The sequence below is a fragment of the Manacus vitellinus genome, unplaced genomic scaffold (assembly GCF_001715985.3).
Source record: "Manacus vitellinus isolate BGI_N305 unplaced genomic scaffold, ASM171598v3 scaffold_55_pilon, whole genome shotgun sequence".
Taxonomy (NCBI): domain Eukaryota; kingdom Metazoa; phylum Chordata; class Aves; order Passeriformes; family Pipridae; genus Manacus; species Manacus vitellinus.
The window spans coordinates 2366178-2428021 of NW_021940651.1; the positions used below are offsets into that span (position 1 = coordinate 2366178).

Consider the following 61844-nt stretch of genomic DNA (forward strand, 5'->3'; position numbering starts at 1 on the left):
AGCTGATAGTACAGCAAGGAGATGACTTTTTGATGCCTGGTCTTGACTAAAAATATGTGCATTGGAAAAAGAATTGATTGATTCTGTCAATGTATCAAAGCAAACTTGAATCATTTAGGTGCATACAATTTCTTTTCTTCAAATCCAATGTATTGCTTCAAAAGAACATCGATGAATAGGCCAATTAGATGATATTCTAAGACTGCCTTATCAAGATTAGGGTCTTCATGTTATCTTATCCTGATAGTTTGCCACAAACTGTGGTTTGGCTAGAGACATCCAGATGAAGACTGCTGAAATCTCAGGAAACTTGTAAAGGTCACAGACAGTAGCACATTCACAGCCAACAAAAACTGTTCAAGAAAAGTGGAAAAAATGTGAGATTGTTGTGAAATTTGGCTTAATACAGCTGAACAGATTTAATTGGATCCAGTTGCAGCAAAGGAGGAGCAGCATGGTGATGATTAGGAAGTGTGTATTACTTCAAAGCACAGCACCTAGGGGTGATTGTCAGGAGCCTAGTTCTTAATACCAGGAATGTGTTTGAAATTTCTAATATGAACGTCTTCCAGACAGGTCTTTTGTTCAGCTTCCTCACAGTTCTCTGGAGTTCTCATCCTATGTGGCTGCCTAGGGAATTCTCCTTGAAGGACCTATGTTTCACATCTAATTAGAAGACTCTGGATCTTTTTATAAGCTAATCCAATATCAAAGTCCTGTTTTCAAGCAGGTACCAAAACTGCCAGTCCCAAAATGTCTGGTGCAGTTACTTGAACAACTATCACTGAGATAACTAGTGTCAGGGAAGTTCATGTTGAGGATATCTGGGTAAAGGACTGTTCTTCCTGGTTCCAAATCAGAAGAAGGAGTATCAATATCCTAGATGAAAAAAATCCTAGCTGAGCATGAGACCTATTTAAAACAGTAGGGTTTACTTTTGAGAATAGATGGACTAATGATGTATGGCTTTCTTTATCAACAGTGTTTTGTCATTGGGTTTCAGTGTCTTTAATAAGGTAAAAACATCCCTCATGGCTTTCTCCACATCTGGGTCTGGCAGAACACCTTGCTCTTTGTTCTGGTTTCAGCTGGGATAGAGTTAATTTTCTTCCTAGTAGCTGGTACAGTGCTGTGTTTTGGATTCAGTGTGAGACTAATGTTGAAAACACACTGATGGTTTAGTTGTTGCTCAGCAGTGCTTATCAAGGGCTTTTCTGTCTCCTGTGCTCTGACAGTGAGGAGCTGCACAAGAAACTGTGAGGGAGCTTCTTGCCCAGTATATATAAACCCATATAAGCCCATAGAGCTTCTTGCCCAGTATATAAACCAGGGGGGAGTTGACTGGGAGAGACTGATCTCTGCTGAGGGATGGGCTAAGCACCAGGCAGCGTGGTGGTGTGCATCTCGTCTCAGTTTAACCCCAGCTGGCAACCAAGCACCACGCAAGCACCACAGTGGAGTGGGGAAGAGAATCAGAAGAGCAAAACAGAGAAAACTCGTGGGTTGAGATCAAGACAGTTCAGTAGGCAAAGCTAAAGCCTTGCACACAAGCAAAGTAAAACAAGAAATTCATTCCCCACCTCCCATGGGCAGGCAAGTGTTCAGCCATCCCCAGGACAGCAGGGCTCCATCCCATGGAACAGTAACTTGGAAAGACAAATATCATCACTCTAAATATTCCCATTCCTCCCACAGCTTTATATGCTGAGGATGACACCATGTGGCCTGGAATACCCCTGTGGTTGGTTGGGGTCAACTGCCCTGGTCCTGTCCCCTCCCCACCTCTTGTGCACCCCCAGCCTCCTCACTGGCAGGGCAGTAGGTAAAGCAGAAAATGCCTTGGCTCTGTGTAAACACTGCTCAGCAATAATGAAAACATCTGTATATTGTCAACATTATGTTCAGCAGAAATCCAAAACACAGCCCCATACCAGCTAGCTTGAAGAAAATTAACTCTACTCCAGCCAAAACCAGAATGCTTGGGCTTTATTTTTCTCTTTTTCTGTTTTCTCTCTTTTCATCATCATCTTCATCATCAACATCGTCACCATAGTTACTATATTTTTCTTCATTTCAGTTATTAAACTGTTTTTACCTCTAGCCACAGATTTTCCTTTTCTTCCAATTCTCCTTGCCACCATGCCAGGGTAGGGAGTTGGGGGGAAGTGAGCAGGAGGCTGTGTAGTATTTTGTTGCCACTTGGGGATAAACCACAACACTCTTCTTTGGATTTTCTAGTGCCAAGTAAGCTCCAAGTTCATGCTGCAGTGTTTGCTTTAATGAGAGTCCTACTGACATTCTCAACAGTCAGAAATAGTTAACAATTTGCCAAGAGAACTACAGAGAATGAGAAGAGAGTAATGAAACAGGGTCTTCCCTTATCAGTGAAACAAGACTCATAGTTTCAAAGGGGGGAACCTGAACAAAGGTCTTTCTCTTGAGTCATTGGCTCCTGCTGTGTCTCCCTACTCGCTGATGAGCTTCCTAAATGTTTACTGTTAAATAACAAAAGGGGATGTTGGTTACAGTTGAAAGGGATTGGAAACCAAAAAAATATGTCTTTGTGACAGGGCCCTGAAAGCTCCAAGACACTCTGAACCTCTTGCCCCACCTTCACCTGAGGGTTTTGTCTGTCTGCACCCAAGTCCAGCTCTTATGCATCCCAGGTGAGTACCTGGGGTTCAACTGCTGGGAGTGCTGGAACAAGCCTCTAAACGCGGTTCTTTATCTCCACTAGTCTGTAGGAATACCTCTGCCTTGCTGACTTGCTCCTCTGACTTGACCTCAGACATGCCTCATCCCTATGGACCTGTTTGGTGACTGCTGGAACACAACTGCCTGTGGTTACCATCATGAGCCCTGTTCTGGTCATCTTGCTCAAGTGCTGTGAGACCACATCTTGTTGGGGAGTCCTGCTTGCCTGCCTTGCTGTCTCCCTTGGTTTCTGGCTCCCCTTGCTCTGTGGAGCTACTGTGCTCTGGCTGTGCTCTGACTCTCAGCTCGGACAGCTTGATTGTGACAAGCTTATCCTTGTCAGGATCTGTAATGGGGGAAATATGTGTCATTTTCCACTGCTGCCCTCATTTGTAGCAGAGCTTCTGAACAAGGAGGGACATCTACCAGAGGTTAGGTGCCTTCTCTAACTTCAACTATCCCCAACAATTGAGGAAAACAGATACATTCTGCAGATACCTGTTGGGCCTATCATAAAATCCCCAGAAAGTGTGGTGTCAGGTGGTGCTCCTCTACCCCTTAACACGACAGTTAGCTTTCCTAACTCCTGGTCACCCAGGTGGTCAGTTTTAAACCTCTTTTTGTCACTTGGATCTCTGAAGCATCTACTCCCAGACTGACTCATCCAGCTCAGGCAGAGACCCACATGTCAGTCGCTCAAGTACGGTGCTCTGTATCATGGTCCAGGTTCCCAGTGAAAAGGCTTGTCATCTCCTGAAGGGACAGGGTTTTCAAGGTACCAATTTCAAATCACCTTTACCCTAAGACAGTTAAAACAAATAGAGGATTTATTTGCAAGATCTAAGAAAAGCAACACAATCATGTCTGAAAATAGCCGTAACTAAAGAAAGCCATGTTTTATCTGCCTCCACTCAGAAGAAATGTGAAAGGTCTCTCTTTTCTTACTTCTAGCCAGCTGATAACACCGCTCTCTTACTAATCTATATGGTCTGTGGTTGAATCCTCTTGTATTTCCCCTCCTCCATTGGCACAACAGGCTATTTTTAGACCCCCTGGGTTCAGGCACATTCTTTTCCTCCTCCCAGAGACTACTAAAATACAATAATGCTTGGGAGGTAATGGTAATGCTTGTAATACTTCTCCCTGACATAATTGACAGCTTTCACCTCTTTGGAAATGCTCGCTTCCCTTTGGCATGGTTAAGAGTGGTTAATAGTGATCTGGGCAGTATATGTAGTCAGTCATCAGTTTTCCTAGAGCTTAGTTAAGCTACAGGCAATCACTAACCCATTGAGAAAATAATGTCTTTTTGTTCTGCATGGGATCCAGTGAAGTTCACAGGAGGAAGCTTGTTTTTCCCCAGAAACACATACAAAATGTATAATTTGATAAACACACTTCACATAACCACAAGCAAGGGAGGACAGCCCTATAGCTCTTTTCCCTGAGTGAGACTGTGGCAAGACAATACAGGTAGAGAAGGGCATGGTCTGGACCAGTACCTCCAAGTCTTTCCTACTCACCTCAGTTTTCCTACTTACTACATCTTGTGTTGGACCACTGCTGCTACTCTGTTATACGCAAAAGCACTCCCACACTTTTAATGCTCTCTGACCCAAAAGTCTGCCCTGCATCACTTTCCCCCATACCTGACTCTAGCAGCATGGGCTCTGTCCTGTTCCTTACTTCAGGTGCTGATCTGCCTGTGTGTTGGATAAGAAGAGACCAGAGTTTCTGAACAAAGGTTAATTTCTCATTCTGCCTTTTGCATTCATTCACCAGATGGTATTTCAATCAGCAGTTTCCGTCCATGTCCTCCTGAATATGAGACACTTCCTTCTAGGGTGGATTTTCAAACACTGGGCTGACTAGGATCCCAAAAACCGGGAAAAGAAAAACATAGAAAGAACCAGACTCCTCAAAAGCAGATCCAGATGTGATCAGTGTTCATGAGCAGAGGACAGAAGGCTGTTTGCTTGGTAGACAGAATCAGTGCACTTAGTGTGGCTTTGCTTGCACACTCCAAATGTCACAGTATTTCTCAGCCACCTGCACTCTTATCACCACCTTTGTGTCTGATCTTCAACGCAAGCCCAGAAATGCGATGTGTGCATTAAACCTACATGTGATTGTAAAAGACATGGTTGCATACAATACAGGAGTCATATAAAACAGCTTTGACCAGGAGTTGAATAATACTCAAGAAATTCTGTCCTGTGGTGGGCTAACAAGCTGCTTGGGAGATAGCCAGGTGTTATCTAGTCAGTTATTAGCAAACTCAGGTTTGTGGTATGTTAGGTGCTTCTACAGTGGGACCAGACAATCCTTCAACATTTAGGACAAAGCTCAAAAATCCTTTTCATTCAATGGAAGGATTAAAGAATTCTTCAGAGGATTGCAGAAGAGAGGAATCTAAATAGCCATAACCATTCCTAGAGAAAAAAATTGAGTGGAAATCCCTAATTCCAGATCATTTCCCATGAAGGGTAATGTAAGAGCACAGAATTGCTGACTGGCTTGTCACTCAGGGAGCCGTGAGCAGCAAACAGCTCATCACCTTCAAAATGAGAGGAAGCTTAGGTGCCAAAGGAAGAAACAGGAATGGCAAAGCTCTGCTTTCATTTGTTTCAATTGTTTGCATAGATTCTGCATCTCCTATGTTTGTATGAACATTTTTTAAGGATTCTGCTCTTTTCACATATACCTTAACCTTAAATGCGAAAGGTGATTTCTGGGAATGGGTGGGAGATAGAGAGCTCAGTTCTCTTGTGATGCCAATCCTTGTAGCTGTGATACATGACCACTGATATGCTTCCCCCAGGCATTCAGCCAGTGAAAGGGTGTTCTTCCACTTAGTTTCATGGGGAACTGGAAGGGAAGTGTGCTCTGTGGCGGAACTATCATGGGTACCAGATGTTTCCTGGCTGCAGCGGATCTCTGGGGAAAATAAGCAAATTTTGAGGGCCACTTGTTATTTGTGACAGAGTTACATCGTTTGACTAAGTATCAGAAGTCTTTCAAAATGAAAAATGCCAAATCTATGAACAGAAATTCATGTTTTCAGGTGACTTGGGCTTTCCCCATAATTGGTTCAGTATGCAAAATGTCATTATTGATCTAAAATCCTTCTTATATTGTCAACTGGGTTGTGAAGCCAGCAGGCTGTCTAGAGCTGGAAACTGTGTTGGTGTTTCATATTTGTCCCTGCTAGCATGAACCAGTTCAGAGAACAGTGCAGTGCAAACGTGTGCAATCAGGCACACATTTGGATGGTCTAATCGGCTTTAAGCCTGTACAGAAATAATCACCTCTGCTAGCACCTTTCAGCAATAATAACCAGTTAGGCAACCAGACTGCTTCTTCACTGAGGTCTACTCTTGCCCATAAAAAAAATAAAAGCATACAAGTACTGTGCACCAAGATTGAGAAACTAATTTTTAAATACTTTAATTATTTAGAAGCTGTACTTAAAAATACCCAGATCTTTGACAGAGAAATAAAGAATGGCTTTATTTTCCATCTTTTTAAACACTCTTGTAACTTGCCTGTCTCCCTTTCCAATGTCTTTTTCTAAACAAAAATCCCAATGAACCCTGACAGATAACGTTTGCCCACAATTTTCCATGCTGGAATAACTATTCACTGTCTTGTGGAATTGTATTGTTATAGCAGTCAGATAGCTACATAGGAAAGGGTGCAGAAAAATAAATTGTTTTCTAGGTAACATAAATGTGTCTATTAGTAATGACTTATGAGTACTGATAATCATCTGCTAAGCCAAGAGAAGCTTTTATATTTGCCCTGCTAGTCAGATATTTTGTGACTTAGTGTAAATAAGTGGTTCAACATTTTTTATCCTGTCTTGAAGTAGATTTTTAGAGTAGTACTAGTAATCAGTTCTAAAGTGCATACACTCAACATGTACATATATACAACCTTAAAGATCATCTAGCGCCAACCCCCCTACCACGGGCAGGGACACCTTCCACTAGACCAGATTGCTCAAAGCCCAGTCCAGCCTGGCCTTGAACACTGCCAGGGATGGGGCATCCACAGCTTCTCTGGACAACCTGTGCCAGTGCCTCACCACCCTCGCAGTTAAGAATTTCTTCCTAATGTCTAATTTAAATTTACCAGCTAGGATTCTCTATATCCATTAGATCATCAATGCCCCATCACAAAGGTTACAAAATCTCAACCTTCTAAGCTTATTCCCTCTAGCCCTCAGTTTAATTCCCTGATTATTATGCAGTTTATTATCCATGGTTTTTTACTACTAATTTGTTTTTCTTGTATTTTGCATATTCTTCAAGCCTTAAGTAACACCTTTTTTCCATGCAAAACCACCATTTGCAGGAATGGGGCATCCACAACCTCCCTGGGAAACCTGTTCTAGTGCCTAAACACCCTCACAATAAAGAATTTCTTCCTAATATCTAATCTAAACTTGATCTCTTTCAGTTTGAAGCCATTCCCCCTTGTCCTGTCACTAAATGACCTTGTAAAAAGTCCCTCTCCAGCTCTCTTTGTAGGCCTCCTTCAGGTACTGGAAGGTGCTATAAGGTCTCCCCAGAGCCTTCTTTTCTACATGCTGAACAACCCAAATCCTCTCAGCTTTTCCTCACAGAAGAGGTGCTCCATCCCTCTGATCATCTTCGTGACTCACTCCAACAGGTCCATGACTTTCTTGTGCTGAGGACCCCATTGCTGGATGCAATACTCCAGGTGGAGTCTCATAAGGGCAGAGCAGAGGGGACACACTGTTTTTGTTGCAGCCCAGAATACAGTTGGCTTTCATGTATCCACTCCTTTTATTTTATTCCCTTTCAAACAGCAAGGAGTCAGGTTTCTTTTGTTGACGTTATTTTTGTGATTAGTTCCTACTTCAACCACTTTGTGTACAGTTAGGCTAAAAGGGGTAGCGTGCAAGCAGCAGTAGAATAGGAGAAAGAAAAGCAAGGGTGGATCAGTTTTCTAAACCTGTTGCTATGAAATTCCAGATATATCCACAGAGCACAACACTGCAGGATTTTCTCACAGTTAGCAACCACTCATAGATGTACTGAAAAGCTGCGAAGCACTTTTCTAAGGTTTTTGTGTTGTCAGCCACTAACCTATAGTCACAATGGCAGATCTCAGGGATATGCTAGGGGTAAGGGGAGCAAATTCATGTAGATAATGTGTTCATCTTCTGTGTAGTGCTGCCACTCTTTCCACCCCATACCTCGCATAGATGGAAAAACAGCATAAATGAGATAATCACAAAACAGTGCAAGGTCCTATGGTATTTAAAGTTATTTGTGTTTTTATCTGTGTATGAAAGATTTAAGGAGGGCTGTAGGGATGGCCATTTGAGAACAGAAATAATTCGTGCAAAGTTGTGTAGAGCCTTTCTAAACACATGACTGGCACAAACCTAGCTGTCACTAGTGTTCCTGGGAAGAAACAACTGCTGGAATATCTTTACTGGATTATCACCTATCTAAAAAAACCAAACAAAATAAAATAAAAGTAGTTAAGAGAGGACAATCCATGGGTTCTCCTGAATTTATGTTACTTGTATTCACAATCCTTCAAGTCATCCAAGAATGTTAGCTCAGCATACCTCAATTACGTATTTATTGCTCTGTTTTCCAACTACTAAACTGAGTTCAGTGGAGAGCACTAACAGTATTATATGTAGCTCATCTGACAGAACCGACGCTTCCAGTAAAAAAAGATATCAAGAGGCAGATGTAGCAATAAAAGTAATTAATTTTAAGAGTAGGACACTTAACATTGATTCTACAGATTACTGCAATTCTCACTTTCAGCTGGCCAGCCACCATATTCAGAGTATAACTATCAGGAGCAGGCTAATGATCACTGTGTTGAATTTTTTTCTAAATGGAAGCTTATCCCCATAGACAGCAGTGCCACAAACTGCATCACATTGATCTACCAGTGTTTCATCTCCTGGAGCTTTCTCAGTGACTGACACTTTCTCTAAGGAAACTTCTAAAATGGAAATTCAGTTAATTCCAGCTGTAGTTATTTCCTTTTCTAGGAGGAGATATTCAATTCCTTCATGTTGGAAGTCCACTCACACCGTTGCTCACCCAGCTGGCAGAGGGCTGGATCTGCTGGTTGTGACAGCATGGAACTGGACTCCAGTGGGCTACCGATGGGTGGAAGCCTCATTAACACATCTGTTGGACTTCACCTTTCAGGCTTTGTTGCCATCAAATATATGAATGAATGAAGTTCACGGTCAGGTCTTTTGAATTTAGATTGCAGAAAACCATTGTTCAAGAAAAGCAGGTTTCCTTGTCCACATCATATTCTGGATTTCATGGCACCCATGAAACAAAAAGAACTGTATCTCATGATCTATTTCTACAGCCCAAATATTCCATACCAGCTGAAGCTCTGACAGAAGAGTTAGATCCTATGATAAGAACTTGGTTTGAAGCACTGCACTGTAGAAATAGGTAGAACAACATCAGGTGAAGCGCCATGAGTTTTCTGCTCCAGCCTGGAAATATAGGAGTAGGCAAACGTCCCTAGATGCATGAACAGGTCACAGGGTGTGGAGTTATTACTAGAATTACTGGGGAAAAATTATTGAGACTATATATATCCACATCCTAGGAGAAGTTGTAATCCTAAGGAAACTTCCAAGGTGGAATGTGGTTAGCATGTAAGGAATCTGTTACCCGAGCAAGATGGCCTGCAACCTTAGTTGTTGGCAGCACTAGGGAAGCTTGATGCGCTGACCTTAGGAGAAATAGAACGGAGGGTGGAGCAGAGTGGAGACACCACAGCCAGGCTCTGTTGGAAATCATTGCAAGTATGCGAAGTTAATGGTACCCTGTAGCTGATAAACCGCATAGCATCTGCCACATAAGAGATATATTGGTTGCTGAACGAGCAATTGCTTAATTTTATGGTAAAATCGTGTCCTGTGGATGAACTTTCCTTATTATAATACCAAAAAACACCTCCACCCCAAAAGCTACCCATATCCAAGGTACGACCACCCCTCACTGAGCATGCGCTCTATATTTTTCTACTCACCTGTACTACTGCGGACATTTCTTATTCCTCAGGTTCAAGAAGGAGAAATCCTACCTGGGGTGAAGGCAAACAAAAACTAAGCAGCTCAGTAAGGGCATGGAGGGCCTACAGAATAAGAAGATGACTAGCAGGAACAAGACAAAGCCTGAGAGGGCTGACATCAGTTTCAAGAAAGGTAGCAAGGATGAAGTCCAAAGAAGAAAAAGAGCTACTGAAGTACAAGGAAAATGATGGTCAAGAACACAAAACGATTCAGTACTTCTTTCCAAAAGGAAGACCTCACCATCAACAGTGTAGTAGCAAATGTCCCTTGGTGCATTGGGAAGGAATGGTGAGGAAATCATGCATGCTCTCTACATCCCTGCAGAGTTCATGCAGAAAGAACCAAAACCCTGTCTTTCAGCTCTGTCATCACCACAATCAGATGAACATCTGTGGTAGAAATGCCCTTATTTACATAGTCTGAATGTACATACTAATTTTGTACCCAACGTAGAAAATTGCAAGAATAGTACATTCCTTCATCTTTCAAGACTCAAAATACTAAATTCTAAAGGAATAAGAGATTTACCAAGCTTTTGGTTAAACTTTGAACATTTCCACATGAATGGAGGTAGACAGCTCTCAGAAAGATTAAAGTCACCAATGATCTCTGAAAGTTTTACCATGTGACTGCAGCACATTTTGTATGCCATATCTGAGTCTTGTGTTTTAATGTGTTTCCAAGGGAAACAGCTCAGGCATTTCTACCGCTGAGTACAAGGAGAAAAAAAATCCACAGGAAAATGAACATGCATTGCTCACATCAAATGGTTTGTAACCATTTAGTTCTGGAGCACCTCTTGCTCCAGACTGAGGGCTTGATCTTAAAGCCCAGATCTTTGGTCCCCTAGTGTCAGAGACATGGGGTTTGACATCCTGTGGAGATCCAGCTAAACTGGATAAACACAGAAGACTTTCAAAATACAAAGTTTCTGTGTGCTATTTGCAAATGTGTTTAAGTGGACAAATCATCTCAAGATGATGCACAGCTCTCACCCCCATCAGAAGGTACATGCCTCCTTGCTACAAAGTGACAGAGCCAATGCCCAGGCTGGGACATGGCAGCCCATTCCATCCCTTCTCCAGTGCAGGGCTGGGAAGAAATGTCATCAAAGATTTCCTTAGCATGTACTGGTAGGGAAAGGAGGAGAGAGCAACAGGAGTCAAATCAAATCAAATTGAATCACAGAGCTGAGCTGGAAGGGATGAACACTGAGTCCAACTGCCTGACCATTTCAGGGCTGACCAAACTAAAAAGCATAGTTGCTAAAAGGCAAGGGCATTTTCCAAATGCCTCTTTAACGTCGATAGGCTTGGGGTATGGACCACCTCTCTTGGAAGCCTGTTGCAGCAGGGTTTGATCACCCTCTGGGTAAAGAAATGTTTCCTTATGTCAAGTCTGAACTTCCTCTGAGGGAAATAGCTCTGAGCCATTCCCACATGACCTGGCACTGAGTCCCAGGGAAAAGAGGGACCTTTTTCCCCTTCCCCTCCTCAGAAAGCTGTAGAGAGCAGTGAGGTTGCCCCTCATCCTCCTTCTCTCCTAACATCAAAAACTCAATGTCCTGAGCTGCTCCTCACAGGAGCCCTTTCACCAGCTTTAGTGTCTTCCTCTGGATGCATTCAAGGACCTTCACAACCTTTTGAAATCGTGGGGCCCAGAACCACACACAGTACTCAAGGTGAGGCCACACCAACACCAAATACAGCAGGATAATCACCTCTTTTGAGTGGCTGGTGATGCTGTATTTGATGTATCCCAGGACATAGTTTGCCATCTGGGCTGCTCAGGCACACACTGCTGACTGATATTGAGCCTGTTGCCAACCACCAACCCCAGACCCCTTTCTGCTGGACTGCTCTCCAGCCAATCCTCTCCCAGTTTAGACTTGTGCCTGGTATTACTCCTTCTTCGGTGCTCCAATCTATCCAGATCAATTTGGTATCATCAGCAAACTCACTAATGGTGCATTCAACTGTTGCATCCAAATCACTGATAAATGTACTGAACAGAATTTGACCTAGAACTGATCCCTGATCCCCCACAAGGGACTGGTCACCAGCCAGATATAGCCCCATTCACTGAAACCCTTGAGCTCTGCCCTTCAGCCAGTTCTTCACCCAGTACACCATGAACCTGCTCATCCCACAGCTGGACAACTTGTCCCACAATACCGAAAGCCTTGCAAAAACCCAGAAAAACTACATCCACCACTTTCCCTTCATGCCTCAGGTAGGTGACCTTATTATAAAAGATACTAAATTACTTAAACAGGACTTTTTCTATATGAAACCCACATTGACTGTGACTGATGATTGCAGTGTTCTTCAAAGGTAGTGATAGGACAAGGCGTAACAGTTTTAAATGGAAAGATTTAGATTAGATATGAGGAAGGAACTGTGCACTGTCAGGGTGGTGAGACACTGGAAGAGATTGCCCGGAGAAGCTGCGGATGCCCCATGCCTGGAAGTGTTCAAGGCCAGGTTGGATGGACTCTGGTCTAGTGAAAAGTGTCCTTGCCTATGGCATGAGGGGTTGGGACTAGAAGATCTTTAAGATCCCTTCCAACTCAAACCATTCTGTGATTCTACTAGAGTGTAACCTCCCCTGTGTTGTCTTTCTTTACTAAAGGAATTAAATTTTCTGTATTTCTCATAGAATTCCATTTTACTGCCTTGTTCATTATAATTTCTTTGAAGCTTCTGCCCTTCTGAATTTACACAGTCATGCTGTTACTTTTACGTGCTTGAGTCAGAAAGCTTTATTCTCACTTTTTATATAATCTCCTATTCATTTTCAGATCTCAAACAGTTACTGGGGTATTCTTGCCTGCTGTTTTTTCTCGAGTTTTTGAGTTGTTAATACATTATTTAAGTCACAGTCAATGCTTTGCCTGATTTTACCCAAGGGATGAGCGGTTCTCCATTCTCTTCTGGCTGCAGTTTCCCTTGCACAACAGTAATTTTCTAAATTTATTTTCTTTCGGATTTGTAACTTTACTGACCATAATTCCAGTGAGTTTCACCTTGTAGAAAGAGTTCCCTCCATTAGACTGGGTCCTCTAGAGAATACCCTGTCCTGGTCTTTGTGGGCTGAAGCCTGAACAGCACTGTCAGTATTTTGCTTCCTTCTTCCTTCCTGACCTCAGAATGACACCATCACTTTGTGATAATTTTTATCCAAGTCACTCAAAAGAAAAAGGCATTTTCTTGCAATATAGAAACTATAATTTTATTGGAAATAATCAGCACAACTGCAAGAAGTTTTACCTCAGTGCTGCAATTGGTGTATTTTATTATAAAACTACTCTCTTGTTCAAAGTTCCACAACTGTAGCAGCTTGAAAGGTGCTTAACAGAATGTCACAAATGGCATTTTTGTTTTTCTTACATATGGAAGTGGTAAACAGGTAAACAACCTTTCAGTATCTATGGCAGTCTTTTTTCTTTTGCTATTGGTATCCTCCATTTTGAAAGGAATGGCTTTTTCACTTCATTTTAGTTTATCAGCAGGATGACTTAAATGTTTGCCATCATCCATCTCCAATTCCTTTACCTCTTCCTCCAACTCATAGTCTGAGACCGATTCAGTGTTATCATCCCAGTAATCAGCGTCATATTTGTCCAGTAAGTATTTCTGTGGTGTAATGTCATCATCATCAGGATTCTTTGGTTTTCTCTTTTTCATTTTCTTCTGAATCTTAGAAAGCTGCTGCTCCTGCTCTTCTGTCCAGGGAATACTTTCTATATGTCTTGACACTTTCAGTCTTTTATAGTCCATTATCTGTTTATTGAGCAGTTCATGGTCAATACCAAACAGATTAGACCGCATGGGTGGCCCTGAAGATTGAGTTGCTGAAGAGAATGGTTTACTGTGAAAAAGAAAACAAATATTGGGGGGTTTCTCTCAGTGCATATTTCAAGGGGTAATTTTGACAACTTGAGTAATATGGAAATAAACTGGAGTTTTCAGTTTTACTTTATAAATTCCCTGTGTTCAGCACTGTGCTACCCATGTTAAGAAGGAAGGGATACCATTGTATCATATGTCCGAGGATAGTCTGTGTATAAGCCTGTCAACAGATTTAATGGGGGAAAGCCAATAAAACAATGACATTCCAGATGAAACTGCTTGTCTCTTGAAAGAGGGGTACACAGGTAACAGAGTGAACACTGGACCTGGGAGCCCCAAGGAATTTAAGACTTCTCCCGAGCTCTTCCAAGAAGTGAGAAGCAGCAGCCTGTGCCCAAAAGACATCAGACCCATGTATATATGACACCTTATGCTGGACTTCAGTATTTCCACAAGACACAGAGGAAGATGTTAGGTGCCATGTGGGAAATCTGTCAGCAATGACTTCCCACTGGAAGCTATTTCTGATTTGCCCCTGATGAACCATCCTGTGAGATGCCGGGGCCCAGAAGGCATTTCTACCAACAGACTGCAGCACCCAAGTACAAAGGCTGTTGGCTTTGAGAGCATCCAGTCCACAAAATCACTATTCCAATAGACTGTTTAGCCCTATCTCTCAATAGCCAAAAATCCCTCACAGAAGAATGCTAAATTAACTTAGGGAGATTAGTCAGTAAACTTGTAACTCACGTATAACACACCAAACTTATATCAGAAAAAAATGGCCAAGTAGAGGAGCACTGGTATTCTTATGAGAAAATTACCAGCAAGCAACAAATATTACTGCTGCAAAGCATTTTTTTAAAATTTGATTATCGTAAACAACATCAAGTCTTGGAATCTTAGAAATTCTACATTTATTTCCCTCACAAAAATCAAGATATTAATACCAGAACAAGTATTGGGTCTGCAAGTAACAAATCTGATGACTATGTCACTCAAGGTATAGACATGAAATACAGCTGATTTCTAAGACTGTGTTCTGATACCACGTTATGGGTGCCTCTGAAAGAATACACACTGTGCTGTTACAAGTGACAATTCAGTCATTCTCCACAGTTTTACAGAGGTTTGCTTATATGTAATAAAATAGACCTTCCTTTTCCATATTTTGCAAAGCTGTGGTCAGACCTGTGTACAAGAACCAATGACAAAATAGCCTATGAAAATGTGTCTACACTAAAATATGGAAGTAAATCAGAGCATACATAATACGAAATATTTTCCCTTAATTTTAATAAATGGGTGTAACTTCGGTAAAGAAACTTAAGTCACAAAATAAAATGTCGTCCTCTACATTTAAGTTCTGGGATGATTACATAATAGTTTTGTCCTTGGCTATTCTATAGTCTCTTACATAAAAAAAAAAAAATCAATTAAAAAAATCTTATCTCTTCAAAAGATGAGATACTTTTCTGGTAAAGTCTTCCAAACAGACTCTCTCTTCTGCTTTTTATTTCTTCATAACATCATTTGCTGAACTCTGAGATAATAAAAACGTACAAATCTAATTAAAATATACTTTCTGTCATGTCAAATGATACCCAATTTAAGTCAGCCAACAACGATGAAAATGGGCACTTGTACAATTCTGATTCAAAAAGACCCACCTTGAATCATTTTCAAATATTTCTTCTTCTTCTTCAGGAGGTCCAAAATCAGCAATTGCCAATAAGTCCTCGACCTGTAAACACATGAAGGCAACACATTTTAAAGATCCTATATTAAATCTACTTTATGCACACCTGAAAGAAACAGACAAGCACGTAGCAGCAAATATTTGATTTTCTACATGGTTGAAATATTTAGCACAACCATTTTAAAATAGCCTCTTCCATCATTCCAGTAAGCATGGAACAGCTTCCACTCTTTGCCTGGGAAGTTTGTGTCAAATAGTGTAATGTATCCAGGGATTCCTTGGAAGTTTTTTGCCTTGTACATTATAAACAATTGGCTAGGGATTGTGTGACATGTAATTTTTGGTTTATTTGTTCTCTTACTTCAGTCTTGTGAATCTTTTTTCATAACATCCTTACACTGAGATTTTTTTCATCTCTTCCCACTTTCTGCAAGTTTGCATTTCTATTACACGTAATTATGGAGTTCCCAACTCCCTTTTAACATGGCACCTATCCAGTAAATGCTACAAATCTAGTATATTCAGTGCTTACAGACTGTACATAATTGTGAAAATTTGGTCTCATCTGAAATTTTTATTGCAACTTTTCTTTACATTAATTCCCTTCTAATTCAGTGCATTATTCTAGGAGTTTAATTGGATGGTCTTTCCTTGACTTCCAAAACTTAAAAATCAGGTTCCATTACATTATTTCAAGCCCTGTTATTTGAATCTGTGGTTGATATAAATCTGATGAATTGCAAAGCAGGAGAAGATGACCCATCTAAGTGCTTTCCAGTGTCATTCCCTGACAGAAGCAATATAAGGAGAGTTTATACTTGTCTTGTGTGGAACCCAGAATTTTTTTGACCACAGAAAGTTCAAGCAGTTCACTGCATTTCTAGAGAGTCTAAAGCTCTTGCTATTCTTTCCAGCCCTGCTCACACACACTGCAGGAGCCCATAAGTCACTAACAGTAATTAATTGGTTGTAATAGTAACACATGTAAGAATAGGGCACTTCAAGGCACAGAAATGTGAACACATTCTTTTCAACTTCTATTCACATCAACAGGAGGAGGCTTTTTCATTAAATTCTACTCATTGATGTCATTCTTCTCTTCTGGAAATCTCACTATTTAAGAGATCTCGCTTCACAGTCCTAATGACAGCAAATTTCTAGGAAACATCATTGTTCTAGTAATATTTCAAGTAGTTAAAACTATCAACACCTTGACAGAAAATGTGAAATAGTAAAGATAATTTTAAAAGCAATGGAAAAAATGTAGTATGAGTAAGCTTACATCCCCCATGTAAAGATCTGCACTTCCCTAAAAACATTTTAACAATTCACAGATGGAAAAAGATTGGGGGGAAAAAATAAAAATAAACAAGTCGCTGGTTAGAGTCACTGGAATTTTAAATCACGTAACATTTAAAATGTGGAAGAAAGCTCTTCCAACCTCATTTCTATTATCATGTACATCAGGCAACCCTATACTATTCCTTAAAAAGGTAATTAAATTTTTTAGAATTTCTTTATTGACCTAATGATACAACCTACAATTCTTTTACATTGTACAGAAGCCTCAATCTTACTAAAGATTGTTTGTTAAAGTGCTTTGGAACTTGAAGAAGAAAGGGTACAGATAAAGAGTGATTTTGAATATAGATTGTTAGAGGAATTGAATGATAGCTCTCTCCTAAGTCATCATATTTGTACACTGAGTCAAAGAATAGAATTACCTCTTTCACAGCTGCAGCTTCTTTGTCTTTTATAAATATTATTGGGGGTACATTTCCTAGAATTTGCTGACTCTTCAGAAGATACCTGGCAAAAATACAGCATTCACCAGTATGAGTATCAGTAGAGCATCTCCAAGACAAGTAAAATGTGTTAAATTAATTCTAGCAGTACTGCACATTAAAGATATGGTTTGCAAAACTTACAGTCTGATGGGTAGCTATTCAAGTTAGTGCTAAGCAATACATCACTGCAGAATCCCAACTTTGAATGCATAACATACAAAAACTACCAGCTGCAGATCCCACTGAGTATTGATGACATTAGTATTGATGATAATAGATTGTCTCTATCTATAGGCACAAGTCTTTTCCCCACTTCATTTGGCATCCTTATCCCCACTGTATGGGTGAGAGCAGTGGGGGACAGAGTCCTCAGAGCAGAGCAAGACAACTAGTCCTACACGCTAGCTGCAGAAAGGACTGACAGGGTTCCCCTTGTCTTCTTCCCAGCCAGCAACTTTCCTTTTCAAAAAGTGGAAGCTGTTGGGAGTAGAAGAGAGCATTGTGCTGGAGCAGGAATTACATAGCCTAGGGAAACAGGTGGAAAGTAAAAGGGTTTACAAGTATGCTCCTATGTCACCTTCCACATGGAGTTAAATCCTGAACTTCCAACCCACTGGCTTGATAGCAGAGGGGAAGCAAGAAAGAGGGAGAGACAAAAATCTAAATAATACCCTGAAAACTTCCTGGACGCTGGACTCTGTGCTGAAAAAATGGGTAAAAGCATCACAATACATGGTAGCATCCTGAATTATTTTTTTTAATTGGTGCTGTGAAGAATTTCTATAACATTAGTCACCCCTTCTGGAGGTCTAAATTGTCCCTAGCAATCAGAATTGCTCAATGAATCTGTAAGGAGATACTTGGAATTGCCAGTCCGTTGTGCAGCATGCCATTCTGGCCTTCTGTCACTCAGACCATGTCCAGCCCACCACCTCTAGTACAACAATGAGTGAAACCTCATCCACACTCCTCTTGATTTCTGCTCAGCCCGCTCCAGTCCTGGAAAAGCACAGAAGCCAAATAAGCCAGCTGTGCTCTAGCAAGAGAATACACAGGTGGTCTGTCGCAGCCACCCTTCACTGTGAGGCTCATCACAGGAGATGCTCTAAGTATCTAGAAACCTAAAGCATCCCAATAGGTCAGATATAGGCTGTTAGAAATCCTTAAGAAATGGCACTAGTCCCTGGCTATGAATTTATGCAGCAGCCTGTTTATCCCACAGCAGTACCGTATACGTGGAGCGCTCTTCCGCAGCACGCTTTCCACATAGCTTTCTTTCTCCATAGTAGCAGCAGGATTCCAGTACACACGACATGCTGAAAAGTTTGATGACAGGGACACCTGTAAAAGGGCAAATATATCTTTAAAATTATATATATACACACACACACTTCATGTACAATGAAGTCTCTGATGGATTGCAGAAAGCCTACTAGAAAATTTCTTCTGATAACAGAAGTAATGATATTGTACCAGAATCAGCTCAGGAGTAAATCAGGACTGACCTACTCCCTGCCATGTCCCAGTGCAGCACAACTAAGCAGTTATAAAATCTGAATTATATTCGGAAGGAGGTTGTTTCTTTCTCTCTCTCATGTTATAAATTGTTTTGGTTACAGCAGTGCTTCCTGAGAATGCTGTGGCTTGCCCACACCAGCCAGTATTTTTATGTGCAGACATGCAATCCAAGTTAGACAAGCAACCCTCAAAGCCCTAAGAGACAGAAATATTATATGAAGGGTACTGCACAAATAGAGCCAAAAGACTCATCTTGCCCATGTAATTTTAATCACTTGCCTGAAGACGGAACAAATTCAGCTGGCAACAACATCTATTTCAGTCACAAATAACAAACCTTTTCTTATAGATGCAGCTATGATGCGCAATTTTTTTCCCATCCTTCTAATAAGTCCATCAGGCTTTTAAGCCGAAACCTAGTATAATTTAGTCTTTACAGAACAGCATATGTGGAAGATAAAAACTACAGACAACAAACAAGAATGCAGAAACTGACTTGGTTCCTGAATCAGAGGTTTAACATCCCTTTCAAACCCACAAATTACAGCATTAGCTACAACTAGGTTCAAATCCCAAATCTTTCTCGAATCTTGCTTTACAATGACATTTTCTTATGCTTGCCTTTCTTCTGAACTAAGCTCATCCCTCACTTAGGTTTTCTGCCTGTAATATTGCTGGTGAGTGACACAAGGAGGTAACAACTCTCACACAGCTACAAGAAGAAAAGACTCTTGGAAAGATACTCTGGTAAAACCAGACTTCTTACGAAAAGTCAAGGCAAAGAGTTTATATCTGAGTAACAGGGAAAAAAAGTCATACCAGGAGAATAACCATTCAGTTTCCCTAAGTTGTATTTGCACTAGAGTGGCAAAGGTCTACTAAGCCAAGTACAACAGTGACAAAGCTCTCCCAGTGTGTACACCAGAGCCTGATCTGGCTGCATTCTGCCACATTAGAAGCAATGCAGTAAAACTCCCCCTGCACACATCACAACACCCAGGGGAGCTCCTTTGGCACACCATGCTGACCTCATGGCACAGCCAGAGTGGCTCAACACAAGATGTAGCTTTGGCACTTGCCTTGCAGATTTCCAGCTTGAGATCATAAAATTCTTGACTGACTTCACAGGTAGTCACCATCTGTGACATAGCCTTATGAATAAGACCATTCAAGACTCTGCAGCGTATGTTATCTTCTCTCCTAGTTTTTGTCTGCTCATTTTTCATTAGGGCGTCCAACTTGGTTGGTTTATATATCTTAAAAAACGAAACAACACATTAATCAGTAGTTACACACTTGTACTAGGTAACTATATACAGTTCTATGCACTCTACTAAGTATGCTCTTAGAATGTCATTATTGCAGCTGTGATGGTTTTATATAAGACTTATGTATCAAGTGTTTCAAAAAAGAATATTTCTGTTCATAAAATCTCTGACCTTTGTGTCTTACAGTCTAAGTTTCTTAAGTTTCCTTACTATTTTGTAGCAAGTTATACAGGTTAATAAATCTCTTTTCTAAAATACAGCATGTATTGACTGAAAAGCATTGCTTGTTTGAAAAACAAACATTAAAAAACTTTTTCGCTAAACTAAGCTTTTAGAAGTTTTAACATAGATCAGTTCTCTGCAATGTACTCAAGAGCATGCAAAAGAGCATTGATGTTGGCACAGATGAAAAATCAATACAGAGGAAGAAACAGCCATGGGAAGCCAAACTGCTTCTCTGGATGGCAATCCTGGCATGTTGCAGTGAAACTGGAGCACCAGTGTACATTCACGAAATTCTGCCATTTCTCCCTCAGAAAATGCTTTTCCCAAGGTTGGAATCAATGGCAGAACAACAAGTTTTTTCCTACTGGAACATAACATCTTAAGAGCTTGCACTTACCATTTTAGATCCCAGGGTAGGGCTGTCATACCAAAATTTCTTTCTTTTGGAAAAAGGAAAGGAAATCAGTTTTATCTTTCAGCAGCTCAGAGAAACAATGTATTCTCTGTGTAATTAAAATGCCACCTCCCTGAAGGCACACACCACCACCTAGGTTTTCATGCCCACAAGTAGTTTTCCCCCCAGCTGGGGTGCAGTAGCAATGCTTCCCATGCACATAGACAGCACGGGGAGGAGGGGGAAAGAATAAAGTTTCTTCAGTCATAGAACCATTAAGGTTGGAGAGTCATAGAACCATTAAGGTTGGAAAATATCACTGACCCAGCACTGCCAAATCATGTCTCCAAGCACCACATGTACATGTTCTCTGAACGCTTCCAGGGACGGTTATTCCACCACTTTCTTGGGGAGCCTATTCTATTGCTTGACCTTTCTTCCCTTTCAGTGAAGAAATTTTTCCTAATATCTAATCTAAACCTCCCTCAGTGCAATTTGAGGCCATTTCCTCTTGTCCTGTTGCTTGTAACCTGGGAGATCAATCCCCACCTGCCTAAAACGTCCTTTCACATGGTTGTAGAAAGCGATAATGTCCCCCCAGCCTCCTTTTCTCCAGGCTAAACGCCCCCAGCTCCCTCAGCTCATCCTCATCAGACTTGTGCTCCAGACCGCCCAACAACTTCGTTGCCCTTCTCTGGACACGCTCCAGCACCTCTATGTCTTTCATGTAGTGAGGGGCCGAAAAATGAACACAGGATTCGAGGTCCGGCCTCACCCGTGCCACCGTGTACAGGGGGCAGTGTCTGCCCGGGTCCTGCTGACCACATACTGCTGATCCAGGCCAGGATGCCATTGCCCTTCTCGGCCACCCGGGCACACTGCTGGCTCATGGTCAGCCGCTGCCGACCAAATGAGATCGGGGGTGACTTGGCACAGCACCGAAGCACCGATATCAGAAGAGCCCCGCGGCACTGGAGGCGGTGCCCGTAGCGCGGCTCGGGGTGGGAGGTTTTCCCTCGTGCTACTGGGGACCCCACAGCCCCTCTTACACCCTTGTCCCAGCGCCCACAACCACCCCCGCCAAGGCACGGCCCTGCCCGGCCCGGCAGAGGGCCCGCCGCCGCCGGCCCCGCACCTACTTGTTCTTGCGGAGCATTTTGCGCAGCAGCCCTGGAGGCGCCCAGGGCGGCGGACCGTGCAGCGCCCCGGCACCACCGCGCATCGCGCGCGCCGCCCGGGCACCCCACATTCCGCCCCGGCGGCGCCCGGCCCGGCCCCCTGCTGAGCTCCCGGCTCCGGCGGCGGCTCCCCCTGCCGGCGCGGCGGCCTGGGCCGGCCCGGAGGGAGAGAGGGAAGGACGGGGAGAGGCCGCGCCGCCCTCGGTCGCGGTCCAACCTGAGGCCCGGGTAGGGGAAGGCTCGCACACAGGCAGAGCCGAGCCCCGCGCCCGCGCAGCTGTGCACAGGCTCGGTGTCTGGAGAGGGAAAATGCACCCGAAGGTCAGGATTGCTGCTGGAGCGGCTGGAGCAGCCGCTCGAACACGCCTGGCTGTGCCAGGCAGTTCCTCTAACTCGCGATTTACGCGTTCCTTTAATTCGGTGTTGCATCCATGGGCAATTGTAGGGGGATGTGAGCAAAATAAATTACACTGGTGCAAGACTCTGGGGTTTTTCATTGAAGGTCACGACAAAATACTGCAGGTTTTCCAGACAGAATTGCTGTCTGTTATTTAAACAAATTAAACATTATATATTTTATCTGTATAATACTCATGGGATAATTACATGAAAAGTGATCGAATTACTGTTTTGTCACGCCAGGATAACCACTAATGGCATTAATGCTAAGTGCAAGCCACGTTATGGCAACACTTCATGAGGGATAGGAAGACCTGCAATGCCCGCCTGTATGCTTTCTGTCATTTCCTCCATCATAATGCGGCGTGTCTTCTTGGTGGCACTTCCGATGTGTGGAGTTATTATGACATTCTTCAGCTTTAACAAAGGGTGATCCCTGGGAAAGGAAAAGAAATACCAAGCTAGGCACTCACAGCATATTCGTTATCTATTTCATCACCTCCAGGTAAGTCAGGGAAATATTTAAAATAATTATTAAAAAAAAAAAGCCAAACGAAAACAATTACATGACCCAAGCATACTCAGAGCAGTTCAAAGTGCTGCCTAGGTTGGTGGGGTTTTATGCAACATATCCTCCAAATGAGTCAATGTGATTTTTATTTGGCTGGGACAGAGGGATTGGGGACCTATTGCAGTCCTAGTGCACATACATCGTATACTCATACTAACAAAATTATGCAACTTCTCATGTGCTCACAAAATTTTACTCAGTTTGAAACTTACAGATACACTCATTTTATTTAAGTACATGTCCTACCTTGGCAAAGGTTCAGGATATGTCACATCCAGAGCAGCTGCCTTAATAACTTTGTTTTGAAGGGCTTCCACCAAAGCATCCTGATTCACTACCAGACCTGGGTTACAGTAAGAAGGTTATGTTTATTTTTATATTCTGTACTGTTCTCTTACCATCCTTTTAGTCACAGTGGTTAGGCAAACAGCAGGGCTAGCCATGATCACAATGCAGAAGCAGCAGCAGAGTGTGATGGAGTGGGAGGAGAAAGCTTGGGTATGTGCATCAGTGTTGAACAGCCGGGAATTAGCAGCATGAAATAAAGTATAGTGCCAGGCTTTATATCAGGCTGTGCCACCATAATGTTGTTGTTGTTATTATTATTATTAATGTGCAACAACACTGCATTAAATAAATAAAAAGCTTAAGTAGGAGGTTATGTAAGTATACGTGAGCTTCTAACACTCCAAGCTCACTAACATTTCAGAGACTTGCTTGTTCATTTTTATGGGAACACTCAAATGTTTTACTGCGATACGACCACAGGCATCTAAATAATCCAGTAATCAGAGAATTTGTGGAAAATTTTAGAGTGATGGACTCCATATTAGAGTTGGATTTTCCCAGGACTTGTCATGCCAGCAAACCTCAATGCAGTTTTGTTTATGTTGCACCTCACCTCTGCTAATATTAATGAGAGTAGCAGTGGGTTTCATCAGCTCCAGCTCCCTCTTCCCAATCAGTTTGTGTGTCTGTGGAGTTAGGTTCACAGCCAGTAACACAAAATCTGACTGCTGGAGCAAATCATCTATCTTTTTACAGTAAACAGCTCCAACGGCACTTTCTTCTTCTTTTTTTCTGTGGGGAAAAAGCCAGAATTTAACTTCGGTACGCAAGAAACAAGAAAAAGATCAAATCGCCCTTAGAGAAAAAGTTTCTTAATTGTTTTCTTCACTCCACAGTGCAAAGCAGTTAGCTGGTTATCTGACTGAAATTCAGTAAAGACAAATGTTAAGCTGTTTCCCATAATACCAAGTGAACTGTACACAAACGTGCAGTTCTATATCTGTGGGGATGGAAAGTAAGAAATGAGTATCATGTAAATGCACAGAATAAATTATAAAATAAATTAATTTGTATCAGTTTCTGGTTGTAACGGGGATTTTTTTTCCAATCCAAAAGCAAGACTGATGTATTACAAGAATTGCCTTCTCTGGGGAAAGTAACTCGTGAAAATTGCTGAGGAAGCACACAAGACAGAGCAGAGGTTAAATCTTCAGAAATTTGTGTCAGCAGCAGCCTAATTGCTCTGTGCATCAGTGCTGATCCACTGAAACCACAAGCACAGCAGGACCTGCTAGTGCATTTGATCTCTATCAGGACAAGTCTGGGGCCTGAACTGCTTGGCTCTCCTCAGATTCCCACAAAAGAATAGGATGAGATGGGCCTGATGGGAGCAGAGGGGCAGAGAGCACAGCTAGAAGACAGTAAACAGACTGGCAAGTCTGGCTTTTTATTATCAGCTGGCTCTGGAAGGGTGAGATGTCTCTGCCTGAATCCCTGCTTCACCTAAGTTGCAGGACTTATGTCCTCCCAGACAGTTTTCTCCTTTCCTTAGTCTACTGTAGTGTCACCACCATGACAGGAGGGATCAGGGAGCCCCAACTCCCAGGGAGACCAGTATGTATTTTGGCACTTAAAATAAAGAGCTCAGTAAAAAGTGAAAGCACAGTGAAAGGTACAAATAACGTTTAAAAGCAGTGACAAAATAGAGTTGCCATGGAGCTGCAACCAGCTTTACCTCTGACTCCTGTTGTGATACAAAATCTTCATTTCAAAGGCTTTGGCTCTTTCAGCCACTTTGTAACCAATGGTGCCCATTCCCACAATCCCCAGGGTCGCTCCAGAAACCTCAGCCCCCAACCAGTCAGCAGGGAAATACTCTGTGTCAGGGGAGACTGCCATCTCATAGCCTTGGAGGAGGAAAAGAAGGAATTATGTCATTTAAAGGATGTTCTGGCATCTGGTTATTTTTTTTTTCACTTTTTGTTGTAGGACAAGCAGAAGCACAGAAGCAGCAACAAAATGTCATGGTGTTTCTGGACAAAAAGTGAATAATGCTGCACTGTACATGACTGCTGACACTGATTTCTTGCTTAGGATAGAAACATATTCAGCCTCTCTTTGGCAGACAAGGGAGGTAAGGCCAAAGCAGCAACCTCCCTTGGATGTACATCACACACCTCACCCATCATCTCTCTCTGCCTATAGTACAGATTATTGCACAACTGAAATGCACCTCAGCTTCTTATTCATCAGCAGGGGTAATGAAAGTGGCAGTGCCATAAATGTCACTGACATTGTAAATACTGAATGGTGGAACTGATGGATCAGTTGTGGGATCATCAAGACTTTTAGGAAGGCCATCTGATGCCCAGCAACCTTGAAGATACATCAAGGTTGGCAAGGAAAAGAAACAAAGAGTATGGTGGACAGATTTCTGGACAGCTTGTTTGTGATAACTCACATACACACACGGCAGCTTGGCAAAGACAGGTTTCAAGCCTCCTTGAAAATATCTCCTTTTAATCCCCTTTTATTATAACTTGAAAAGCAAAGCTGAAGTGAACAAGTTCAATGAATAAGTGGCTGTGGGCTGAGGGACAAGAGGCCTGAATTTAGAGCTGTCTGAAGAAAGAACACATCTACCTTGCTGTATATGCCTTTTTGGAAATGCAAGTTATTGTTAACAAGACAGATAACTTTTTCCTTGTCCTGTATTTTCCACATTTCTACTTTTAAGCTTACCTTTGCATCAGCACACACTTTCTGCAGGTTTTGAAGTCACTGTTTCTATAAAAACACTAAAACCATTTCAGTTATTACCTTCCACAAGTCTCCTGGAAGATGCCAGCATCAGAGCCATTCCCAGGTCTGCAGTGTCAGTGGAAACAATAAATGGAGTGTTGGACACTTTCACACCAAAGCTAGAGAGGAGGTTCAGGTCCAAGTGATCTATTCCCACTCCAGAACTTGCAACTATCCTCAAGTTCGGCAAGCTCTGGAGCAGCTCTTTGTTAACAACTGGTTTGTGATACCACATATAAATAGCTCTGATCTTTTTGCTGAGAAGTGTCTTATTTTCAAGATATTCTTTCATGGTGATGAGATGAAAATGTTTCTGCAGAAATCCAACATGGTCTTCATATACTCCATGCATCCCTCCTATACAGTCAATTAGCACATAAGGCAGTTCCTGACCCTCCATGCCCTACAAAAGCAACGAGAACCAAAAGGACATGGTCTTAAGCAATCCATTATAGTGTTTTTTTATTAAAAAACAGGAATTGATTGGCTTCATTACATGCTTTTTTCCCACTACGGAAGAGTTGGCTAAAGATAATCATTCCCACGTGCAGGAATTTTTCAGTTCTTACTGTGTTATTCAGAAGGATGTTCAATTTCTATATTATCTTGTTAATAATACAAGAAAACATTGCTTCTGGCATGCCAACTATGCTGACACTTAGACAAATGAGTTATCAGGTGTTACTCCTGTTTAACATTCAATATTTAAAAGCCAAAGTCTTGATAATTTGAGAATGTGGCCATGTGAGTGGCCCAAGTTCTGCCTTTGATTGCCACTTCTGCAACTATATTCAGTAATTAGCTCAGGAAAAAAATCTCATTTAATGTTAACAGAGCTATAATTTGTCGACTACGAACTTTGGAATTATCGACTTACTTCCTGAACATAAGTTTACCCTTTCTTTTTTGGGTCTCCTTCAGTGTCCTGACAACTCTTCACTCTGCCGACTCCGGAAAGAACCACGTCTGTGACCACAGGTTAAAGACGAGAGACCCGCAGCTGCCCATCAGCCCAAGGCAAGGCGCTCCCGCACCGCTCCCACACCGCCGGGTCAGCACCTCCCGCTCCTCCCCCGACCTCACGGAGAGTATTCCCGGTCCAGGGCCGGTCGAGCCCTGGCTCGAGGTGTTTGCAGCTGTCCCGGCCGGCCTGCCGGTGAGACTAAAGATACGAAGGAGCTGGAGCGGGAAGGGAAGGGCTCCGTCCGGCCCTTAACGACGGGGGGTCGCAGAGGACCGCGGGAGCCCCCCGTGCCCAACGCGCTCGGTGCTACCGACGGTGCCACCGGGACCCCCCCGTGGGGCCGCGGCCACCAGAGTCGAGGGACCTCGGCGGCCACCTGGCAGAGGCGCTCCCGGTACCCCGTTCGGGGTCCCGCAGTCCCGCCGCAGGCTCTCACTCACCCTGCTGGCCCCGCTCGCCGCCCGCGCGTCCGGGCCGCACCCCCGAAGAGCCAGGGCGGAGCGGGACTCGCCGCGCCCAGCCGGGACTGCCCGGACGCCTGCACCCCCGCCCGGGCCGAGCGGGGAGGAGAGGCCGTGCAAGGGCGCGGGAGCTGCACTCCAATCCCTCGGGAAGCCGAGAGACAGCAACGGGAGTTTGCAAATGGTTGTGTGGTTTTTAAAAAGCGTGTCGTGTTTCTGCGCTATTTGTGATTTCAAAATAAAAGGGATTTTGCATTAATGCGCAACACACTTTTCCCCCCCACAGTGTCTTCAAAGGCCAGCTGTGGTCTGGTGTCTCTGTTGGTCATTACACATAGTAATTGCACAGGAGTTAATGTGCGATGAAGAGTTGTCTCTGACCGGCAAACACCAGTGATAGCTCTCATCGCACACACAAATGTTTTTTCCAACCTAAATGATTCTCGGAATATCCTCAAAACCTCTCTTTGAGAGTAAAGCAATTGGGCTAGGCTTAGGTCCTTAGGCACTACAGCTCTTACCCCAGCCACAGGCAGTCCTGTGTGTATCCCAGCTAACAAATGCATGAAAATTTTCCAGACAAGGTTACTTGCACTGTAGATCATACATTGTTTTGAGTTGGAAGAGACCTTAAAGATCATCTAATTTCAGCCCTCCAGCTGTGGACAGGAATGCCTTTCACTAGACCAGGTTGCTTGAAGTCTCATCCAACCTGGCCTTGAACACTTTGAAGGATGTCCCTCAACCTCTCTGGGCAACCTGTTCCAATGCTTCACTACCCTCTGAGTAAAGAATTTCTTCCTAATATTGAAACTAAACTTAACATCCTTCAGCTTAAAGCCATTCCTCCTTGTTCTATCAGTACATGCCCTTGTAAGAAGTCCCTCTCCAGCTCTCTTGTGGGCCCCTTTTAGATACTGGAAGGCTGCTATAACGTTATCCTGGAGCCTTCTCTTCTCCAGGCTGAACAACCCCAACTCTCTCAGCCTTTCCTCATAGGAGAGGTGTTCCATCCCTCTGATCATCTTCATGGCCCTTCTCTGGACTCACTCCAATAGGTCCATATCTTTCCTGTGCTAGGGACCCCAGATCTGCACACACAGCACTCCAGGCGGGTCTCACGAGAGCAGAGTAGAAGGGCAGAGTCACCTTCCTCAACTTCCATCCCTGGAGATGGAGGCTGGGAAGCACAGCTTCAGTACTGGGTTCACTAAGGGTGTGTTGAAGTGATCCTCCTTGCTGATTAGCAGCCACTGGAGAGGAGGCCTAGCTTCTGTGATGACAGCAGCTCAGGAGCCGGGACACAGCACTGCTGTGGGCACCAGGAATCCCTTTCCTTCCTTCCACACTAAGAAATAACCAGCCATGGGGTGCTGCTGTGTCTCTCCTGACTGCTGTAGTGCTTTTAAAAGAATGGATTACAAAATCCCATCATCTTGAATTCTACCAAATACATTTTAATACGCTGAACATTAAGGCAGTCAAGATTAATACCAAATCCTCTATAAAATTACAAATAAAAAGATAAAATATAATAACATTTCGTAGTAATCATATAAACCCACATATTGTTCTTGTTATCCTGGTAATGATTTTTTAGTATGATTTGCTTACATGAATTTCAAGTTCAGACATTTAAAGCAAAAATTCATTAACTAGCAAGTAGGAAAAATTTACTAGCAATTAACTAGCAACTAGTAAAAATTCATTAACTAGCAACTAGATTCTTAGTTAAGTCTACTTGAATTTTCTTCCTTAAAAAAACCCGAACAAACTATAAAATGCTTACACATTACCTGTTTCATATCCAAAACTTCCAAACTGCTTTGCTGATAAGATGTAATGGGTGATCTTTTAACTTACTGCTCACTGCTACCTGAGATCAAAGGACCACTGTAAAGTCCCTCTCAAAGTTATTCTCCCTATGAATTGAGAATGGAGGCCTATCTACACATTTTAGTTCTGAAGGAAAAAAAAAACCACTGAAAGCACAACATGGGAGTTTTTTCCTTTGTATATCAAATCAACAAATTTGAATGAACAAAATGAAGGAACGATTTGTTAGAGGAGCCAAAAAATAATAATTAAAGGAATGTTACTCTTTTTTAAGCAAAAATCCAGGACATACCTATCAAATGTGAAGAAAATGGGTGTGTTACATGGTTAGATGTGGAGAGAATCAGATGGCTTCAAAGTTTTTTTGTGCAACTTGAACATCTAATTTTAAAGCTATAGTTCAGGAGCTGATACATCTCTATTGGAGATATATCTGTATAGCAACATATGTGACAGAAGAAGACAGTTGTACCAGAGCACTACCATGTTCTAAGTATATTTAATTTATAGAGTACCTTATAGACCTCCACGTAGTCTGTTCAGCTAAATCACATTGTGTTTCTGTGTGCTATTAGTTTTCTATAATAGAAAGGGATCTGTTATACCAGCATTGTACAGAGCACTCTGAAATGGGTCTGTGGCTATGTGAAGTGTTGCATAGTCTGTGAACTTCATCCCATCATTAAATATTACCACTGGTGTCCATGTAATCCTGCAGGGTGAGCTGATGCCTGCAGTGTTAGTAAGGTGCTTGCGCAATAACCGTTTCTTAGGTTTAGGCTTTTGAAGTATTGTGTTACCCTTAAAGACTTTCATGCATTTCCCAGCTGGGTTGTATAGACTAGCTTAAGCATGAAACTGGACAAGGACGTACATTTCCTCTGTCTACATTATGTGTAGGCAAAAAAAACAGGCAGGAAATCTATATTCATAAGCTTGAAATAGGTTTGTCTTAAGGGAAACAACATAAGAATAAAAACCTTTAGAGCTGATAGGGGGGAAGAAAATAATAAAAAGAGACGTGTTATCCTTTCGCACATCAACTAGGGAGCACTTCACTGGGCATGGGGAGACCATTTAGAGCTGCTAGTATGTTTTCAACTGCTTCCTCTGTTATCATGTAAGTGGCCTTGTCTGTTTTAATGCCGAGGTGAGGCGTTATAATGACATTCTTTAATTTTAACAAAGGATGATCTCTGGAAAAAAAGAAAAAAGAGTTGTTATCTATTGTTGTTCATCCAAATATAGAGGACTCCTACTTTAGCTTTTGCACTTTATTCAAAGTTAATTTGATATAACAAGTCCCACTTAGAACCACAGAACCTGATCACCTGTGCTGAAGTAATTTTGGACTGTAAGAGGACACGTTAAGAGTTTACACTGTGCTCTTTTCTCCAGAAACAGATTTTTGCCATTAGGCAGCAATTCAAACTATGTCAGAAGAGAGGATTAAGTCCTCCTGACATATTCACACTACACAATGGTCTGAGCTTTAGTTATTCATTCCCACACAGGCATAACAAGACCAAACTCCTCCCAAACCCAAAATGCAGCCAGTGCAATTAACTCTGAGAGGCACCATCCTCGTAGAGGCATCTTTTAACAAAAGCCAAGCAGCCTCTGGGCCCAAGAGGGCTACAGTACTTCAGCCTCATATTGTGGAAGGAAGCCTGTGGGGAAGAACATCTGGGGGCAATGCAACAGGTCTCAGAAGAGATGGCTGAAGCAGCTTTCACCCATTCATGGCAAGTTGCACCTTCTAATAAAGCAATCTGCAAGTGAAGCACTGCTGCAGCTTCACGGGGTGATTCTACAGAGGTGGTCTAATGCTCTCCCTGCCTCCTGCTGTTTTCTGGCACCCAGGCTACCCCTTGGCCTGTTATCAGCCCCAACATCTGGTCTGCATTCCATTCATATTCATGGCACTTTTATCCAAACCCCCATCCCAGGGAGCACGGTGGCTGCCTCAACCACATCCCTGCCTGCTGCAGGGATATCTTCAGCCTCGGCAGGGCTCACCCATCCTTTCCAAGAAACAAGCAGAGATGACAACCTGGGCAGTGGTTCTGGGTAGGTTACATCCAAAGCTGCGGCCCAGATAACACCAGTCTGCAGAGCCATCACCAGCGCCTCTTGGTCAACTACTGCACCTGGTTTGGAATAAGAGTGTCTCTGAGTGCAACTTGTGTTGCAGGTAACGAGCTCAGAGTGAAAGGAGAATAAAAAAGGAGAGAGAGGAATTTTTGCCATGCCCACTCTGTCCTCGCTATGCGCACCACCTGCACAGTGGCTGCAGCTGGCCCATGCTTTCTGGCCAGCCAACTGTTCTGGACGGTACCTCGGCTGATGTTAACCAGAGTAGCTGTGGGTTTCATTAGCTCCAGCTCTCTTTTCCCAATCAGGTTGCGTGTCTGAGGTGTCAGGCTCACTGCCACCATCACAAAATCTGCCTGCTGGAGTAAGCTGTCTATCTTTTCGCAGTAAGTAGCACCAACAGCTTGTTCCTCTTGCGCTTTCCTAGTGGGAGGAAAAGTATTTCAGGGCATCAGTCATGAAAATATTCTCTTCATTGATGTCACCACTATACAAACTAAAGGATCTGATTATCACATCCATGTAGCAAACAGGTGGCAAATTTAGGCTCAGCTGGATGTTTAGACCCTTCTGGAAGGCTTCAAGCCCTACAGCAGGGGATGGATTGCATGCTTGCCTCTCAGCCACTGCAGTGCAGAGTCCAGGGGCTTCTTATAAAGTCTGCAAATTGATTAAGGCTAAGCACTGGAGCAGATGGCAGCACATGGTCCATTCTCCAGGATTCCCAGGGGGGAAGGTGCTCAAACCAGAGCAGTGTTATTCACCAGAACTCATCCATGTAAGCTCTGAGGATGCTGGTGGTCCTCATCCTGTTGGCACCCTCAGTAAGCCTGTCATTTTTCATAAGTGAAATCAGCGAGGCAGCTCTTAGCCAGGCTTCTGGCTGCCCCAGGACTTCTACAGAGTTAAGTGTTCAGCAGAAAAGTTATCAAAGTAGAGAGAGATTTTTAGTTTTAATTTTTCACAATAAAAAGGAATACTTGCTATTTCTCCCATTCTTTGTAAATTTAGCTTCCTGAACTTTGGGACCTAAAGAAGCAATGACAGGAGATCCTGTGTAAAATTTTCTGCTCCTGATTGCAAGAGAAGGGCTTTATTTCCTCCCTAATCTAGAAATAAAGAGGTCACAGTAAGAAAATAACTTCAGAACTTTGGATCATGTGTCTCCTAACACATGCACTTCACTAGTTTCTTTCAGTGTACAGGTCGATAACCAGAGAATACGTAGGAACAGAACAGACTGGAACTACAGCCAATTTTGCAGCATGCAGAATGCATCTTGATTCAACACATAAGCTTGAAGTGTAAAGGTACTTTAAAATAAAAAGGTTTTTAATTTCTGTTGCACTGCGCATTGATCATTCACCACAGCACTCTTACATAAATATTACTTTAAAGACTGAAAAATATTAAACAGAGGAAGTTAGTGATGATCCACAGGGAAAAAAAAAAGAGTTGTGCCTTTTGTTGTATTTGTTTTGAGTGGTTTATAAGGAAATTCTGAAAGATCTTAAGGAGGGTGTTCACTAGTACTTTTTTTTAATGTGAGTTTGCTCAGCTGTTCTTCTGAGTAACAGAAATGCCAAGCAAGGCTAAAACTTTCTGGCCTCATTCACCCTTCTGATTTGACTAGGGCTAGCTAGAGCAGTGACCCTCCTTCTGCAGTCTGCATATGGAGAGAAGCACTGAAAGCCACATGTCCTAGCATTGCAGCTTCTCCCTTCAGTCAGAGGGAGTAAAGTTCTCTCAGGGTAGGTCATGGTTTGTTCTGCTTGTTGTCTGCACCTTGCCTGATTGGAAGGGCCTCAAGTTATGTATGGGGATCTTGCTTGCTTTACAGTGAAGAGTCCTTGTGCTGAATGTCTAACAAGGATCAGATTCCCAGACTCACAAGTTAGGAGGGGCTAAAAATAAAAGGTGAAATAAGGTTAAATACTTGCTAAAATGGCTTGAGGAGAAAGAGGGTTTTCTCAAGAATAGCTCTCAAGTTAATCAAATTGTGCCAAGTATATGTTTCTTAGTTTTCCAGACACTGAGTTTCAACAAGATCCCTCAAAATATGCAGTAAAAATAAACAAAAGGTAGAGTTATGTCTCACTATAGTATGATATGATAAGGAAAAAAAAAACAGTATAAGCTTGATTTCCATTTTTCTGCTCATATCTGCAGGAAACCTTGAAATTTCTAATATAAAACCTCAATTAAGTTTCCAAGTGTTTAATCACCAAGTAACTCTTTATAGGACTGATTTAAGGCAACCATTCTCTTTTTTTTTTCCTTTTGTTTCAATCTTGGCCCTATTCCCTCAGTTTTTGCTACACTTCTGAAATAATTCCTTGAAAAGAAAATACCGGCTACCTAGAAGAGAGTTTCTGCTGCACTTAAGGTCAGGACATATATTTACCTCTGTGTCCTGTTGTGGTACAAAATCTTCATTTCAAATGCTTTGGCTCTCAGAGCAATCTTATATCCAATGCGGCCCATGCCAATGATCCCCAGAGTAGCTCCAGAAACTTTAACTCCCAGAATATCAGCTTCACAGTAATCCATACTTGAAGAAATTGCAATGTGATGGACTGCAAGAAAAATACTCAAATATGAGAAGTGAATGGAGTCCAACACAGAGGAACAAGGCAAAAGAATCTGAACTTGTTGTGCTACTACAGCACACTTCTAATGATTACAACCACATGATTTTGTAATGCCCTAGGTAACTCCCTAATATATCATCTTTCCCTCCTACCTGTATATATGACATTCTCATTTATTCTTACTATACTACAAAAAGCCTTTTGATGTAATTTCTCCCAAAAATCCTTTTACTGTTTTAGACTCATGAAAATATTACCCTGTTCTTCATCAACAATCAAAATAATTATTGCCAATAACAATGCAGAGTTTGGAAATGTCACGTGGAGAACACCACCAGATATTTGGTTTGCTTATTTAGAATAAGAAGAGGTTTCCTGTTCATATCTGTCACTCTGCTTTGAAAGAAAAGTGCAACTCCTTTAAAAATCACTGCGGCAATTTCCATAATTACCTGTTAAGCCTGCACAATTTTGGATAGTTCTACAACACATAAAATACAGTTATATACACAAAGTCAGCACTTATTAATCTGCTAGGAAGATGACAAGCTTCTGATACTTCAGTCTTCTGAGATTGCCAGCTTATCTAGAACATAAGCAGAATGTTGTTAAAGTATAAAAAAAAAAGACTCAGGGGAAAAAACCTCAGTCATGTGAGGGCAGAGCTGTCAGAAATGCCACCAAGGATAGTTTACGTAGATGGGAACAAGGAATTAATCTCCCCTTTAATCTGTCTCCTCCTTGAGACGTAGAAACAGATTTAGAGTGAGACAACCCTCCTTTGAGTTTCTACGAATGCTGTGGTGCAGGATTTGGCAAGTCAAAGTCAGGTAAATTTAACAGGATAAACCTGGGGGATCTTTTCCTGAAGCAGGAGGCATTCTAACAAAGGCAAGAGTAGGTCTATTTGGGGAAATAGCAAGAAAAAATTGTTGAAGAAACTAGAAAGGATGTTATAAGCAGAAGAGGGAGCAGCTGCGTTATTACTCTCTATTGCCCCTTAAATGCCCCAATTCTGCACCAATCCATTTCAGTCCCCAAGAATATGCCCATGCCTCTATCAGCATTGTGGATCCCTTCCAACTTCTTATTATTCTATGATTCTATATACCCTTGCTCTGCTTCACTGTTGTCTCAAACACTAATTTATTCTGCCAGCCTGTGGCTCCAGCGATTGTCTGATCTTTGGCATCTCCCTCTTTTGGTTACAACATTGTAACACTGTCACATTGAAAAGCACATCTTATGTCGGTCAAATGTAATAGTCACTGAAAATGCACTGCTGCAGAAGGTAATGGAATTTAAAGTTTTTGTATGTAGAAAGCACACATCAGTGTGTTGTTCACCTGCAACTGTTAAATTTTAATTCTACTTATTTTAAAAACTAAATTCCAGTTTCTAGGAACACTTGGTCCATAAAGCAGGAAGTTGTATTTAAATTAATGTGATTAGATTCTGGTCAAGTATTTACAACCCTGTGAAAACTAAATTCATACGATTTTTTTTATATGTGGTTGAAATATAGGTTATGTATGTCTATGTATAATGTAACAATTTAAGTACATTTATCATACTTAATTCACATTTTATGTGAAACTATGTGCACTACACATAACTCTGTAAGAAAATTCAAGTTAATGGTAGGTAAATCTTGTATGACTTTTAGAAGTCACAAAAGAATTGAGATGTTACCTTCCACTAGTCTTCTAGCAGATGCTAGCAGCAAAGCCATCCCAGCATCTGCTGTGCTGCTGCAAACAGCACGTGGAGCATTAGCCATCTTCACACCAAAGCTAGCTACAAGTTTCAGATCCAGGTGATCCATCCCCACTCCTGAATTCGCAATCACTTTCAGGTTTGGCAGGCTCTGGAGGAGCTCTTGGTCAATGACTGGTTTGTGCCACCACAGATAGATTGCTTGGATCTTTCTACTTAAATGCTTCCTGTTTTCAAGCAATTCCTTCATGGTGATGAGGTAGAAATGTTTCCTCAGGAATGCCACATGGCTGTGCAGTATCCCACATATGCCACCGATTTCATTTACCAAAAGCCCAGGTAGTTCTCCTCCTTCCATGATCTGCACAAAAAAGAAAGACACAAATCATCAGAAGATAGACATGTAATTATTTCCAGACATTTTAAAGAATAATCACTGTCATGTCCTGTTTCATGGCATCTATAGCAAGAGATCCTATAAACCATGTATTCAGATAGGAAAGTAAGCAAAGCAAGACAAGAAAGCAGCTCTTTTCAATATACTACCTGTTACATACATACATACATGTGTACACGCATACACACACGGATATTCACACAATCAGGCCTGAACAAGTTCTGCCCTCCGTGGTCTCCAAGATTTCATATTACTGCTACCATGCTCAAAACACAACAATTACTTCTCATCAATTACTTAGCTTCAGACCATCAACAGTCTGGTGCAATAAATCTCCTTTGCTACCCCGAAATCAAAAATCACCTTGTCTAAGTAGTTTGGAAAAATGTCAGACCAAATCTAGTTCATGAAAATAAACTGCACAGTTTCATCATGAACTTTGAGTTACCAGGTTAATTTTTAAATGCATCATTGCAGAGATTTTTGCAGTCTCCTGTCCTGGAGAGATCCCAGTGACTGCAGTGCCTGCTCCTGAGCCTATCATAAATTAACAAAATAATAGATGCTTAGGCAAGTGTTTTCTGAGAAGGACTTATGCACTCAAAACTAGTTGATATTTTTAGTTTTTTTCAGGAATCACTGACCATCTGTTTTTGGTTTTGGTTCCCAGAGGAAACTGTGAATTAACAGTTGCTTTTTTCGTTTGTTTGGGTTGCTTGTTTTTGGTTTTGTTTGGTTGGTTGGTTTTTTGTTGTTGTTGTTTTAAATAGACTATTTATAGCTGCTTTGATTTTCTACAGCAATCTTGGGAAGAGTGGGGGGTAGAGTGTTCAAGGGCTGAAGACCGTGGAAACCCCTATAGCAATACTTTCTGTTGCCTTGTTAGTAGTATTTCAGTATTTGCATTTGAATGTCTAATTCTTGGGTCTGTCTACACTTCCTGTGCTAAAACTTCATTTTACCATTCCTTCAAGAAGCCTGACCATATTACAAAATAACAGAAAGGCTTCCTGACTTTAGGGGGGTGACAAACACTTTACTGAATTTTCTGACTTTGTTGCTTCCTCCTAGGAAAGAGAATGTAATAAAAAGCTTGGTTCCGGGCTGCAAATTAGGACTGACCACTTATTTCGCTTTAGGCTGTGCTCTCACCCATGTGATTTCAATGGTAGTTCTCCATTGTTTCATGGCCAGTCAAGATAAAAGCATCAATTTTTGTCTTCCTGGAGGAACAAAATCTCCTGGGATTTACTTTGTTTTTCAGAGGATCACCTCAGGAAAATCAAAGACACTTTTTGAACGATTGTCATTGCTTTAACATGTAGATGAAGCAGAATTCTCCTTACATTAGGAAAAATTTAGGCCTATAATTACTTCAAAGGACATTTCTTCAGTGTTTTGGTATAAAAATAGAATATTGCAATATTGCCTGAAAAATGTGTCAGGATACAGTCAAATTTCTGCAGAGAATTAAAGCTCATTCATCTTTAATAGATTTCAGAGTGTTATACAAACTGCTTGGTGTACTTGCTTATCATTCTGTAGCAGCAAGTACTGGGAACAGAACAAGGGTATGCAACACCCCAATTTTGAAGCCTCAGGTTCAAGTGGGAATATTACTTCTATTTAAGGCTTCAAAAGAACCAAACTTTTAAAAAGGCTTTAGTTCGTTATTACCTCGAATTCATGCCCAGAGGAAACAGTGCCATGCTTTCTCTAAGGGAATTTCTTTCAACTTAGTGAGAAAATAAACATTTCAGTAAAAGGTTTTACAGGGATGGTGTATAAACGAGGCAGAAGTATTTCACCAAAACACCCAGCACAAAGGTCCAGTCCACAAAAGCACCCCTACAAAGTAACCAGTACACCAGCTTAGTAAACACGAGTCATTGGTTCTAAGTTACTCAAGGAAAATTAGAGTAAAGGAAAAAGTTAAAGAAAAGTAAAGGAAAGAGTAAAGGAAGAACAGAGATTAATAAGAATAGAGAAAGAGAAGAAAGAGAATAAGAGAAAAATAGTTACAGCCGAGGATCCGATGGCTCACACAAGGCCAGCCAGAAGAGAAACACCTCCCCAGAGTGAGCCCCGTGGTTCCACATTTATAAGGCTCGGCCAGCATGGTCAAGCCTCGCAGGCGGGACATGCAGGTCACTGACCACTCAGTACCCCCCTGGCCAGAGTGAGGTGTGCTGGAGGCAATCACAGGCTCCAGGGGGCGTGGTGTAGGCTACCCGTGTGTCCTTTTCGGTGGACAGCTGCCCCGCGCAGGCGTCTGGTGCTGCCAAGTGCTTTCTGAGGGCGGCCCTGACCTTGTCCCCCAAGGCCCAGCCCTTCCCCACCCCACTCCCTCACAGCGAGTGACCTCCGACCCACATAAAAATGTTACATATTCCAGTGAGATTTGAATCCAGTACGTCACAGAGCATTCACTAACAGACTGAGGATATCAAAGTGCATCTGCTCAGTTAAAATCTTCAAACAAATCTTTTTTATTGGTTCTATTTTATTTTTCAGACTTGGAAATAACAGTACAGATCAAGTCTAGAGATGACAGTTTTGCAGTATCATGACAAGCAGTGCAGGAACAGGTTGCTTTTTTTTTTTTTTAGTTTAAAAGCGGTACTGTAAGAAATAGTGCCTTCCTATACACAGGAGATTTAGTGGTATCATCTGGCACACATCATTTGGGAAACACTTCACTTGGAATGGGTTGGCCATTGAGAACAGCCAGTATATTTGCTATTGCTTCTTCTGCCATCATATGGATAGCTTGGACTGTTGCAGTTCCAATGTGAGGGGTTATGATGATGTTATTTAATTTTAATAGAGGGTGATCTCTGTAAGAAACAGAAAGAACAGAATGTGTTACACAGAGAACTTACTCTGCTGCTATCCTATGCTAGCTGTGAGAAAGGGAACCTTGGGAAACAGCAGTGGCATGTTGAGATAAAAGGGCCACAAGCACAGAACTAGCAGAAAGCTGTGAGAAGCTTGTTTACCCATTTCTTTCTTCTCTGTTGGTCTTGTTGCCTTGCCTGTCAGTTAGGCTGGCAAAGAACTGACAGATGTGGGAAAGGTGAATACTTTGTCATTTATTTATGATTGTGTGAGATAGGCTGAGGTTTTGCCCTTATGCAGTGAGAGAGGCTCCCTGTGGAGATCAAGATTATGACAGCACTTTGCACACAGTTCGAAACATTTCAGATTAAAAGAATGGGAAACAGGTTTCTTTACCTTGGCAGAGGCTCAGGGTATGTCACATCCAGAGCTGCAGCCCTAATAACCTTACTCTGGAGAGCTTCTACCAACGCATCTTGATCAATAACTGCACCTGTATTGAAATGAAATCTTGGTATCACGATGAGTTAATGAACATATTTTTATGGGGAGTAAGGAAACGTCTCAAGGGTCTAGTGAGAAAAATTAGAGGATCTGCACCTCGTTCAAAAGCAGAATGCCTTTCTAACAACCATTAACCAAACAAACCAGCAATTTGATTTAATTATCTTTAATTACAGAATGATTATGGTCCACTGCATGAGGTGCTTCTTGGGATGAGACTAGTTTCAGTCTTTTCCTCATTTTGACACTTCCTGTATTATTACAGACAAATCACGTAATCTCTTCATGCTTTCCACTCTTTTATCTCTGCTTTGTTTACTGAAACTATAATCTTTCTCATATGCTTGTTCAGTGCCAACAGATCTGTCATCCCTTTTGAGGCTTCCTTTCTACAAACTATTCCAAATGTTACATAATGTTTTCCCTTGTACCCCGTTCATCCTTGCTTAAGATAAACCTTTCAGTTACTTCCACTAAAAACCCTGTCTTTAGGATAAGGCTAAAGAGAACTGAACATCTGCTGAGCATCCCTAATTTCCACAGGACCTTTGAACACATAGCATATGGTCCACGGTAAGTCGCTCATTTGTAGACTGCCAGCTACTTCATGACTCAAACAGATGGGTATCACAGACTGAGCTTGGAGAGGGGAATGTCAACATAATCAAACAAAACACAACTTTAAGTGTGGAGCCACAAACAGTTACTTCAGATCATCCTACCTCGGCTGATGTTTATAAGAGTAGCTGTGGGTTTCATCAGACTCAGCTCCTTTTTCCCAATCAGTCTGCGAGTCTCAGGAGTCAGGTTCACAACCAACATAACAAAGTCAGATTGTTGCAGCAAGTCTTCCATCTTCTCACAGTAGTGGGCACCAACAGCCTCTTCCTCTTCCTTTCTTCTGAAGAAAAAATGCACAAACCCCCAAACTGACGCAACTATTTCTAACTGGCTTCAACAATCAATTACCCCAGGAGAGATCCAGAACAGCACAGAGATTGAGAGGTTTAAGGACAAGTTTAAAGGAAAAGACATTGATAGGTGCAGATAGTGGAAGGGAGGCAGGAAGGATGTGAGCTAGAGGAAGCAAGAGGCTAGACAAGTGGTGGGACACTGAAGGAGTGATGCATGCAAAGCACATGGGTGATATTAGGTATAGGAGGTTGGGGGTGTAGTCAGATCCCACTCTTCTCTTCTGTGTCCATGCCAATCCCAGTGGAGTGTTTCCTTGCCTGACATGTGAGTTAGGACTTGTGGTTGAAAAGAAATGAAGAGGAAGTGTGAAAGAAAGGAAACTACAAATCTGTGAGAAATTAAGACCTTTGTCATTGGTGCTGGTGTGATGAGTGATCAGGTTAGGCTGAGGAGACTGGCTGGCTGGGTGGAACAGGGATGCTGCCAGAAGCCTGAAGAGGAGTCTGAAAGGACAAGGGACACCACAAGGGCACAAGGCCTGGTTTGCTTGGACAACATCTTCAGAAAGGGTACACGGCCCTTGTTCCAAACTGCTAATGTCTTAACCAGGGCAGAGTGAATGCAGGAGGGATGGCAGGAACCAAAGTGAGGAAGTGGCAGCATGCTGGTGCTTCTCATGCTGCTTACAGCTGTCACAAGTGCATAGGAAGACCAGGGACACAAGTAGAGCTGTGGCTTCCGTCATTGCCCCCTGAATTACACGCAGAAACCAGATGTTTTTACCTCCGGTTTCGGTTATGGTAGAGGATCCTCATGTTGAAGGCTCTGGCTCTCTGAGCCACTTTGTACCCAATGCTGCCCATCCCGATGATCCCAAGCGTCGCTCTGGTTACTTCCACTCCCAGCCAGTCAACAGCAAAATGCTTCGTGTCTGGAGAAACCGCAATCTGGCAGCCTGAATGTAAGTACATGCTGAATGGGTACAAATCAGCAATAAAAGCAGGTCTGGGGGACAGAAAAAGTTTATCACCATCACAGCAGCGAGGCTCTGGAGCACCCCTACAAAATAGCCTTGCTAATTTTGACCAGTTCATAGAAGGGCGTGGATGGTGCCAATCCCTGCAGCCAGGGCTGGAGTCAGTAACACAGCAGGGTCCTGACTGGATACTGTGCTAGGAGGAATGGCTCCTCAGGGAAGTACCTCTTCCATGGCTGGTGCGTTTTCTTGGAAATCCAAAAATAGCTTCTTTAACACTTACCACCATGCAAGCACTGATTTCACTTTTTTTTATTTGGGGTAAATCTCAGCATTTCTCTCCTGGATCACAACCCAGAGCAGACCCACTGCTTGAGTGAGGGTGAAGGTTGCAAATTCCAGCTCAGCCAAGGATCTCTGTGAGCTCTTGTACACAGAACTTGAAGTTCAACAAGATACAATAGTGAGAAAACATCACCAGGAAAGATGCCATTTCATGCTCAGGGTTGGAGCAGCAGTGACAATAAGATAATAAGAGTCCCTGAAGACAGAGGCAGCTTCTTGTGATAGTCTCTACTGACACCTTCCTTCCTCAAAAAGGTATTGTGTAGCAAGGACATGTGGAGAAAAAACCCTTGTGGGGAAAGGAGACTAATGGTGCTGGTACAGTGTGAAATAACTTTGTCAAAAGGATTATCAGCTATTTTAATCATAATGTTGATGCTCTTCAGCAAATACAACCCACTGGTTTAGATAAACTCATCACAGAACCAGGAAAAAAAAGGGGTTATACTAATTACCAGTCTAGAGATGGGGATATGGCCATTTATGTTTTGTACCTTACTATAGCTCCTGACACTTCTTTCAAGGGGAAATGGAAAGTGGTGACACTCCATTTGGATGCACTCTGTATTCATTTTTTACAGCTATAAACAACCCACCCAGTGAACAGCCAAAGGAGAATTAATCCCCAGGCATTATTCCAAACAGGATATCACAAGTGACTTCAAAGTGCATAATTTAGACAAAGGCCTTTCTCTAGTCACAGTTGCCTTAAAAAGAAGATGGACACACGAAGAGCAGATGCCTCTGAAAACTGAGGCCTCCAAAAATTTATCCCTGTAAAAGCATCCCAAATATTGATTTAGACAGATCATCTGAATCATAGCAAAAGTGAGATATGCCAAAGAAGTAGCTAGATCCAGGAAAATTGAAAACATTACCTTCTACTAGTCTTCTGGCAGAGGCTAGCATCAAGGCCATTCCTATGTCCGCCGTTGGGTCCGCCACGGCGTGGGGGGTGTTGGTCACTTTTACTCCAAAGCTAGAGATCATTTTCAAGTCTAAGTGATCAACTCCAACTCCAGAATTTCCAATTACCTTTAAATTAGGCAGGCTTTCTAGAAGCTCACGGTCAATAGTTGGCCTGCACTCAAACACGAAAACAGATTGGATTTTTTTGCTCATTTCTTCTTTGTTTTCAAGAAATTCCTTCATGGTGATAAGGTGAAAGTGTTTCTTCAAAAGCGCTGCAAGGTTTTCTAGCACACCTTGAGTTCCTCCTATATCCAGAATCAAAACGCCTGGCAACTCTTCTTTTGCCATGACCTGCAACAGTGGAATGGAAGAGATACTCCTTTGTTCAGGAAAACACCCTTAGAGAAGCAATGAGATAGTGATCATTTAAATTCACATCTGTAAAACAGGAACTTGATGGAACTCAATACTGCTTTTAATCCACAGTCACTTGGTACTAATGTGGTGCATTAGACAATTTCCCAGTACTTTTCCCGAATGCTGATTTAGACTACAACACCAAGGAATACCTGCACTCTTAGATCAAAATCCAGTCCTACAAAATGTTATTTGCAAATAGTTTCATTTTAGTCCTGAATCAATACTGATTTCATACAAATCCGGCAGCTTTTCAACCTTACATACCAATGCACTTCTATAAACAGTGGTATGAAACAGAGGCTGCTCACAGTTTCTTGCCTATTGGTTAATGGTTGGTGAAGCTGCAGGTATTGTAGGGTGGCACTGAGCCCCAGATGGGTCTGACAAACATCTGTCAGGAATGGTTTAGCTCTAACAAATCTGCATGATGAAGGGCCATCCTTAGCTGCTAGACATCCAGATCTGTACCTGAACTTGTGTAAAATTTAGCACACCCATGCCTATATGCTGAACCAGTGGGGAAGAGCACTAGAGGTGATAATGTAATTCCCACCAACAACACAGTCCTTCATACTAGAACTTTCTTCTGCCCAGACATTTCTGAGCCCAGTTCTCTCTACCACACTCCTGCAAATGTACTGTATTCTGCAATAAGACGATACCAGCTCCACAGATAACCAAACGTCTGATTAGAGGCAGCTCTTATTGATAAAAATGGTAGTTGAAGATTTGCTGCATATCTTAACAATAGTTGTGCCTAATTTCCTACAATTCTGCTTGCTGTACTCCACTGATGTTCAGTCTCCATCTCATACTATGTCCTATGCTTGGGTGCAGAAAACCTGATGTTGTCCTAACTGAATCAGAACAATTTTCCCCCGCAGTATGCTGATTTATTCTGGGCACACAGTACTGGGCAGAGATGTCCTGCTGCTTCAGTCCTCTCACAAAAACCTTCTGCAAGTAACCAGAGTTCAAACCTGTGACAAAAAAGTGTCAGCATAGATTGGAAGTTTTTGTCAACCATATTTACCCTTGTCCTGAGCAAACTCAGACTTATCCCAACCACAACTATTAAATGCTTACAATCTCAACACCAATAATGCTGCTTTATCCTGGCCTTGACTTGCATTTCTTCCTCAGTTCCAGTCTGCTGTTGTACATGGGCTTGAAGGCGTCTCCATGTTAGGACAGGTCTGCAATTCATCATAAACAATGTCTCTGATAATACTACCTAGTTCTGAACAGCAGCAAACAAGGCAATGAGATGAATAGTGCAACCAAATTGCAAAGGAAAACCATGTTCTGAAATATATATCATCTATTTTTTGCAAACTTAGGTTGTTAGCCCCATGTGGTTGTGAAAATTCAAATTTTCCCAGATGTAGTCTATATTTCTGAGAGTATCACACAACATGACCTTAGAAGGATAAACTAGATTCATCCTCCAGAATGAATGACACATAGAATAAAATACAATACAAGAAAATATGATGTCATATTGTGACAGCATTGTCCGGCTTTTTGATCAAAACCTGATGCTCCTGCAGTAATTTACTCAGACCAGGTGGCAATTAACCTGTATGCTGTTAACAGTGGTGGAAAACTGGGCACCAGATATCATCAACTGACTGGCAGATGCCAGTAAGACAGTGATGTTTTACACCATTTGCTTTCATCACCACTTCCTCCTCCATGAACGGCAGAGTCAGAACTGCATTCATTTTAGAACCACTTCCTACACTGCACAAGCAGAAAGGTGATCCACGAGGAAGCCACTAGCTTTAAACAAACAGCTGGTGCACTAGAAACAGTGCTGAACTAGAAACAGGCTGGCTGCATGTAATGAATCTTTTCATTCCTGTGGGCATGCTCAGTTTGCCACCATTTCAGCTGTGTTTGATGTGCACGTGAACAATTAATAGGCTGCAGCACTGGTTCAAGAACCGATGTTCTGCTAATACTGGGTACAATCTTAAAAAATTATACTGATAGCAGTAAACTAAAAACACTTAAAGGAATCTTGCAGAAGAAAGGGGGCTCTCCAGATACCAACCTTAGCCTCAGCACTTATTGTTCGTCTTCCAGTACTACATGGGCATGTCCTGTACCTCTGTTTGTAAATCACACTTCTGTGACAGCGACGTCCATGAGAAGCAACAAGTTGATGAATAAATTTGTAAGCCAAATTTGACTGGCCAGACATCAACGGAATTGGTTTCAACAGATTGAATGCCTTGCTCAAGAACATAATTATTCAGTTATCAGATGTCTTGTCCAGTGTGCTAAATATAACACCTGTCAAGGATATGACAATTTTGGTTTTGCACTAGTATCATTTGCAGTACCACTAACACCCTTTTTTTTTTTTTTAAACTGTCTCTCTTCATATTTTGTATTTACGTAAGATTATATGCTTCTATGTATGTAAGCAATCCTAATCATGTGTAACACTGTGATATAATGTAAATGAACTAAGTTCTGGTCCTGGCATTGCAGAGAAAATTTTGAAAATATTACTTAGTTTGAGACAACTGGGCAAACAAAAAGTACTGCATTAAAGTATTCATTTTAGTGCTAACTGAAGTAGGCCTTACTTCATCTATGGAGCTGGAGTCACTCCATACTTGCAGATTTTGTGGCTGGCACTGCTGTATGACTTTGGACTTTGCCAAATCACAGCAAAAAAAACCTACACGATTTTTCCTATCTCTGTTTCAATTAAAGTTAACAGCATGCGTTATCCAGGATAAATTCCTCCCGCTAACTTCTCTAAAGAAGGTGACTAATTACCTGAACAACAACCAAAGCACTAACCAGGGATGGTTTCTTTCTTACGACGTGCCTTTCACAGCTCGATCCTGCGGTACCTGGAAGAGCGGAGAGCTCACAGCTCCTGCTCCCGGCCGGGCACAGTCGCTCCTGCCCAGCCTCGCTCGCTTAACCCTGCCCTGCCCGGCCCGACCACCGCCGATCCGGGAGCTGGCGGATTCCAAGGAAGTTCCGGCACGCGGAGCACCGCCTGCCGCTGCCTCTGCTTGTCTGCAATCAGACCAGGCTGCCTTTCCTCTCCTCTCCCGCCCCCGGCGCTGGACTTCCTAGAAATGAGATAAAGCCAAAGGAGGACTTTGATAGTTTTTTGAGAGCTCTGCAATTATGGGACAAAGTTACTTGGTACAAATTCACATTGTTCCCCACAGCCCAAGCTCAAGCTCGTACTGTTTTTTTTTTATAGTGGAAACTGTGGTTTTCACCCTGTCTGCTGCAAGCTAAGCTTTTAAAGAAGTGTGCAGTGTAGAATAACGCCTCTCAGGAAGCAAACAGAGTGGCCTGGGATGCCCTATCCCAATGGCCAGCTCGATTCTGAAAGCTAATGCTGAAACGTGCTGCTTTCACAGCTGATCACTTCCACTGGAACACTTATCCAGTGTGCTCATGTACTGGTATTTTGATTGCAAGACAGATGAGAGAGCAATAAAGGCATGCAAGGGTGAATCTGCCAGGGGCTGGGCAGTGTAGCTGCCACTGCTGGGGGTGGTTCTGTGTGTAGTGTGTGTGCATCAGAAGGGAGTGCATGAAAATTTTCATTCCTGTGGGTTAACACACTGAGAGAAGTCTTCCATAACCAGGAGATGCGTGCAGCTGCTCTCTCTGTTGCAGTATAATAGAATCATAGAATGGTTTCGGTTGGAAGGAAGGGACCTTAAAGATCATCTAGTCCCAAAGCCCCTGCTTTGGACACCTGCCACTAGACCAGATTGCTCAGCGCCCCGTCTAACTTGAACAGTTCCAGGGCTGGGGCATCCACAGCTTATCTGGGCATATCTCCTTGATCGAATCCCATAGAGACACAGGGAGTTTATTAACATCGTAGAGTGGCCAGCAGCAGAGACCCGGAGGTTTGGGCTCTGATGATCCCCATTCCATCCTCCCTGTGCCACCCAGCAGCACTGCTCGGGCCGGCCGCACCGATCCCCATGGCACGGCTCCAAATCGCACCTGCGAGGGGCGATCCCCGAGGCCCTGGCCAGCAGACAGGCAGCACCACGTGCCCACCCGGTTGGACACCGGGCTCCTCGGGCAGACGGGCCCCCTGCCAGTTCGGGAAGGGGGAAGTCCCGCCCTCCGGCGGGGCGGAAGCGCGTATGAGCCTGCGCCGTGCCCATCCCTCATTTCCGCTTCCCGTCCCGACCCGTCCCGGCCCGTCCCGGCGCTTCCCGCCACCCGTATCTCCGAGGAAAGGTCGCCCGCGGGTGCGCTGGGGCGGGGGCGCGGCGGGATGATGGAGGGATGGATGGGGCGGGGCGGGGCGGGGGACTCCTTGCTGCCGCGGGCCGCGAGGTGGCGCCATGGGGAGTGTGGGGGTGGTCGGTCCGGGGGCTGTGGGTGCCGCGGGAACCAGGACGGGCTGTCAGCAGCCGGGGCATTCCTGTCGTCCCGCAGGCTCGCCATCCGCCCGCCAGGATGTCGTACATGCTGCCGCACTTGCACAACGGGTGGCAGGTGGACCAGGCCATCCTGTCGGAGGAGGACCGGGTCGTGGTCATCCGCTTCGGGCACGACTGGGACCCGACGTGCATGAAGATGGACGAGGTCCTGTACAGCATCGCCGAGAAGGTAAACTGGAGCTTTCTGCGCCTTCTGCGTTCAGTGTTCCCCATGGCTTGCTCGAAGCCCGGGGCAGATTGTATATAACTCGGGTTCTGGAAAGGTATTCCGGCTTTAGGAGGCAGTGGGAAAGCTGTTTGTTTTGCTTTCGTGAGTGTCTCCTAGAGTCACTGACTGACCTGATGTTTGCAGTATTTAATGGGGTGACAAGATTTCTGAAATCAAGATCACTGCCTTTTAATAACCCATCACTGAATGAACGACAGCATTCAAGCAAGAACAGGTGCTCGATGGTAGGGCTGTGGCTCTAGGTAAGGCAGCGCTCTCACTTGCAATGAAAATATATAGCAGCTTCAGGTTTCCATTTGAATAACTTGGAAAGTTACTTTTATTTTGGCTCTTAAAAATGGTGAGGTGCTAAACTGTACAGGATAGTGTTGATTAATTTGTCAGTGTTATTATTCTGATTAATCTGTCAGTGATATTTGTGGAGACAGATAGCATTCCTCTTGAGTTGCATGGAGTGAATTAAATTTTAGAAGCCAAACTCTAAAGCTGTTTTCAGATGGAAACTGAATGCTTGCTGACAACTGGTTGCTCACTTAAGAAAGATACTGAAGAAAAATTAGACTGTTAAAATACACAATCAGCTAGAAGTTACCTTTTCATATATTTGCTAAAGGTTTTGCGTAGCGATAGATGTAGAAAATTGATAACTCTATAACTGAACCACATGAAAAAAAGGAGCAAAAAAATCTGAGCCATAAATGGTAACTTGGGTAGGAAAAGATGTCAGATATCATAGAAATCATGGAGTGGTTTGGGTTGGAAGGGACCTTAAAGATCTTGTTCCAACCTCCCTGCCCTGGGCAGGGACACCTTCCACTAGACTAGGTTGCTCAGGCCTCCATCCAACCTGGCCTTGAACACTTCTCAGCATGGGGCATCCACAACTTTGCTACCTTCATATAAAATTCTAGGCATGCTGCATAGCTTGATATGGTATTCTTTTTGTGGTGTACTCCACTGTCTTCTGATGTTATTTTTAAATAAATTAGCTTGTGTCTTGAAAATCCCCACAATGAAAGATCTATACCTCCAGCCATGTGTTAAGACAGAATACACTAAGGAGTTGTGACATGTTTTGGTTTAGTTGTTTTGTGTTCAGTGTGGTGGGAGTGTTTTATGCTCAGATACTGTTAGTATGGACTTGTGGCAGGATGCTTGGCAATTTGGCAGACATGCTGGCAGTTAGGGGTGACTGGGGGAAGAAAGAACAATGTAACTTCTTATTTAAAAATCTCCCTCTGCAGAAATGGCAAATTAAAGGGGGAGATCCTTCCTCATCCTCTTGCTTACAAGCCATGTTTGGATCTCTGCTGTTTTAAAGAGTGAGTAAAAGTTCCAATTGTACAGGTGTTTATACTGGAGAATAATTCAGAATGTTAACGTGCTGTAATTGCAATAGACATTCAAAGACAATGTAGTCATATTTTACATTTGTTACCATGGTGCATTATTCTTTTAGAGTGCAGCATATTTTTGGGTAGCAGTAATATTTATCTGTACTTTATGATAGGAAAATGGGAATCCTTTTGGGGAGGAGGAAACTAGAATGCTGTATGAAAATACAAAGTAGATTATATTCACTGAAATGTACTCCACTTGCCATTGACTGTTTTTCCCCCCAGTGTTACATGAAAAAGAAGCAAGGTTTCACTGAATGTCAAAACAAACAGTAATTGTAAGATGTTAGATTTTTTGCCTTTTCAGGGTTTCAACCAAACATGTATGAATTGAGTTCCACAAGTTTCCTCTTGAACACCTTTTTTCAAAATATACTTTTTTTTTTCTTTAAAGGAAACTCACAATTATAAAAACCCATCCCCTGAAATACAGGGCTTTGTTCGCTAAATTAATACCCCTTGTTTAAGTGATAAACCATGATTTATCTATGACTGAATACTGTAAATCAGATAACTGTTTTATTGGGTCAGTGTGGGTTTAGGGAGGATTGTTCAAATGCTGAGCATTTATTTAACCATAATCAGAAGTGTGAGAAGCTATGGCTTTTCCTCAGACGTTAATTGTGCCTCTGCATTTCTGCTAAGGTTACATGGAAAGTGAGAGAGGAAAACAATGTGGGGCACGGAAAGAGGGAGCTATAAAAAAAGTGTATTGGTATTGTAGTTACTGGTGATTTTGTAATTAAATTTGAGCAAGGCTAATCCATTTACTGATGTCTGTAGTTTTCAAAATTATTAGCTGTAAGTGTTGCTCTTGGTGGTATAATGGCTTTCTCTTTTCCTGTAGCAATTTATCACCTAAACTTACAGCATAATTAGCAAGAAAAAAAGATTCAATACAGACTTTTAAGTTTGTACTTACTCTGTTGAGTTCAGTAATGCTAGTCTGCTAGTTGCCTTCAACTTGAATGATATGTTGCAAAAGCTAGTCTCAGCTCCTGTATTTTTTTCCTGTAAGTTCCTTGTCCATAAAATATGTAAACAGAAAAAAACATTGTCTGGAAACTGGTTAGGAAAATGAAAAGATGGAATCTTGTTTCAGTTTTTCTGAGATATTTGCTGTATGTGGTTTGGGATGTAAGGTTTGCTTCGCAAGGGCAGCTTAAATCTTAACCAAAAAAAAAAAAAAAAAGAAGAGTATTACTTACCTCTGACAGAAATTTCAGAAAACTTCATGATTTTTGCCGTTCATCCCAGTCATTAATCATTTCCATGTCAATCTCATCTTGTAGGAATGCATAAATTTTTTTTTAGAATGATATAATTATTGAAGAAAGTCAGAAGGGAGAACTTCAGAGGACAGATAATACTGGCATATGATTTTTCCTACATCGGTGTTTCCTGTATACCAGCAAAGTGTGTGGTCTTCAACAAGATAGGATACAGAATCTGTACCTGATGTTAAAGGTCCTATAGATTCCTCTGCTGTATAGTCTTGAGCCATTCAGTTTAAATATTTAATAGTAGTCCCCAAGCAGATAGAGTTCTGTGAAGTATTAAAATAGCCTGTAACTGTGGCTAGGCAATAATGTACTTTTGGTTTTTCTATATGTGTGTTGAGTAATGTCCCCAAGTTCCTCAAAATGATCACTGTGCTTCATGAGGATCAGCGCGGCCAAGTCAGATATGGCGATGCACTTTCTGAGCCCTTTCTAATAACCAATGCTGTGAAACAACGTTGCGTTCTTGCACCAACCCTATTCACAATCTTCTTCAGTATGATGCTCCAAAGGGCCATGGTGGACCTTGATGAAGAAAACGTTATCTACATTCGATATTGTACTGATGGAAGCCTATTCAACCTAAGGCGACTGAAGACCTTAAATCATCTTGTCCGGGAGCTGCTTTTTGCTGATGATGCCGCCCTTGTTGCCCACACAGAAGCAGCTCTGCAGTGTTTAACATCCTGCTTTGCAGAGGCTGCTGAGCTCTTTGGGCTGGAAGTCAGCTTGAAGAAGACAGAAGTTTTCTCCCAACCTGCACCTCAGGAAGTTTTCCATCATCCCCATATCACCATTGGCCAATCAGAGCTCAAATCAGTCCAGCAGTTTAATTATCTGGGAAGCATCATCTCCTCGGACGGTAAGATTGACAAAGAGATAGACAACAGGTTAGCAAAGGCTTATAGAGCTTTCAGAAAACTCCATAAAAGAGTTTGGTGTAATAAACACCTGAAGAAAAGTACAAAGATTAGCGTTTATAGAGCCATTGTGCTGTCTACTCTTTTATATGATTCTGAATCCTGGGTCATCTACCGCCACCACCTGTGTCTCCCAGAACACTTCCATCAGCGCTGCCTCCGTACAATCCTAAACATCCACTGGTCAGATTATGTGACTAATGCGTCTGTTCTAGAACAGGCAGTGGTTACGAGTATTGAGGCCATGTTGCTGGGAACACAGCTGCGTTGGGCAGGGCACATCTCCAGGATGAAGGACCACCGCCTCCCTAAGATCCTGCTCTGTGGTGAACTTGCCAGCGGCTGCTGCAAGAGAGGAGCCCTGAAGAGGAGATACAAGGACTCCCTGAAATAACATCTCAGCCTTGGTCATATTGATCATTATCATTGGTCTACTCTGGCCTCCAGTTGGGAGACATGGAGACATTATATGTAACGCTGCTGCTTCTTTTGAGAAAACACACAGAATCATTCCTGAGGAGAAAAGACAAAGCAGAAAGAATCGTGTCTTGCCAATACCGCCTAAGGAGACTTTCCGCTGTGCCTTTTGCAACCAGACATGCCTATCTCGCATTGGCCTTTTTAGCCACCAGCACATTTGCAGCAAGCGTGGGTAGAGTCCTTCTTAAATCTTCATTTGCGAAGCCTAGCCATGATGATGAGTAATGTAGACTGATCTATGAAGCTGCTGTAACTAGGGGGAGAGAAAACCCCAACCAGCAAAATTGAACCCCAACCCTTGAAAGGAAGTAATAAAATTTTGAATCTGTATTGCTCTTTGACTTAGTTTCCCACTCTGACTTAATTTCCTACTCTATCCTGTCCCCATGAACAGCAGCTACAATGGCCTGGAAAGACAAAGAAAGTTTTGAATTGAAAAACAGATAAAGGAGGTCAGAGTGTCAGACATAGTTAATACCTGTCTCTTTTTTACTGCTGAAAATGCTTTTATCTTCAGGTGGTGGTGGTGGTGTCCAAAAGGAGGTCTCTCACTAGAGTTCTGGTCTTGTTTGTTTCAGAATGTAGCAGACTTAACTGTAAAAAATTTACTATATTTAGTGTATGTTATGAGGTTAAGTACTTTCAGAATAAAATTGTGTTATTACACGTTCAGCTTCTAAAATACCACAAGGTTTTTTGCATATTGTCTGTACAGTAAAATTTTGGTTTACATTAACAACCTCAGTGTAGTCTTCATTCTTACAACTGCAACTGCTTTTATTTATTGTGGTTTGCTTGCTCAGAGTTGTATTTAATTCTTGTTCTAAGGTCTCCATACCATATCCTCAGTCACAACATAAGTCAGAAAGAAAACTTGTTAGCAGCCACTGCCTTGACAGGACAGCAAAGCATGTTCTGTATAGGAATGTAGTTTTTGAACTGATAACTCTGTCTGAGCAATGGATTCAAGTCCCAACAGGGAGTGGTTAATCTTGTTTGTCTCCACATGCTTAGTAGCTCAAGTATGGATCAACTCCTGCATCCATACCAGCCTGAATCCATAAATACTTCAATATCTTTTACTTAAATTGAAGCTTAAGCTAAAGCTTTGTGAATTAGAGCTGGCTGTATGTGAAGCCAGTTCAGATGCTGCTGTGTACTGCTCCTATCTTGTCTCCAGTATTGTGTCTGAGACAGTAAGTGCTGCTTCAGGCTGTAAAACTTGTCAAAAGTGTGCAGAGAGAGACATTTGAGTAATTCTGCAGGGCTTGTCTCGTGTTGAAATAAATGCCTCTTGGTGACAAGTTTGCCTAGTCTGGCATGGCCTCCAAATGGTAGATGCGGCCACTGCAGCGCTTCTGCATCACCTTCTCCATATTTAGCCTCTTGCCCATGTTTTTATCTACTTCCTTCTTAGGCCTGAATCCCAGCCTCCTGCTGCTACATGCACTGGAGTGCAAGGCCCATGTCCTGAGCAACCTTGGCAGCCAGTGTTCAAACTCAACAAAACACGCCCTTATTCAATGGGCTTGCAAGTTAAGTCATTTTGGAGTGGTAATCTTGTCAGATTTGAAATTAAGAAAGTGAGTGGTAAAGAATGGAGCCACTTCTAAAGTTCAGAGTCCAGCTTTAAGGTCTGCTTTAGACTTCATACGAGCTTTTCAGCAGGCGACTGTCATCAGTTTCACTTCTATAAAAGTAGGTAGGAGAGAAGGAAGATTCAGTTAATGTCTTGGATATTTGGATTATGGCGATAACTTAGACATAGCCTGTGCAAAGGTGATTTGAGTGATCCAGTCCTTTTCAGTAAGATTTATATAATAACTTGTTTAAGACTTGGATAGTCTGTTTCTCTTATGAAATCTTAGGCTGTTGATGTTCACTGCTATAGACAAGCATTTCTGGTTCTCCAACAGCTCAACTAAATTAAATGTGTATAATATAAAACTAACTTTAAAGGTTCTTTGTTGCAGTACTATCTGGCGTACACAGTTCTTTGAAGTAAAATTTTGGTTTAACAGTGCTTTTTTAGTGGTAGTCTGGTGCAACATGTAAATCTCCTTGGACTAATCTTTCAGTGAACAAAACAGGTCTTAAGAATGTTTTGTTAATGCTGGATTTACCTAAAAAATATTTTCTAATAGCCAAAATAATAATTTTTCAAAGATTGTTTGCTTTGTCAAAATTGCTGAATATGTTGTAGAAATTTCTTTCCCCTGTGGCAAAGATGTGCTGCTGATGCTAAAAATCCAGAAGTGTGGAAGAAGAAATGATAGGATAAAATGAAAACAGCTCTTCAGGTGTTTTATTTTTTAAAAAAGTACCAAAAACCCCACAACTGCCTTTTGCCTGCTAAGGCGAACCAGGGAGTAACTTCAGTCACTTCTCTGAACATCCCATTAAGCTTCTTAGAAGCCTTTAATATAAAATTGAAATGGGCTTGAAGGATCCCTTCAGAAGGTTTGATGTTATGACTAACTTGAGTTTATAAGGCTTTACCTCTTGCCTTAGATTTAGAATGTGGTTTAAATGGATGTTTTCATTAGATTACTGACTGAACCTAGGACTACAATTGGCTCCATAAAAGCACAGTAAAAACTATGTAAATGCTGTTTCACTTCAGGAGAGATTTTACTTTCTTTGCTGGCAATACTTACTTACATCTTTGAAGTGTGATTATTGTTTATACTTTTGAAACCATCTTGAAGCGGAAGTCCATAAAAATTTATTTACTATGTGCTTCTGTGTTTTTTTGCAAACAAACATCCCCATACTTCCTCAGGTAAAGTGCCTGCTAAGATGTCTAAGTACAGGGTACACAATGTATCATATTTTTCTCATACAATCTGATCTGTTTTGTGAACTAAAACACTATTATATCAGGCAGATATTGTACTCATCACTGCATTTCCAGACTTTTGATAGGAAAATGAACTGTCACAAACAATAAGTTTGCCATAGATCTTAGACCATGTGTGTTTAACGCCAGCTTGGTAATTCTGTGTAGTCAAATGGGAAGGACCAAAATTGTGTTAGCATGTAATTAAGGATGGGGAGGCACAGTTGTGCAGTCAGGGTATAATGCACGAGATTTGATAATATACCTTACAGTTAAAGGTTTGTGCAATTTAGGTGACTGCTGACTTATAACTTAATGCGTATGAGTGTATTAATTTCTGCTGTACACATACGAGCTAAGCTTAGAAACCAAAACTTCCCCGAATTCCACTTAAGGTTAAATATGCTACACCTAGGAAACAAAAATGTGATGTGGTTTTCTTGCAGGAATGAAGGCATTAACTATGGCATTAAAGGAGAGGGATTCTTGTGCATTTAACTGAGTAACTCTGCAAAATGAAAGCTGGTTTTGCCAGAATTGCCCAGAGAATAGCTTCTCATCAAGGTCTTTTTTTCATTAGCAATTACACTTTTAAGCTCCTGTTTTAGCTTTGCACCTCTCAAAAAAAGCTACCAAGTTTTTTATTAAATTATCAGTTTTATTTTAATTTAATGAGTCTTGTTATATTTAATGAGTCTTGATGTTATAGAGGGGGGAAAATGCTTGGAGGCAGGCACTAGGGCTTTGTACATCATTAATTTTCTGAAGTCTATAAGCAGCTGATGACAGAGGCAAAATGTGTCAGAATAACAAAGCAGTTATTCTATGTGTTTACAGCTGTGCATGTCACTGTGAGGTCTCAGCTCTATATAAAAGGCATTTGTTTCTCTGGATGTTGATTTAGCATAGTATCTTTCCACTTGATACTGGATGTGAAATGAGCATCTTGTCTATATTTAAAAATATTTCCCATGTTAATTGGTTGTAGTGGTTAAAAATAAAAGCAAGGCTGTTTATTGTCATTTTAGAAAATTAACGTTACAATAACGAAAGCTTATGTGTTTAAATCGGTACTACCAATAATGAAAGGTTTGGTAATATATATTGCTTTTGTATTTCTTTTTTCTTCTGTTTAGGTTAAAAACTTTGCTGTTATTTATCTTGTGGATATCACTGAAGTACCAGACTTCAACAAGATGTACGAGTTGTACGATCCCTGTACTGTCATGTTTTTCTTCAGGTACACGATGGTTCTAGAATGTAACTCATTTTTGTTTGTCAAATACAGTATCTCAGTAAATAATTTCTAAATGTATATTAGCATACTGATGCTTATATTTTCATTGCTTTACAAAAGAGTCAACTGATTAAATAGGAAAATGGCTTGATTTTCAATTAGCCTAGTAACAGTGGTTGATAAGAGTACAAATTAGTGATAAGTGATTAGTGAAAGCTGGTTTTATTACCCATTGTTTTTAGTTTTAAATCTCAGAACACGTACAGAATGGTGTAGTAGTACGGCAGTCAAGCTTGTCAAATTTGCTTTAAAGATAAATCCAAAGTATGAAGGTTTTTTTGAGCTAAGGCATCTACAGTGATGAGATAAAACGTCCTACCGACAAGCGTAGAAGTCTCTCTGGAGACAGACAGTAGTGGGAAAGAAATATACAAACAATGAGGAATATGCTGAAGGATAATTGCACTGAGTAGCCATTTTTGCCGGCCTGATTGCTGTCCTTATTGTTGCTTTAGAAATTGGCAGTAAAATGTGAGCTTGACTGACAGGAGTGGATACTCTCTCTTGGATCCTTATTTTGAAAGCCTGTTTATGTTATAAAGGCTTCTTTTGAATCCTACAAAGCATTTTAGAGGCATATAAAGTTTATTTCTGAAATATAATGCCATGTTAACTTTGAGGTTTTTTTCTTTCTCTTTAAAGGAACAAACACATCATGATTGATTTAGGTACAGGTAATAACAACAAGATCAACTGGGCAATGGAAGATAAGCAAGAGATGATTGACATTATAGAAACTGTTTATAGAGGAGCCCGCAAAGGTCGAGGTTTGGTGGTATCGCCAAAAGATTATTCCACTAAATACAGATACTGACGTTTCTTTGGAATGCCTTTTCTCTCAGCTCTACATCCACTTGAATTTATTATTGCGTGTGTACATATATGTATATTAAAAAAAAAACAACTACAAATCCTTGAACTTTGAGCATAATTTTAATTATTTAAAAGGTTTAAAATCTGTTTGAAAAGTAGAAGACTCAAAGCCTGTGACTGTCTTGACTGCAGTACTATTGTAGCTGAATTTTGGGGTTTTATTTTTTAAAGACTTTACTCTTTGTTGTCCTTTTGGTATTATGTATTTTGTACACAGAAAGCCTGTTTGGAGAAAAACATTTTGACTGTTTTTGTCTGCTTTTGTTACAAAAATATCTGGGAAAACGATAGTTTTTTAAAAGAATAAAGTGAGAGTTCCACATATTCACTTTAATTTTTTTCAACTAATTAAATTTGTGAATGAACACAGATGTAATTGGATGCAAATCCATTATGTTGGAAGATGAAGGCTTATCACTTTTTTCAGGATTTACTTGTGTAGAATATTAGCCTTATGTTTCCACTAAAAATGGGAATAAAACTCTAAGGTGCGTTCATTAGTATTTAGCAAAGATCAGATAATTAATATTTGACAAAACTCAGAGAAAACATCTTCCATGACTTTGCACACAACCTTCTCCCCATCAGCTTAATTGACTTGTGGTGACAGACTCCTTTTACGTGGTGGTTGTGCACACAGGAGGCAGTTTTAAAGTACTCAGTAGATTCTACAGAGCCAAAGCGTAATTGCTGTTCTGGAGCTGGCTGCACAGCCACCAGCTGAAGAAACCACGAGCCATGCTTTCTGTCACTTGATCTCCAGTTTGTCTAATGGTATACTAAAATGCATATATACTCGGGAGACTTGGACTGGATTCCACTGTGACATGACTCTTGAAATTTCTATTTGCATTTCTGCCAACTTCTGGAGTTGGCATTCTGTGGGAGTTTGTTTTTTAACATGATACATGCATATTTACAGGATTAATTAAAAAACAAACCAGCCTACGCAGGAATGAGATACCTGTACTTTTTGGTCCAGTTTGTCACAAGACAAAGCAGAATATGCTTTTTTACCGTCAAGCGTATTTTAGAGGATTTAGAATGAGTCACAGAAGTGAAACACAAGGGTCCCAATTCCTGCTGGAGTTAATCTGGTTTACAGTTGTGGTGGGTTGCCCTTGGCTGGATGCCAGGTGCCCACTGAGCTCCCCTTCTCAGCTGGACCGGGGAGAAAAAACAACATGGAAAACAACTCGTAAGTTGAGATAAGGCAGTTTAGTAAAGCAAAGGCGAAAGTTTGTGTGCACACGAGCCAAGAGGGAAAAAAAAATGTATTCTCTACTTCCCATTAGCAAGTATTCAGCCACTTTCTGGGAAGCAGGGCTTCAGCATGTGGAGGGGTTGCTCTGGAAGGCAATATTTGTAAAATAATGGATGCCCCCCCTTCTTCTTTTCCTTAGCCTTTATAACTGAGCTGATGTCATATGGTATAGAATATCCCTTTGGTTAGTGTGGGTCAGCTGGCCTACTTATGTCCCCTCCCAGGATCTTGCTCTCAATTGGGGAAGGAATGTTACAGTGCTGACCCTGTAACACCCACTGGTGTGTTACCAACACCTTTCTGGCTACCATTGCAAAGCACAGCACTGTGAGGGCTGCTATGGGGAAATGAACTCTATCTCAGCTAGACCCAATACAACAGTGGTAATTCTGCAATCATTTATGTTGGCAGGGACAACCAAACTCGAGTCACAGTAGGTCCCACTTGCGTAGGTTGCCCAGGACTGTGTCCAGTGTTAAGTATCTTGTTTGAACTAAATGGTCTTGAAGGTCTCTTCCAACCCTGATGATTCTGTGATCTTTTAAGGATGGAGATTCCTCAGCCTTTCCGGAAGGCCTATTCTGCTGCCAGTGCACCTTCCTAGTAGAAAAATGTTCCTTGTATCTAGCTGGAATTTTCTGTGTTTCAGCTTGTCTCAAATTACTCTCTGGTGTAAAACACCTCCAAGAGTCCTCTAAGTTTTCCCCATGCTTTATTAGGGGGTAGTTGTTGGCAGCAGGAAACTGTAGTTTTTTCTAAAGGCTGACCTAACAGAATTCCAGAATTCTCTCAAACCCTTGCATGCTTTGTACTCCACCGTATCTTGGTGGCTTTCTTCTGTAACTCCCTCACAATAGATATCTTGACCTGGTGAGCCCCCAAATTGACACAATGTGGTGTGGTCTCATGGCAACTGAATGAGGGGAAGGACCTGCTGGTTCATCTTATGCTAATGCTGACCAGCAAGTGGCTGCAGCCTTTGCTGCCAGGGCACCCTGCTGACTCACAGTCACCCCCCAGACCCCACTCCTTTCCTGCAAACCAGTGTGCCAGCCAGCCCCTCACAACTGCTGTGTCCCAGAGCCCAGCTTAGCGCATGCCTTTGAACTTCATGAGGTTCCTGATGGCTTATTTCTCCAGCCTGTCCTCCAGTACATCAGCCCCAGTGTGACAATACTTGCAAGTTACACTGACTAAAGCATTGATTGGAATGATTTCTTGATATTAATGAAGACTCGAATAGATGCATTTATTCCTCATTAGATATTCACCTGGCAATGCTTCAGTTTCTGCATTTATGGTAAAAGGTTCCCACTGCCTTTCAAGCTAAATCTTTCCTGCAGAGTGCCAATGTTTTGGTGTACAACAACCTTAAAATTAATGCAGATGTCCTATTTTCTCTGACTCTACCACGTTGTGTTCAGGAATTATCTGACAACTAGAATTCCTCATTACCTCAAAGTTTATAAAATAAACTCTTTCATTAAAACAGCTGACATTAAAGCACTGAAATTGGCACAATCTGCATACCTGGGTGATGTTATCTGCATTGGTGTGTGGCTTTGGGTGGGCTTGTGAAAAGAGTAACAACTGAGCATCTGTACTCTGTGCAAATACTGCCATTTCTTTTAGTGCAGAATGGTTTATATTCATTTGACCTCTGAAGCACCTTTGTAGTAACATCAAATAAGGTGCATTTTGTGATGTAAAACATTTAAAGAAGCAAGAAGATGGCACATGCAAATAAAAATTTTTGTCCTAGAAGGATCTTGTTATTCTGGAACACTACAGGTAAAAAGGCAACAAAGAAAACTTATTATTTTAATATTATTAAAATAAATGAAATATATTTTCATAGATTACAAAAATTTGTGATTGGATAAGTTCACTATATAGGATTTAGTTCTTTATCCAAAATAGTGGGTTTGCCTTCTCTGAAACTAACAGTTCTTTTTCAGCTCCAGGAAATACAGTGCCACATTTAGATAAGTAAACCCATCATTCTACTTTTTTTTCTGGGGCAATAGTTTTAAAAAAAAAAAATTAAGATTCTGTCATGACATGATGCAAACACGTTTGTTTTCTCTTTACATTTTTTGTCAATGTGACACTGATTGTAAACTCCTGGAGTCAATGCAGTGCTGTTCTGCCTTTGTGTTTCTTGAACACATCCTCCTTTCAATGCTGCAAAGAAACAGTGAGTAAGTAGGTTATTTAATTATTCATGAATGTGATTCAGCATGAAAATATGGAGATCTCTGTACAGTTAAATACAACTTTGTAGATTGTCTTTCTGTGTTTCTGAAAATTATTTCATAGCTTATCACAAAAAAGGCATCACAATGAATAGAGGCCGAAATTACTTCAGAATATTTACAGACGTTTCTGTCTTTCACCGGGTAAGCAGTCTCAATCACAAGAATAATTGATGTGTCTCAATTTGAATCAGGAAAGTGTGCAACAACAGGAAGACAACATCACCTGCATCCACAGAACAGGGAAGCAAGGCCGTCTCATAAATACTAAGAGTGCATGTAAGAGGTGTGCTCTGAGCCATGCTGGGAAGCTGAAGCAGGTTTAAAAGCACATGTACATAAATTTATACCAGTGGGAATCCTCAGTCAGCTAGGTTAGCATACCTGAGGGACAGGAATGGTGGGCAGGAGCACTTTAAGCCACATACATTTCATTACAAATGTACAGCCTCAATTTACATACTTGGGCTTAGTTTGCACTACCCCCCTCATACATGGCACTCTGCTGAAAGAGACGCAGCAAGATGCAGCTTTTCTTTTGTAAAACTGGTAGCATTCTTTGGCTCTTGGCAAACAGAAATCCAAGATAATTTTAAATATGTTTTTAAAAAGCACACTTTTGAATATGTAAATATGTAAACGTTATTTTCATGCTAATTCTTGCCCATCATTCAAAATTAAGTGGAAATATATAAAATACATAAACACTTAATTAAGTTTCTTTACTCTCAAGTCTTCATCAGTGTTCTCTTCTATCCCAGCCTCTGTCATCAGGTCAGCAACACGCTTCTCCAGGTCATTGATGCGCTCACCCATTTCTTCCAGTAAAAAGTTAAAGATAACTTATTTATAAATAAGAATTCTATAATTTTACAGCGTTTTTTTCTGTAAGAAAAACAAGCACCTTTTTTTCAGATGTCTCAGCATCTTACTTATCCACTATGCTCAAGATTGTATTGTTACAAGACAATCCCACTTTCTTGCAACAGACAAGCACTCAAGTTCTTAATACCAAAAGCCTTTGTGTATATCCAGGAGTGGAGTATTTTCTGTCTAAAAGATTGTTTTCTTTCTGAGGAACTATTTTAGGTGATACCATATCGTCAACCTACACAATCAGAATACGAGTGCTGCTAAAACATTATTCTTCTCTTACACTAAAGCAGCTGCTTCCTGAAATGCCGAGTTTCAGAAAAAAATGTAATAAATGTGCAGTTTCAGAAAGCAGAGGTAGTTTCTGTAAGTATATCAAATGAAAAAGTGCAGAGCCCCTTCAGGTCTTAATTTCTCTTTCTGAGGGCTCACTTTGCCACACTCAGGAGGCCAACAGCTGTTTCAAACCAACACCACATGGCTAATTTGAGTTGCATTTTTGAAGATGGTTGTGGGTTTTTTTAATGTACCTTCAGAATCTTTACATATAATTTGATCCTTATTTGAAACAACTGCCGCACAGAGACTACTTCGCTACTTGTAGTAAAACCTTTTCTGGGATTTCTTTCTTTAGAAAAAGGATAAATAAATGGGCTTGGGGGGGGGGGGCAATTCAGCTGTTTTTTACATCATAGGTGTTTAGCAACGTCAATCATTACACGTTAATTTGATGTTTAGGAAAGAAGCCCATCCCGATGTTATTAGCAAAGCTCGCCCCATAGGGGACCCCAGCCGCAGGAGCCGCAGTCTTTCCGGCGGTGCAACTACACCGCGTTCCAAAGAGGATATTTCTCAGCGTTAACTTTTCCGTCAGAGCCTGAAAATTCTCCTGCAGCCGACACAGCAGATTTTCCGCCTGCAGGGGGGTGGGTGTGTGGAAATAAAGA

General features: G+C 41.8%; 5 protein-coding genes across 15 annotated transcripts; 1 reads left to right on the top strand and 4 right to left on the bottom strand.

The window, feature by feature from the left end:
* Nucleotides 1-13043: 13043 nt before the first annotated feature.
* Nucleotides 13044-21784, bottom strand: RBFA (ribosome binding factor A). The gene is given in 9 exon segments (XM_018081703.3): nt 13044-13663; nt 15315-15388; nt 17068-17152; nt 18359-18471; nt 19728-19904; nt 20539-20581; nt 21675-21704; nt 21706-21751; nt 21754-21784. Coding segments are annotated over 9 exon segments (978 nt in total). The 3' UTR covers nt 13044-13284.
* A 405-nt stretch (nt 21785-22189) lies between these two features.
* LOC103754818 (probable 2-ketogluconate reductase) lies at nt 22190-27214 on the bottom strand. 3 transcript variants are annotated; one of them, XM_018081634.2, is made up of 6 exons: nt 27178-27214; nt 25792-26176; nt 24707-24878; nt 23585-23763; nt 22930-23026; nt 22190-22548 (listed from the first exon to the last, which is right to left on the bottom strand). In XM_018081634.2, exons 2-6 carry the CDS (start codon nt 26171-26173, stop codon nt 22395-22397), a joined length of 984 nt encoding a protein of 327 aa, XP_017937123.1. In that variant the 5' UTR covers nt 26174-26176; nt 27178-27214; the 3' UTR covers nt 22190-22394. The 3 variants fall into 3 exon arrangements, with proteins under 3 accessions (XP_017937123.1, XP_017937121.1, XP_017937120.1); XM_018081632.3 differs by lacking the exon at nt 27178-27214 and adding an exon at nt 26670-26845; XM_018081631.3 differs by lacking the exon at nt 27178-27214 and adding an exon at nt 26651-26845.
* Nucleotides 27215-28632: 1418 nt separating this feature from the next.
* On the bottom strand, nt 28633-37956 carry LOC103754831 (probable 2-ketogluconate reductase). Of its 3 annotated transcripts, none has more exons than XM_008920705.2 (6): nt 37855-37956; nt 35412-35796; nt 33533-33704; nt 31373-31551; nt 31088-31184; nt 28633-30230 (listed from the first exon to the last, which is right to left on the bottom strand). In XM_008920705.2, exons 2-6 carry the CDS (start codon nt 35791-35793, stop codon nt 30074-30076), a joined length of 987 nt encoding a protein of 328 aa, XP_008918953.2. In that variant the 5' UTR covers nt 35794-35796; nt 37855-37956; the 3' UTR covers nt 28633-30073. The 3 variants fall into 3 exon arrangements, with proteins under 3 accessions (XP_008918953.2, XP_017937118.1, XP_017937119.1); XM_018081629.1 differs by lacking the exon at nt 37855-37956 and adding an exon at nt 36196-36300; XM_018081630.2 differs by having other exon boundaries at nt 30076-30230; nt 31054-31184.
* A 341-nt stretch (nt 37957-38297) lies between these two features.
* Nucleotides 38298-45813, bottom strand: LOC103754817 (probable 2-ketogluconate reductase). Of its 7 annotated transcripts, none has more exons than XM_018081622.2 (7): nt 45613-45813; nt 44799-45040; nt 42289-42673; nt 40873-41044; nt 39897-40075; nt 39067-39163; nt 38298-38669 (listed from the first exon to the last, which is right to left on the bottom strand). In XM_018081622.2, exons 2-7 carry the CDS (start codon nt 44991-44993, stop codon nt 38513-38515), a joined length of 1185 nt encoding a protein of 394 aa, XP_017937111.2. In that variant the 5' UTR covers nt 44994-45040; nt 45613-45813; the 3' UTR covers nt 38298-38512. The 7 variants fall into 7 exon arrangements, with proteins under 7 accessions (XP_017937111.2, XP_017937110.2, XP_017937109.2 ...); XM_018081621.2 differs by having other exon boundaries at nt 45560-45813; XM_018081620.2 differs by having other exon boundaries at nt 45536-45813.
* A 1074-nt stretch (nt 45814-46887) lies between these two features.
* TXNL4A (thioredoxin like 4A) lies at nt 46888-56551 on the top strand. The gene is given in 5 exon segments (XM_029963203.1): nt 46888-46935; nt 46937-46984; nt 47186-47359; nt 55472-55575; nt 56275-56551. Coding segments are annotated over 5 exon segments (546 nt in total). The 3' UTR covers nt 56447-56551.
* The last annotated feature ends 5293 nt before the right edge of the window (nt 56552-61844 follow it).

Bases quoted from the DNA above. Each gene is read 5' to 3' on its own strand.
- LOC103754818 (XM_018081634.2), bottom strand. From the start codon at position 26,173: ATGGAGGGTCAGGAACTGCCTTATGTGCTAATTGACTGTATAGGAGGG. The intron at 24,879-25,791 runs GTAATAACTGAA...TCCTCCTCCAAG, and splicing joins TTCCAGGAGACTTGTGGAAG to GCTATGAGATGGCAGTCTCC. The intron at 23,764-24,706 runs GTAAAGCTGGTT...TTTTCCCCACAG, and splicing joins TATCACAACAGGAGTCAGAG to AAAAAAAGAAGAAGAAAGTG.
- LOC103754831 (XM_008920705.2), bottom strand. From the start codon at position 35,793: ATGGAAGGAGGAGAACTACCTGGGCTTTTGGTAAATGAAATCGGTGGC. The intron at 33,705-35,411 runs GTAACATCTCAA...TTTTTCTTGCAG, and splicing joins TGCTAGAAGACTAGTGGAAG to TCCATCACATTGCAATTTCT. The intron at 30,231-31,087 runs GTTGTCATCTCT...CTTTTTTTCCAG, and splicing joins TACCCAGAACCACTGCCCAG to AGATCATCCTTTGTTAAAAT.
- LOC103754817 (XM_018081622.2), bottom strand. From the start codon at position 44,993: ATGTTCTTGAGCAAGGCATTCAATCTGTTGAAACCAATTCCGTTGATG. The intron at 42,674-44,798 runs GTTGGTATCTGG...CCACTGTTGCAG, and splicing joins CAATAAGTGCTGAGGCTAAG to GTCATGGCAAAAGAAGAGTT. The intron at 40,076-40,872 runs GTAAAAACATCT...TTTTTTCTTCAG, and splicing joins TACCATAACCGAAACCGGAG to AAGAAAGGAAGAGGAAGAGG.